General features: G+C 38.2%; 5 protein-coding genes across 5 annotated transcripts; 3 read left to right on the top strand and 2 right to left on the bottom strand.

Moving 5' to 3' along the window:
* Window positions 1–219: 219 nt before the first annotated feature.
* LOC139732428 (ankyrin repeat and SOCS box protein 13-like) lies at window positions 220–6,326 on the bottom strand. Its single transcript, XM_071643289.1, has 6 exons — window positions 6,268–6,326; window positions 4,477–4,670; window positions 3,174–3,324; window positions 1,913–2,047; window positions 1,173–1,364; window positions 220–347 (listed from the first exon to the last, which is right to left on the bottom strand). The coding sequence occupies exons 1-6, from the start codon at window positions 6,320–6,322 to the stop codon at window positions 220–222; spliced, it is 855 nt and encodes a 284-aa protein (XP_071499390.1). The 5' UTR covers window positions 6,323–6,326.
* Window positions 6,327–10,878: 4,552 nt separating this feature from the next.
* LOC139732462 (uncharacterized) lies at window positions 10,879–23,811 on the top strand. The gene is made up of 14 exons (XM_071643325.1): window positions 10,879–10,971; window positions 12,110–12,376; window positions 13,469–13,666; window positions 14,082–14,189; window positions 14,716–14,873; window positions 15,851–15,983; window positions 16,485–16,637; window positions 17,304–17,477; window positions 17,661–17,742; window positions 20,357–20,457; window positions 21,304–21,461; window positions 21,717–21,985; window positions 22,762–22,901; window positions 23,695–23,811. The coding sequence occupies exons 1-14, from the start codon at window positions 10,879–10,881 to the stop codon at window positions 23,788–23,790; spliced, it is 2,130 nt and encodes a 709-aa protein (XP_071499426.1). The 3' UTR covers window positions 23,791–23,811.
* Window positions 23,812–30,659: 6,848 nt separating this feature from the next.
* Window positions 30,660–33,484, top strand: LOC139732461 (uncharacterized). Its single transcript, XM_071643324.1, has 3 exons — window positions 30,660–30,861; window positions 31,980–32,165; window positions 33,296–33,484. The coding sequence occupies exons 1-3, from the start codon at window positions 30,661–30,663 to the stop codon at window positions 33,482–33,484; spliced, it is 576 nt and encodes a 191-aa protein (XP_071499425.1). The 5' UTR covers window position 30,660.
* A 3,920-nt stretch (window positions 33,485–37,404) lies between these two features.
* LOC139732427 (aminomethyltransferase, mitochondrial-like) lies at window positions 37,405–45,173 on the top strand. Its single transcript, XM_071643288.1, has 8 exons — window positions 37,405–37,532; window positions 39,265–39,484; window positions 40,045–40,205; window positions 40,791–40,872; window positions 41,607–41,752; window positions 42,601–42,787; window positions 43,610–43,726; window positions 44,956–45,173. Exons 1-8 carry the CDS (start codon window positions 37,443–37,445, stop codon window positions 45,171–45,173), a joined length of 1,221 nt encoding a protein of 406 aa, XP_071499389.1. The 5' UTR covers window positions 37,405–37,442.
* An 11,475-nt stretch (window positions 45,174–56,648) lies between these two features.
* Window positions 56,649–59,486, bottom strand: LOC139732426 (uncharacterized). The gene is made up of 4 exons (XM_071643287.1): window positions 59,364–59,486; window positions 58,561–58,674; window positions 57,841–57,918; window positions 56,649–57,482 (listed from the first exon to the last, which is right to left on the bottom strand). The coding sequence occupies exons 1-4, from the start codon at window positions 59,406–59,408 to the stop codon at window positions 56,649–56,651; spliced, it is 1,071 nt and encodes a 356-aa protein (XP_071499388.1). The 5' UTR covers window positions 59,409–59,486.
* Window positions 59,487–60,948: the final 1,462 nt, after the last annotated feature.

Genomic DNA, 60,948 nt, shown 5'->3' with positions numbered 1-60,948 from the left:
AATCATGTGTTTTACCATGCACCATCATTTTCTGGTAACCAAACAGGTGTCAATTGTATTTATAAGTATAACTGTCCCATCATCACTTTATGTGTGAAGTCATGTGATAACTCACAATAAACACACAAGCAAAACGACAGCAAGCATTTCAACATAAACTCAAAATGTTAAATAGCAATGGTTATAATATAGTATAAATATACAATAAAACTCTGTGTGCTACCTGAACTGCACATAGTTTGAAATGACCTTTGGTAGGCCCAACTTGTCAAGTTTGTCCAGTCTCTGTGGCCCGAGAAGACGACGGATCCTCCACCGACAGAGTTCTGACAGCGGCCTAGGATGAGCTGAGTGCAGGAAGTATGATGGAACAGAAACATGACAGAGGAAAAAAAAAACATATTAGCAAGTTCAAATAGACCAAAAAGATTTACAGGCAGAGCAAAGCATGGAAACAAAATGGAAAAAACAAACAATAATGGGGCATCTAGAGTCATTTAATTTATTCATTTTATATGCCATCATTTCAGGACCAAATACAATGCCTCAAGGAAAAAAATCACAATTATTGATTTTTTTAAGCAATGAGAAATGATATCCTCCAACTTTCTGGAACATTTTCAGCTCATGCACCAATGTTGTGATACATTGATCATACAATATGGAATCTTCTTGAAATATTCTTTCATGAATATTTCTTTCCCCATTACACTCTTATACCTTTCTGTTCAATCTTCAGCTGATTTTGACACCATTCTGGGGTAAAGTCACACTAAGCATCACTATAGTGCACAATGCAACAAAACATGTTGCTGCAGACTTGGTTGCACAACTCTAAATATTTTAACCCCTCTCCCTTCCATTTCACAAACAGATTACTGACAATAGACACCATGGTTCTTTTTACCAAGGGCATCTTGTCCAAGGATGAATGTACCAGGCAAGATTTGAATCCTAGACCTTCTGTTTAACACAGAGCCATATCCACACACAAATTTAGCCACATTGCTGGAGACTAGCACGGAGGCAACAATTCTCTGTTGCTCTCATGAGATCTTAAAATACAAGGTATCTTATAGATTTATACTTTTAATAGTCAAATACATATTCATGCCAGCCCGTTGATATTTGACATATCTATCTATACAGTCTATATTGGATCTGACACTCACACATGTGATCATCCAGGATTTTCATTGTCTTGCTGTCGATTCCGGCAAGTTGGAATGGTGCCTTCTCACGATTATTGCGGGCGTAGATGTTGGCACCATAGTCCAGGAGCAACTGAACCAGGTCGGATGCGTTCACACTCACCGCCACATGGAGTAGACTGGTATGGTTCATGATGGCATTTGCACTCCCTCCTAGTCAGACAAATGAGGTGTGAACATGAGGTAAGAGAATTGGGTTTTAGAACTGAACGATGCCACAATCCTCATCCAGTAGGTGCAGTTTGTGGGTGTGGAATGCACCTATGCTTCGAGGGATATACCGGCACTACCCTGAAGTAAACTCTAAAACTTTGATCTGTTTCAATCCAAGCTAAAGGAACTTATAATCATTCTTCCATTTGCTGACAGCTCTACTATGTTGGCATTTACTTAGAGTGTTTCATTGACAAGCATTCAAAAAGATTGCCTTTTCAATTCTATATATTACAAGGTCATCTATGTAAAGATGACATGTTTTCTTTTGCTCAAATAATTTGGAGTGTAACAAGTCTCTTTATCTTCCAAGTATGGTTTAGCTTCGTTGGCAAGCTGCAGTCATCCAGCGCTGCAAGAGACAGACTTGGACAAAGCCATTAAATGCTGACTCATCAAATGCTGACCTATCAAATCCTGACTAATCATGAACTGACCCATCAAATATTGACTCCATGTTTCGGATCACAATGTCCGGTGCCCCTTACCAGCATTTAGGATCACTTCTGCGGTCTCTGTCTTTCCTGTGTAGCAGGCTGAATGAAGAGCTGTCCCATAATGCCCGTCAGTGACCTCTAGTTTACTTCCTGCCTTGATTAGTTCCCTGACACAATCTGTGTGACCTGAAGAAAGAGAATTAGATTTTTTTTAAAGCAATCAACCCTGGCTTGTTTTCACCAAAACAAGTAGATCTGGCTCTCACTGATTGTAGATGATCACAGTCTCTGACATAAATAAAGTATCACTTTAAAGAAAACACACTGTAAGAAAGAAAATAACTTCTTCAACCAAATCAATACAAAATAACATAGTTTTTTGGTAAAGCTAGTTAAACCAATGCAATAAAAAAAAAATTCATGATATACTGATCCAAGATATGAAACAAATGCACACAATTCAATGGTTAAAAAAAAAATCTCGCATGTGGGAAATGTATTCTACAACTCACAGACTCTGATTCTGTTTCTGTTACATTGTTAAATAAATAAAATACAAAGAGCTCCATACTAACTTTGTCTCACAACATGAAAACAAGAAGTTTACCCTTACAGAATAAAGTTCATTTGGAATGAAACCAATAAACTGAAAATGACAGATTAGTGAAATATGAGCGAAACAGGACAAATGAGCAATCAATAGGGCAGGAGAGCCAATCAAATGCTTGGATTCATATAGCTTGCAATGTGCATTTCTTTGAGAGTTCTTTGCCATGAAACAGTGGCATTCCTTGTATACACCTGATAGTGGATGCAACAATCTATAAATTAACTTTTCTTTTTAATGGAAATACATGTCTTAGTCCATAATAATGTGCAAGCCATGCCACGTTCCGCAGAGTTGTAGAGAAGATACTTCTTCAGTGAAACCTTTAACATCATCAACAACAACAACAACAACAACAACGGCGAAATTGTATGTAAAAATGATAGGCCAAAGAACAGGGTAAAATCATAATCATGTTTATAGACTAAGATATAGAAATTGGTTCGTATAATGCAGGAAATCCCAATGCTTGTGTTTCTTCATGACCGTAGCCCATGAAAAAGAAGAACAAACAAACTTAAAAATTCAAATTTCAATTATGTACATTATCAAAAACATTATCTACAACATTATATCTGTAGCTAAAATCCAATCTAGCATGAAGAGTGTGACGGTATTGATTCCAAGTGCAATATGTTTTGTAAAGGAACCTCAAAGTGAAATTACACCCAGCGGCTTCCTGGTCTAGAGAGAAATCTGTCCTACCTCTGAGGGCTGCTTCGTGGAGTGGACTGGTTCTGGCCATCGGAGGATTGGGATCAGCCCCTTTACTCAGCAGGAACTTCACAATCTCCACATTGCCTTGGCAACATGCATCACACAGTGGTGTGGAGCCATCAATGTTGTATGCTGCCACCTGTCAAAGATATAAGTTGGATGAATAATTATATCAGGGGATTGTGTCTAACACTATCTTCATCACTGAGATGCAAATACAAAACAACAAAGGAGTGTAAATCAGATTTACAGTTCAGAACTAAACCAAACTAACCATGTCTCTTAAAAACATTGCACACATACTGTGCTGTATAAGTCAGTCCAATCTCCTTGATGAAAATTATTAGAAAACAAAGTAAGATGTGGATTCAGAGAGCATGCAGAATTGAACTGATTACTTTTGACTTTGCGTAGCAACAGACTGAAAATAACCCCCAATTTTTATGAAAAATATAATTTCAACTATTAGGTACAGTGCACTCCCGTTATAACGAAATGCTCGGGACCGGCAGTTTTCTTTCGTTATAACGAATTTCGTTATAACCGAACAAATAAAATACATAACAAAAACAAGGAAACCACGCATATATCATATTCTGTTTGTTGAATACTCATCTTACACTGTGCAGCTATGTGAAACGGAATGGTACACTGTACCTTTTAAATTTTGTTTGGATATTTCATTAAAGAGAGCATAAAATTAACGGAAACTGTGCGTGACACACGGAGCGAACACTCCGTGATGTGAAGCGTTCGCCCATGCTTGTCCAGCTACGTATATTCGAAAGCGATCCGCATTTCGTTATAATGGCGCACATTTCTTTTGTTTTTCTTTGTCCGTGGGGCTCGGAAAAGACTTCGTTATAACGAAAATTTCGCTATAACCGTGTTCGTTATAAGCGAATTTTGTACCGTAGACATTAATGGCGATAATTTTGGGACCAGAAGTTTTACTTCGTTATAACGAAATTTCGTTATAACCGTGTTCGTTGTAACGGGAGTGCACTGTAATTGCTATGATTATGTAATTTCAATTACCATGCAAAATCAACCAATAGGAAGAGGTGACATGAGTGACATCACTGCAAACAATCACCACTGAGGCATGAATTAAAGTGACATACAATAACTGGCATTCAGCATCTATCTATGCCTTAGGGAACATCACATTGGAAGAAAGTAGCATCTTTGAGGTTTTGTTACAGTTTCCTGCAAATATCACTGAAATGTGGTGGCTGACGTTCCACTAGAAACCTACAGATCTAGAACACAGAGACCAGACAGTACTCACATCAGCACCGTGCTTAACGAGCAGCTCACAGCAGTAGAAGAAGCCGCGACTGCATGCCTCATGGAGGGGTGTCACACCATCAGATGTCTTCTTGTTGACGTCGGCACCCTGTTGGATCAGGCCGTAGATGGTCATCAGCTGACCCTGGAAGGCTGCTGCGTGGAGCTCACTGCGATCCTGACCGAGAAATGCATCTCCTCAGCACGCAGCCACACAGCAGAGAAGTGCAGGAATAAAAAATGTTTATCAGTCAAATTGCCTCTACTCAGAAATTCTGTCAGTTCTTAACAAGAGGAGAGATAAAAACCCTTTGTCAGTAAGCTCCTCTGCCACTTGATTTTCATTCAAATCCAGCCAAGTCAACTCATATTGGTCTTGTTGTCCAAAATGTGTGATTGGATACTCTTTACTCTATATCATGCCTACTATGAACACACATCCATGGCAATGACTAGCTGCTTTAAGTTGGAACCCTCAAAAGGACTACCGGTAAGCAATGAAGAGAAAGTGTTTGCCTAGAGGCATATCTAATGCTGCCAGGGGACTTGAACCAGGGATCTACTGATTGAAAGACCATGGTCTTATCCACTGAGTCACAGGTAGAGGCCCAAATTCACAAAGGTAGTTTGAATCAAATGCACGGTTCAAATCTAATTGACAGACTAAAACAAGCGCAACACAGGCATACCTTTCACAAGCGTGTGTCAGTGTGCGTGTTTGTTATTGGATGTCTGTTGGCATACTGGATACACAAAATTTCTGCACATATATGTGGTCATTTAAACTACTTTTGTGAATTTAAAGCCAATGGCTCCTCAGTTGTTCCTATATGGTATGCCAACACTGGCAGACATTTACGTGTAGGGGACTGACTGAAAAAATTGGCACACTGATTCTCTGCTCGCACATTAGTATGTCAATTGCACCCAGGTCACAAAATCTGCATACTGTAAAACGAGGAACGTTTGCCTGCATTTTAATTTTGCGACTTTCACAAGAGCCAAGATTCACGAAATTAAAATGCAATGAAAAACTATTGTCTACACTACATATGCATTGCATGTTGGAGGCAACTCACAAAAAATTAATGCCGCATAAAATGCTGTCGGCTTAAATTCGCGAAAATTTCATGCCGCAAAAATATCATGTTTTACAGGATTTTCATGGAGTTACTACATATCAATCATAATATGGCAGTGAGATGGAAATTTCCATTAGGAGAGGGAGGGGCGGGGCAAAGTAAGAGCCAATGACAGAGCAAGAAAAGGTGATCATGATTTAGTCTGTTCTAAACACACAATTACTAAAAAGACAACAACTGGATCATGGGAGGAGGGGGTAGGGAGGAATGGTAGCATGGTTGAAGAAAAGCATCGAAGAAGAACATTGAGAAAAGCTAGAATTTCAAATTACAGATAAAAGAAGTTTTAATTTCTCATCAAAATTACATGAAGATATAGAGTATCAAAATTACATCGAATGATATTAGCGTGTGTAAAATTGGATGAGATTTATCACAGAAACATACAAAAACTTGGTATCCTACATTATAGCTTTGTCAGTATACCTCTGTCACAGAAATCCTTGTACTAGCTGTGCAGTAAAAATAACACATCTTTTTAACTTGCATTATATCTGGTACGATAAAGACATTTCTAGTTTCATAAAGAATGTGTGATATTCCTTTTACTTACACTTTCCATATATGGCTTGTAATATTTACAGTTCATGACGAAAAGACATGCATTTAAAGATTGTTGCTTAGGAGCTTAGGAGGATTATCTTTCTTACCAGTATATCGCCGCAGGTATGTATTTGCCATGGCAACAACGTGTTGAAATGACATTGAAATTGAGCTGTTCACTGTCCAATGAAGACTTTACACTACTAGATCTCGCATCACTGGCTTAAGCACCTACAGGTATTTGTACTGGCTGGATTCTTGCTGCATATATGGATGGTTGTACCTGAAGAAAGAGAAAGAAATTGATTTTTGGCAATTGACTCCAGGCCACTTGAAACACCATTATTTGGTTCACTTGGAACTAGACAATGCTACTCCTGGACCCTGCATTGCAAATTCCTCCACCCAAATCTAACTGATATTTCAGTATAGTTTGAACTCAATGAGGCCTATTAAATAGACAATAATAACTGATTTTTACATATATACTTGGGCAACAAATTCAAATATCATCAAAATTCAATATCATTGATAACATACTATCTGCATCTGCTTCATTTCATCAGCAACATATTAAATCCTGACACATCTTGCTAACTTGGAGGAGAATGAAACCCAAACTATGTGGATTGAGGGAGTGCATCAATATATTCCAGCAGAACGCATGATTGGGGAAGTTCGATAAAAATCAGACAGTCTTTTGAAAAGTTTGGAATTCTTTAAGATTTGGAGCTATCAGAATCATCAATGGATGAGAATTTAGACTACAACATTTGGTAAAGCCATGTATTTACATATGACAAGAATATAACAAGAATTCAGCACATTTTCACTTTTCCAGCAGGCAAAGGGGAAACAGCATTATCCTTAACATAATAACGCTTATGTCAGTATTCACAGGTAGAAGGAATGTGTAATTTTCACAAAAGAACAATTTTGAGGAATTCTTTTCACAGAGACTCCAACTGTCCCGTTTTCGACGGGAGATCTCATGCCGAAAACCCATTTTTGCAAAATCTCTCGTTCTCCCGCTTGAGAATTAATTTCTCCTACCCTGGCTCTGTGTCTCCCGTTGGAAAGGATTTCTTACTTTAATTGCTATCGTATGTTGAAAAAATAAGCCTTAGATTAGAGCACCAGAGAGCATCTAGAACCCTAGGAAATTCGCGCTTTGCACACATCAACTTGGAGTCTCCTGTTTGCTAGGGGTTTCAGGCGGGAAAATCTCCAGATGATCAGAAGGTGCTTTGGGTTGGAGTCTCTGTTTTCATCTTCTTTTAATTTAGATCTACATCATTAATTGTCATTATATATAGATTAATAACTTCATAATCAATTCCAGGCCAAGGCATTATAGCAAGAATTTAGATCTTTGTCAAAGGCAAAAAACAAACCAAACAATGAAACACTTTTTAAAAGTAAATTTGACTAAGAGATCTTTATTCACCTATTCACCTGTCTTGTCGGGCTTCAGGAAAGACAGAAAGTTTAGTCTCGTAATGCCCTCTTTGCAACATTCACATCATTCGATCCACATCAATGTCACAATGACAGCATGTAAATTTATAGATCCTATCTGGAATACAAAAAATGTATTAGTATTATCATTTTGATCATAACAAACCAGCTAGCTGTACGTGGCAGTGAAATGGACGCTGTCTCTGTCAAGACAAGTATACATACAAAACTGTAAATTTACCTCTTTTACTTTTATACTGTACAGTATAATAGTGCAGGACCAGGGGATGGGAGCGAAGCTGGCCTGGGGGTGTGGGGTGCTACTGTGCAGGTGCTGGAGCTGGAGCCGACATGCAATTACGCAATCCTTGGACTTGGTTGGCTATACGGTCGAACTTTACAATTCTGCCGCATATTGCAACATGTGGTTAAGGATATTGAATAATCTTGATCTTGTTAAGGCCTAAGAAAGCTAGCAGATACTAGTCATGTAGCCAGAGACATTGGCAGACTTGATGTAGTGAAAGAAAGAGCTTTTTCTTTCGTCCAGTGCGATTGCGGTCTCGGTCGTTGACGGGTACCGGTTTGACGATCGGTTTGTTTTGGTGTTTTCATGAGTCAACGATAGAGGGAGACGTTTTTAATAAGTAGCAGGAAAAGGAGCTATGACCGACTGATGATGTTGACCGACCCGACCCTGGAAGCGTTTATCGTTGCCAAAGGAACGTCAAAATTACAGGGGATTTTCCCCAAAATAGTTCTGGAAGGGGTGTCTTTAGAAAGCCTGTCGATTGATAGTAAGTATTATCCCGTATTTTGTCCAATGATCATGTTGCAGTTTTCATCGGTGTGCGAAAACAGTAGTGACAGTAAGCGGTTTTCATCTTCACCTCCCAAATCAATGATGTCCCTCCTCCCACAGCATGCACAGCCACAGCACAGCCACCCACAGGCACTTCTATTGCGTGGTGGGCAATGTCAATGACATGTGTTATGTGTGTGGTTTGCTGCTGACGCGACAGTGTCAGCAGCAAAGAGATAATCTCTTTGGTCAGTAGTCAGTAAATTTACGCTACGTACGCTAGATTGTCTAACAAGTTAGCTGTTAATTACTAGGACTAGGAGCATTATCAGGTGTAGACGGACAAGGTTCTATAAATAAAGCCAACTGACGTGGTGGGCGTGGAGCGGAACCTACACTTTATACCGTACATTCAGTTTAAAAATGTATTGTAAATTTATGTCTGGTCTATTACAAGTAATTTAACGAATACATGTAACGTTTAGTTCTGTAGTCTCGAGATGAAACCGAAGTTGGGGAGTTCCTTGTTTAGCACAAAAGATGATCAGTCCGGGTGGTTTGCATTATTCACTGGGAATTCAAAGATGTCCAAATATTAGAATTAATGAAAAACTCAATAATAAACAAGAACAATAGCAAAACAGACGTGATACCATACTCGTGTAGTATAAAGTAAATGCACACTGGAAAAGCATTACCATTATTAGCCTGACCAGACTGCTGTGGGAAGCACAGCAGTCTGACATGCTTATACTAATTACTAAACGACCGTTGCTTTAGACGGGAAAATCACATAAAATGTCTTTTATTTTGTTTAACAGTAAGATGATTTTTACCACCCACCTACATCATATTTTGCTGATATGGTTGAGTTGAATTTGGTGTTTTGTTGGTATCCAGACCTTATTGTAGAATTTTTCGGAGTAGATTGTGCGATGATTCACAAAATCAATGAACTACCACGAACGCTCAACCGGAAGTACCAAGGTAGCATTTTATGTACGCCTGTGCGTTTTGTGTGTTACGTAAAGCTTGTCGTCTGCTACGTACATGTATTTCCGCGCGTGCTGCTCTCATGATTTTACCTTTGCATGGGTCACTTCCGCTCCAACAAGGTCATCACTTCCGCTCCGACTCGCTATGTTGTAGTATACGAGAATGATTGTCATTCAAATAACACGCAGAAGATGAGGAGTGAAGCAATACGGACGCTTACTAGACCTGGTTTTGATTACAGATTTCGGTGGGTTTTTGATGTAATAAAAAAAAAATCGCCTACCGATTATTGAATGAATATCATAGACTATGGAGATTCCTTATATTTTAGTTTTCTACAATTAATAGATATTCATGAAACGTACGCCCATCGCTGAAAATGACAACGTTTACGAAGGTGGTAGACGTGCAGCCGCTGTTGCGAAGCGACAGCGGCTGCGTGTAGTTATACCATATGTGCATTTCACATGTATCGTCAATTAGAGGGTAGGGGTGTTGGTTTTTAAACCCGGCTCAACTAGCAACTGAGTGCGTCAAAATAACCCACGTGTTCAAAGCAGGTTAATCTTGGCAGTTGGAATGTGTATGTCTACCACAAATTGCATTTTAAATGCGCGCTTGTGATTTCAGAGTATTTTCTTTACAGTAACATGTGAGTAAAATTTCAGACAAATTGTGAGATATTTTAAGTATCTATTGTCCTAGTCAAAGAGTAGCATTGATAGAAAAACGTTAGGATGTGGATATGTTGGACACCCCTCCCTCATGAACACATGGAGTGCTCATGAGGCCCTCAGCCCAGAGGATGAGGCCTCCTCTTCACTTCTCGTCCATCTTATATGGACTGACATTGTTGCCACTCTAATGCAAGTTTGCACGGTGATTGATTAGTTGTCGAGTACGGAAGTAGTAGTAGAAGAAGTAGAAGATAATAAATTTAATGTTTACACACATCTCCACTTTCCATTGTGTAAAGTCAAGAAGAAAAAAATTCTGTTTGTTTGCTTTGACAAAAATCAAGTTTTATTAGTGCAGTGTCCCACCGAAGCATGGGCGCCAGTGTGTTCACTCAATGCAGGTACCATCCATGCATTTTTTCTAAGAACTGGACACTGTTTACAATGGGTGGCATTTTTCAGTTCACCCAGGCTGATAGAAAACCCAGACTCATTAACTCATGAATGTTTTTAAACTCGATCTTTAGCTTTAAAATAGTAAACCAAAAAAAAAAAAGAAAAGAAAAAGGAGCAGTGCTGTCAGTGTGTGTCTTGCAGTAGCATCCAGAGGTTGATATCTATGATGTTCCTACATGATGAATAGAATGTCATTACATCATTTAAATGCCACACATATTTTGTTGTACATTACATGATTTAATGATCACTAGTAGTTCATTTATTTTCATTCTATTCTTAACAGCAAGATTTGAGTATCACGTGAGAGATAACTAGATGTCAGCACCATGTCACTGGAACTCTATGATCATCTGAAAGTAGTTGGCAAAGGGAGCTATGGAGAAGTGTGGCTGGTCAAACATAGGAAAGACAAGAAACAGGTGAGGATGTGTGTCATAGATAGGATGAATGTTATGAATGGCGGTGGTCATGGCTTTACAACTTTAAATGCACATAGGATATTTTGTAGGTTGGAAATGTACAAATCTGTATGTCACACAGAAAGTCTTTGAAGTGGTAACATTTTTCCATTGTTTATCTAGTTTGATATGGTCACTTATTATTGTTCTGTGTTGAAGAAATGAATATGTTTTACTGTTATCAATGCAGCAACAATTACCCTGTAATGTAGATTTTTTTTCTCAAACCCCCCCCCCAAAAAAAAAAAAACAAACAAACAACAAACTGCTGCTTATTTGATGACTGGCTACACTGAGTATCTAACCGTCTTCTCTAAAGTTTTATATGCACAAGAAGTTATTTACTGAAACTTACGTCAAAGGGAAGACACGGCCACACAAGCATTACAATTATAAATTTAATAAAGAAGCCAATGCTCCAATGCCAATGCAAGTCACGGTCAAGAAGTTGTTTACATCCAGCGAGTACAACGTGTTTACATATAATTTGCACAGCACAAGAGTGACAATGCGCGCACTGCAGTGTAGTAATAAAAAACATGCAGTGCGCGCTAAGATAATGGCGCGAATCAAGTATGCATTATGTCATGCATATTGATGAGCGCCCGCTGTGTGGGCGTGTCTTCCCACACTACAGCTCATCCTTTCAAGGATTGTCCTTGAAATACTTCCGCATATAAGTTTATTGTCTAGAGGAATCATCATAGGATGTTAAAAAGCATTAAATGTCAAGTTAGTGAATGTGATTGTACATAGCCAGTTGACCTAGAGAGATTTAAGAAAGCCTGTGACTGCATTGATTGATTCATTCATTCATATGGCACAATGTGCCTGGTTGATACCGTTTGCTGACTATTAATAGTCACCTGGGGCGCACCATGAAGAGTTGGCATCATTTGCCTGTTTTCTTGTGTGGGTGGTTAGGGGGATCACTTCACTAGGTTAGCACCCTGATCTTTGCGATGAATGAATGAAGTGGGGCGAGAGTATGCTTCAGATAGTCGACACAATAGTTCTGATGAATGGTGAGCATAGATGAGAGAAGTCTTGAGCCATGGCTAATCTGAACCGTAACAAGTCTTTTCACAAATCTCTGCAGTATGTGATCAAGAAGATGGAGCTCCTCAATGCCTCCAAGCGAGAAAAGAAGGCTGCGGAGCAGGAGGCTAAGCTGCTGTCCAAGCTGCGCCACCCAAACATCGTCTCCTACAAGGATTCCTTTGAGAGTGACGAGGGCTATCTCTACATCGTCATGGGCTTCTGCGACGGGGGAGACCTCTACACGCGTCTCAAGCAGCAGAAGGACACTCCGCTGGAGGAGAAACAGGTGGTGGAGTGGTTCGTCCAGATCGCCATGGCTCTTCAGGTTAGCGATTCAAGTTTTCCCTCTAGCTCACTGGGCCGAATGCATAAAACAAGCAATTGCTTGTAAGCAATTGCTTCAAGCAAAAGCACAAGCTCGTCTAGCAAAAGGTCTAGCTCAAGCAATTGCTTAAATCCATATGCATAATCTTTTGCATATGCCAATACCTTTTGCTTGTCCCGCACAAGCAATTGCTTGCGTTTTCAACTAAAGGGACGTCACGCCTGTGCGAACACAAGAACAAAGGCGAGTGTGGCAGCATGTATTTGAAAGGGCATGTGTGTGTGGACACATTTTCTGACATAGCAGAAGAGCTATGAAATGCACACACAGACACATACACACACATCTATACACAAACACACGTATTACTGGCTGATTCCCATCACTGCAGCTTACAGCAGCCCGGATCTGCCAGATCGCACGTGGACAGAGGTCTCCTCATTCTCCACCGAAGTCAGACATCCTACCTGTTTTTCATCACATTTTGCGTGCTAACCACTGGACATTCCCGTTGTTGAAATGAAAAAGTTTCTTACACTACTTATGAGTAATTTCTTGTAGATTTATACCACTCCTTCACAAGTGTGGTCTTTCTTTCATCAATATGAAAATGATACTTGAAAGGGAACGTTCCGGTTAAGCAAAAGCTCAAGCTCATTTTACAGAGCTTGGAAAATCGTAAGCAATTGCTAGCAAGAACTAAGCAAATGGTATGTTTTATGCATACGTTTTTAAGCAAATGCTTGGTCTCTAAGCAATTGCTTGCGGGCAGCAAGCAATAGCTTGTGCTTGCTAGCAAAAGCTTCTGCTTGCAAGCAATTGCTTGTTTTTATGCATACGGATTCGAGTAAAAGGCTAGCACAAGCAATTGCTAGCGTTTATGCATTCGGCCAATTATGGCATCCCGTGGTCAGCATATATACAATCTCATCACATATCTTGCTGTCTCTCAAATGTACAGACATAAATGTGTCTTTGAAGATTAGTGTGTGAAGTTGTACAGAAATAGACAAATTGAATTTTGTATGGAATACTTCGTGACTAGCTTGTTTTGGTTGACAATATTTACTCACCTTTTCTTTTGCAATGCAGTACATGCATGAGCGTAATATTCTCCATCGAGACCTGAAAACTCAGAACATATTTCTGACGAAGAGCAAGATCATCAAGGTTGGTGACCTTGGCATAGCTAGAGTGCTAGAAGGCAACAATGACATGGCGACAACTCTCATCGGTACACCATACTATATGAGTCCAGAGCTCTTTAGCAACAGGCCATATAATCACAAGGTCAGTGTTACTTCCTTGCCCATCAGATCTTGTGTATTCTATAATTGTTCTGTGGTTTGTTTTCCTTTTTTTCCTCTATATGTACCATTATATCTCTCTCAGTGTGTGCTTTTTTTTTTTCTTTGCTTCAAAATTTGCTGCATTGATGCATTGATTTCTTGAAATTATGAAAGCCAATTTTCTTTTTGACGTAAATTCTTGTCCAACCCCTCAGACCTTTATAAGATTAGGCAGTGCATGACGGCGATCAATTGCATCGATGACATATCAAATGTTAAATGGAATTGAAATGATCATGGCCAATGCTATGTTGTCTTCAAGTGTTTATATCGTGTGTGTGTGTGTGTGTGTGTGTGTGTGTGTCATAGACGAATCTCCAGTGTTTTTATGGGACGTGTTTTCTCTCTGCTTTCAGTCTGATGTGTGGGCCCTGGGGTGCTGTGTGTATGAGATGACCACTCTCAAACATGCCTTCAATGCCAAGGACATGAATTCTCTTGTCTACAAGATCCTCAGAGGAAAGGTAATTATATACTTCATGCTGTGAATATCAGTTCAGGACTGACCTTTATTTTGCACTCTCGTTAATCATGTAATGTAACTACATGTAGACATTTCTGTTTGCTTATTCACTTTTGACAATTTTGTAAATTTTTGTGAGCAGTAAATTTAAGCAGTTGATTTCTTCAGATAACTCTTGCTAATGAAGCGTAGAAAGCTATGTAATGCATCTTCTAAAATCAGGCAAAGCAAGCAAGCAAGTGAGCACAAAAGAAAAAAAAAATGACAGATGAGGGCCAGAAAACAAATGTGCAATTTGCTTCATGGTTTTCTTTGAATGCAGAGAAGTCCAGAGTTGCAAATTCATTTGATTGCCATATGTGTTCACTCATGATAGATAAATGTTTTTCCAATTGTAAGATTTGTACAGTGAAGTCAGCAATCAGAATACCATTGGGTTTCCGGTCAGTGTTATTGCAAACACATTCCAGATAGTTAGTGCAGATGCATCATGGATGCAGCGTTGATGAATGTGTGATTGAATGCAGATGCCAGCAATGCCCCATCAGTATGGGCAAGACCTCATCGAACTGATCAAGGCCATGCTGAACCAGAGTCCAGAGAAGCGACCCAGCGTGTCCCGCCTCCTGCGCAACCCGTACATCAAGAAGCACATCGCCATCTTCCTGGAGGGCACAAGAGCCAGGTTTGTGGACCAACACACTCTTAACATGTCTTGCTGACCTCCATGGGTCAGCTGATTAACTAAGATGCAGGTGTAACCTGTGATTTGTAACTGATTGACAAATTGCCCTACATCGACGTAAATAAATCAGGAGGTCGCAGGTTCGAATCCTGCTCGAACACGTACGCCCATGATTTCTTTTATCATGGCTACTGCTAAAACACTGATCAATGCAGTGCTTATTTACATCGATGTAGGGCTATTTGTCAATCAGTTGCATAAAAACCTCTTGACGGAAGAAATTCATGAATTTGAATAACCTGTGATTTGTTGAAATGAAGATGTGACTATGATAGACTAAGGCATGTCTATATGGCAAGAGACTGGAGTATGCCAAAATCAGAAGCTTTACCAAACTTTAACATGCATCTGTTTTATAAAGTTTGTTCATATGAAGGGAAAAGATATCAGAGAACCTCCTTTGACAAGATGTGAGGCAAGCTATTGAGCAAAAAAAAAAAAAGAATCAAAGGAAAATTAGCTATTTTTGTTCTTAAATGTCTGTCAAACTTTTGAGCAATGGTTACTGCAAACAGAGAATTGTGAATTTGTTTAACATTATCTATTACAAAAGTTTGTGTTAGTGTGTGTGCTTTTGTTTAGCATGGAAGTGCTTGGGTTTAAAGGTCTATGCTTCTTAATAGAAACATTATAGGGCCTGATCATGTGATATATTGTGACAATAGACCATTGTTTCTCAGATTTGAGCCACCTTTAGAATGTATGTGTTGTTTGATGTGTGAGTATAGGTAAAATGTGTTTTAGATAGATCAGTACTTGATCCATATTCAATCAATGGAGATACGTATTGTACAACTAGAAGAGATCCTGTGATCACTTATCTTGAATTTCTAATAATTCTGATATCTTTGCCCATCACATAGCTTTGCCTTTTTCAGTAGCTGGTTTGACTGTAATCATTTGATTTGATGACACAGGAGACCAAGTACATCAGAAAGCAGAAGAGGCTCCAAGCCAGAAATTCAAGAAATCGAAACTCCTCCGCCATCAACAGAAAATGAAGTGGCAAACAGGGATTTGCCTGCCATTGCTGAGGTTTCTGCGAAGAAGGTAATCATTTGATAATTATGAATCAATATGTAGACGACATTTCATTAATACACAAGTATCTGTCACTCAGACAAGAAGAAATAGAAAAAATATATATACCCTCTCTACAGGTTTGTATTCATAAATCAGTGGTATATCATCAGGTTAATGAATTGTCCTGTCATACATTAGGTTTGCCTCCAATAGTCATAGAACAATTTTGGGATCACAGTTTCCGCATCAGAAGTCAACTTATATCTGGCAAAAGATATACAAATATGAGGAAGTTTAGATAAGATTCACTTGTGCATATGACTTTCACATGCAAATTTGATTATTATTATAAAATGCTAGGCTGCTGTGTCAAGTGTTTGCCAGTAAAGTTCTACAACAATTCTTTTTTTGTGTGTGTGTACACCTGAGTTTTAAGATTTCACATTATAGGCACATTTTTGTAGTGATAAAACTTTATGTAAAAGTGTTTAGGGGGGAAATAGTGATATTTATTTTTTTATTTCCAAGGATAAAAGCGGAGCAGAGAAGTCATCTGTACCCAGACCCAGCTCAGCAGGGAAGGAGAGGAAGGGTAGTGCTGGTGTGAAGAAGACTGCACCAACGTCCAGTAAGGAGTCCAAATCTCGCAGCTCAGCATCCTCTGCAAAAACTCCCTCCGAGGTGGGTCTCTGCACGACACTGTTCCGATGGTGTCATGTCGGTGAATGTTAAGGATTTAAAAGTCATGCCTCTGCCTGCAGCTTTGGATGAGCTCATTACTGTGCAGATGTTATTTCACTAGTAAATAGAAGTAAAGCTACAACCACATCTCATGTGTTCACTGTACTTGCACCTTTCAGCGATTTTTGTCTGAAAAGTTCCACACTTCAGTTTACAAGATATGGCCTGGGGCTTGTGTCGTGTTTGCTGACATTCTTTATGTGCATTGTGTTCTAGAAGCATTTGTCACATCAGAAGTGAATAAAGGTTGTATTTCTTAGATAGATAAAGTAAGGTACAACTGTACCATAGACTTTGTCATAAGTGCTAGCTTATAGTTACCTGAAAATCTGATACGTATGAAATATTTCTGTTCTGTTCTGTAAAATTGTGATAATTCTATGCTCTTTGAGAAACATGAATTTGGTCAGTCACTTTTCATACGCTTGTAATTTTCTACCCATGAAATATCAGTGTTGGATAACATTTAACAATTACTCGTGTAATTATTGAATACCATAAAGGAATTCATTGTGACAATTGACTAATTGATTCAGAGGTCACTAACTCATCCCTGTTTTCTTTGTTGTTGTTTTATTTTGTTCTGTTTTGTTTTCTTACACCCAGCCCAAGCTGCCATCCAAGAAATCACGCCCTCTTCCTGTGCCTCCTGTTGGGGGAACCCCCCAAACCAGCAACAGTGCCAAGAGATCGTCAAACTCAGCAGCCAGGTCGACCAGGACATCGTCCAGCAGTTCGGTCAGCAGCTCCAAGGACGATTCAAGCACACCACGTACAGATGTGGGTCTAACGAATTATTTTTTTCTCTTCCTCTTGATGTGCTAGGGAAATATTAATTGCGCGAAAATATTGACGTTTACAGTATTTCTTTTGTTAGTTATGCTTTGCCCTCAAACATCTTCATAATTATGGGAAATACATCCATGAAAAGAATTAGTTTGTGTGTTTGTCTATTTCATACAGAGATCTTCATCAGCCAGAGCGAGGCGGAGAGCAGAGAAGCTCAGAGAATCTCAGGAGCAGCAGTCACCGTATACACATGGAGGTAGTTTTCTCTCATTAGCTTTAAGTTCTCTACCTTCTGATTCCCTATGTATTCTAGAAATACAGCATTGAACAATAATACAGAATAAAGGAATACATTATATAAAGCTCCAAGAAATGTTTGCACAAGTATGTGTCAAAAATCCACATGTTGCGAATTATGACTTGTCACTTGAGTATTAGTGTACCAAATGATCGTGGGATTTAAGATGTCATTAGCAAAAATGTGTATTGTTGTGACCCTTAGTATGTCAGTATTAGGCAGCAGTGTGCTAATGCAGGTTGTGGTTTGTACGTCAATATCCTGGCCGTAGTATTCAAGATATAGTAATCTTTGCTGTTGGACATCTACATTCTTCCCCATCATAAAATGTATTTACTCAGCCGGATGTCTGTAAATAAGGGCTACAACCAGTCTATTTTGGACTAAATGTTATAGAGGAACTGTATTTGACTCTCAGATGCTTTTCTGGCTTTTGGAATTGTAGTAAAGTTCAGCAAGCATGTTGATTCCCTAGTCGTCACTCGCAAGAGTGCAGAGCATTGTGAGTATGCACTTGTACAACTGTCACTCTCTTTTTTCATTTCCCATCTTGCTCATTCATTCATGGGGTAAAGAGAAAGAAATGATAATTTAAAAAAAAGTCAATTCTAGCATTAATACAGACTTTGCACAAATGCATTTCATGGCCGGAATATGATATCCAATCTACATGTATTTGGAGTAAACCAACTGTCAGTATATCTCTATGCACTCAATCCATCTTTTGTCATTACTGTTCATGTATGTTGCATGATATAGTTTATTGTGGTATATAACACTTACACAGCATGATCCTTGTGAAAAGTAGAATAATTCATTCATTAACCCCAATTTGCAAAATATATTTTAATGCCTCTGACAGGAAAAGGTACCATTGAAGCTAAAAAATGCAGTGTTTGCTGTGACATACAATGTAAGATGCAACTGTCAATTTATGATGACCACTTAACATTCAACCAGTGGAGTTGACTATGCAGGGTGTTTAACCTGGTGAAGTAGTCCCTCCTTACATCCAACTGGACCCCATGGAAGACCAGCTGTTGCAGCTGAATATGGGCTATCCAGCCATCTTCTCAGATGGAAATGAAACAAACAAACAATGTCACATTTCAGTCACAAGAAAACACTCCCTGCCATCAGAATTTTTGCTCACGAACCATTTCGATCGTTGTCACTGCTGTGATGTCTAATATGAAAACGGTAATCTGATATAAGATTCCATCTTCCGACAAATTGTGGTAGACATGAGGATTGTTTTAACCCTTTGAGGGCGGGCTGATATTGCTACAACACGCATTTCCCGTAGACACTTGCCCAAGTATACTCTGGACTCGTCCTCAACGGGTTAAAGAGACCCTACACGTTACAGACTGTTTTGTTGCCGTTCCTATTCAGTGTTCAGAGTCTGCAAGAAGCATCTGATACTGGTGAATGTGTTGCTGTGTTCTGTCATTGTCTTGTTATTGTGACATTTGGCTCATGGCTTATTACTGGGGGCTGGTGTTCATTCTTGCATTATGTTATTACTAGAAGAGACAATTACTATGTGAATAGATTGCAAAAATATTTTAAAAAGCAAAAGAAATGAGACTGACCAATAAGATTACAGATAGCGTATTGATTAAGATTGAATTTGCAATGCAATGCATCAGTTTGAAAGCATTTCCTTCATTTCACATTCATAAATATAGTGATAAAGTGCTAATCATTTTTTGTTTGTTTAATGATAATGTGTCTTAAAACCAGTTTGTGTGCTTCTTTGTCTTCACATGTCATGATGGTATGTTGATGCAGCTGCATCAAGGAAAGATCTTTTTTGAATGAAACTTTACAGGACCTTCTGCGTGCCATAACCATGCAAATTCATGCAAAAGAAAGAAAAATGTCTAAAGTAAGAGCTGTCATAACTGTAGAATTGAAATGAAATTTTACAGGACCTTCTGCGTGCCATAACCATGCAAATTCATGCAAAAGAAAGAAAAATGTCTGAAGTAAGAGCTGTCATAACTGTAGAATTGTTGCATAATCAGCCATCAAATCTGAGGTATGCCTATATTTTGTTGTATGCAAGTAGACTGTCTTTCCACATTACCCAATCATGGCATCATTTAAAGGTGTTGTGGCTACTTTCTACCTGTCAATTACACATTACTAGTATATAAAGTTGGTTAATTTGCTCATTTGTTTGTTTTTGCTAAGATGTCCACCTTCCACCCAGCCTTATATACCACATCTAAACCTTTATGTTCTCTTATTTTGTAAACACTTGTTTTAAAATACTAAAGATATTACTTGTTTGTGTTTGTCTTTTGACATTCCTTTGTGTCAACAGCCATTCAAATCTGGAGTTCTGAAATCAGTTTAGGTCACTTGTAATTTGAAATCTCAGTCTGACACAAAATGTTTCAAGTCTATGCAGCCCCACTGTTTTTATATTCAGTTTTTATTGTGCATTTTGTTTTTGTGTGTGTTTCTTTTTTTAAAATTCCTCTTCCTTGTTGATAATCATTGTTACAACATTTCTGTTGTGGTAACCCTCTGTAATTTCCTACTGTTTCCTTGATCTCCACAGTGAGGAAGAGTGCTGACGCCGTGAGCCATGGCAAGGACGAGGTTGACAGTGGCCATCCCAAGAAGCCTGTAGCACACACCAATTCAGACCCTGGTCCAAAGGTATTTATACCACTCGATATCTGTTATTCTGTGCTATTCCAAGAGAGTGGTTCTTCATGTGATCCATTACCTCTTTCTTTGGTGTTGTGGTTGTTGTTGTTGTTGTTGTCGTCGTCGTCATGGTGGTGTTTGTTATGTATTGAATGTTTGTTTGTTTTTTTGGTTTTTTGCTGTTCTATATGCTGAATACATGTTACAAGAAATGATGCCTGCTCTAGGGTTGATATCATTCAGCTGTGGTGATGTTGCTGCTATGATGATGATAGTTATGATGATGATGATGACAATAACAATGATATTTATAATATTCATCGTTATCTGTAAGAGCAAGAGCATAAACAGTGTTATGATCGTCAGTTATAGAAGAAAGATGGGTGCAGTAGCTATGGCTTTACTACAGGAAGTAACCCGTGTAGTAGTTGCAGCAGTGGCATCAATAGTAATGTTCATATTAGTGTTACCATTCCAGGGCCCTGTTTTATGAAGAGTTAAAATTGATTGTATAGTTGATTTCAACGGTAAGTCTATGGCAGCCTGTGTGGTAAGGAAATTTAAAATCAATTTTATCTTTTGATAAAACGGGGCCCAGTACTGATAATCTATAGATAGGAAGAGATGTGATGACTCCATTCAGCTTTCATAAAGCATGGCACTTACAACTAATTTCCATTCCGAGTTAAACTGAATAATGACTTTGTTAAGTGTAACTGTTTAACATTATACCAAGTAGTCTCAAACTGTGTATTGCACTTAAGATTATAGCCAAGACAAGATGTACTGTAAGTTAATTGGGATTGATCTGTTATGTGCTCTAATTCCCTTCCCGACCTGCATTTGACATGACAGGAATCATCGTCATCATCATCATCTTCATCCCATCAGAAGGAGCAGCCATCACACCGGCGTGGTAGGAGAGACAGCAGGGATACTGACTCTACCATATCAGAGGATGAGGAGAAGGAGAAGGAGAAGGGAGAGAACCACACCTCCAGCAAAGGGAAGGGGTGAGAGAAGGGTTGATATATATTAGCTGTCAGCAAACTTCCAAATGACTGTGTAAATGATATCAAACTATAAGAACTGTCAAAGAATTTTGGAAATTGAATGAGTGAATGTAGAATTTTTCTAGATATTTTAGTTGTAAATAATGCAAATTAATCATATCAAGTCTTTTTTAATGAATTTTACTCTCTCTTTCAGGACCCTTTATATATTCCTGACATGAGTTCATTTCTATGTTATAAATCTTTTCATTTAAGGGATGAAGATGAAATTGAGGAATTCTCCAATCTACTGGCCACCACACTGAGACTGGAGAAGAACAAAGGAAAGAAGGTAGTTGATAGAGGAGTGAAGGATGGAGGGGGTGACACCGAGGAACATGAAGATGGAAGAGACTCACCAGAGTCCCCCGACTTACCCACTCCCCCTTCTACAGCCGACTCTAGGCCCCGGTCAGGGCACAGACTGAATGGCACGCAGGACATTGACATTGAAGCAGCAGCTCCAAGGGCACCTAAGGGTCTAGGTAAGAGACTATCAGATGTTGCAGAATAAAACAGAATAAGGACTTGCACTAGGAGAAGTGAATGATCATGTGGTGGTGCCAGCCTGAGAAGATGGTATTAGATCATTTAAGCCTGCAGTACTGCAATTCTTCTGAATGAGTTGATATAATTGTTTGCACAGGCAATGGTGAAGAGGTGCACAAATAATGTTGAAAATATTTCCTTCTGAAACATGCTAAATGTTATTTGTTCTCCCAGTGCAAAGCTCTGAAAGTAATGAGATGGAATGCAGGAACTCAGGCTCAGCCTTGATGTTCACATGGGCTCATATGTGACACATGCTTACTCCAAAAATTACCTGAATGACATACAGTACATGTAATTCTAGGAAAGAGTATGCCCCAGGTGGCAATTAGCTGTTAATCCTTAGGAGTTAGATTGTCACATGCAGAACCATAAGAGTAAAGGGACATCACACATGTAATGTTATACATACGCAGTTACATGTGTACAAATGACTGATCTCATTTGATAGTGATAGTCAAGTGGTCACTGTGTACAAGGAACAATGCATGTAAAATGAATAACACATAAACTTGCAATACATTACGCATACCTGTTGCAAGATCTTACTGTGAAAAATCCATCCGTTGGTTTAGATTGAGTCATATATGTGTGTATGCTTCACCTGGAAAGAACGACATGGAAAAAACACCAAATCCGTGAAAGTGATGGAAATCAGCTGTAAGGAGAGGAAAAGAGTCAAATATTTTGATGCTTAACTTGTGATTGGTAGGCAACGCAACCATGACAACGTCTGGTCGCCTGATGGACCGCATCGCCCTCTTGAGGAAGGACATCATGCAGGGCATCGGCATTGAGATGCTGACCAAGGCGTATGAGATCTTAGACCAGGAGGAGGATGATGCCACAGAGGTAAGCATCTTAGAGACTACCCTTGCCCATCTGGCTTCTAGTAATGGATACATTCTGTTCTGTCAGGCAAGAAGAAGCTGTATTCGGTGCCTTCTTTTGTGTGGTTCTTACCCTATCAATTGAAAAGTATTATTTTGACTGTTTAAAGAAAGGAGTTAGCTTTCTTTAGTGTCCTTTTTTTTTTTTTTTTTTGTTCTGTGAATATCTGTTAATGATGAAGCATGGGAGCTGGGTGAGAATTCCTTCCTTTTGCAAATTTGATTCACATTTGATCCTATTTTTGGAACTTTGTAAAATAGGTGGGTATGCTTCTCACCCCTATTTCAAAAGAGGGTTGCACCTGTGGTTTGCTTGATATATCAAAGCCTTTGTACCTAATTTGCCGAGGCTCGAGACAGCATTTAGGCAAGAAATAATCTCTTCAAAATGAATAATTTTCCTTTCTCATGCCTGAAATAAATTCAATCTTAGGATATCAAACTTAAGCATGATTTGAAAGGGCTTTTACTATGAAAGTTTACAGTGGAGTGGTAAACAAACCAAAGAAGCACCTTTTTACAATGGAATTATGTATGATAACATCACTCATAATAGTAAAGATGATAAACCAAGATAACAAGTTTCAAAGTGTACTTCCGAGAGAAATCCCCATTACCAAGAGTAATTTGTCATAACATTATTGTCCTTATGTTCCTGAAAATTTGTTCATCATATTGTGCATTGAATTTGATAAAGTTGCATTTACTATTAAAGATATTTGCCTCTATTTGTTTCTTATCATCATCATTTCAAGACCCTGCTGCAACAGCTGATGGGGAAAGAGAAATTTGATGTCTACGCTGGCAAGATTTGGCAGCTCAAATTCTGCGAGGAGACGGTTTACGGTTGAGAGAACAGAGCTACCCAGGTGGGGATTAGCGCATGGGATATCTGAGGTGCTTATGGCAGCGCACTTTGGACGTGTAATGAAGACGGAACCAACAACCTCTGATGGCCTCATTGCAAGACTCTACCAACATATTATTGCCTTCACAGAATTGGCAGATGTGGAATGTGAAATTGGAGAGCATTGCACATGTTGACCATGCCTTGGATGTCCGATATTTCTTCCATTTGTACATGATCCCATCATTTGTTGCTGTAGTGGTTAGTGTTGTCTTTTCTTCTTCTTTTTAGCTCATGTCTTTCACAGCATCGGATGTTAATGGAAACTGCATCAAGAGTTTGTAAAGCTTTAACTATTTTGTAACCCAGTGCTAAAACTGTACCAAGTGCCCTACATGGTACATGCCGTCACAATTCCAGCTAATGGTTGCATTCATTCTACTTTCGTTTTTCTGAATCAGTACAATCAACATTAGTCTATTCTTTCCTTGCAAAGAGGACCACAGCAAATATGAGCATGCTGCATCTTAAAGATTCTCACTTCTTTGTAATGTAATGTATTCATTTCAGATTTACACTTTAAATGTCAGTACTACATTTTGAAAGTACCAATGTCACTTATTTATATGGTCATCAGCATTCTTGCTGTGTAACAGCTGTATTCAGGATGATAGGTATTCATAACATGTGCTACCTGCCATTTTTTATTAAGTTCTTATCGGGGTTTTTCCCTAGTCTACAATGGGCATTGTGTTCTCATTTTCTTTGTGTGTAACTTTTTGTTACACTCAAAATGTTATGTATTTAGTTAAATTGTCAAGAGAAAGAAAAGAAGACTCTGAAAATTAGTGCTAACCTGGTGTTGCCCTGAAACAGGTTCCAATAAAGACATGGGATTTTTTTTTTCTTTCTGCAGTGTAAACATAATTAGACATTAAAGTTGGCGCCAATCTAATGCAACCAAATTTAGTATTGTCATGACAAAATTGGAATACATAATGAGGCATTTAATCAGTGTTAGGAGAATTAGACCACAAGTACTATCCTGACAGGGGTCGTGATGATTCGTACTAATGTTTGTCATGTTGTCGGGCTGAAGTGACTGACCACAATCTTTGTGCTTTAATACTGAATTTCACAATACAGTGGACTCCCGTTATAATGAAGTCCTCTGGACCACCAGTTTTCTTTCGTTATATCTAAATTTCGTTTGAACCGAACAAATAAACAATAAAAAACAAAGAGTGGATGATGTTACGGTCTGAATTTTTACTTCGTTGTAACCGGAATTTCGTTATAACCGTGTTCGTTATAACGGGAGTGCACTGTAGATAAAGCTGTATTGGACAGGGCTGGTCCCTGATTGAGTACCACCAGAGGAGATACGGTCATCGCACACCAAACCAGACACCAAGTGTCATGGTAATCCTCCTGATGTCGGGATAACTTCACCACTGGACAGCCCTAAGCATTACCTTAACTCTGAACCAAATGCCTAAAATCACATTCCTGTGTGTGGAAATGAAATTTGCTGTGAGTTGTTTCATGCATCATGTTCAGACTTTGTGCCAGTCATGCATGCTGTAATTATGATGTTTGCTGTTTAGTTATCAATTGTAAATGGGGAAAAGAGAAATTATTATAAAGATGCCAGCGTGTATACTGTGCTTTTACAAATATAGATATTATATGAATTATGTAAGATAATGTGGGTGTTTTATCAGTGCATGAGGTTTGCCAGTAAGATGATTGATATTGATATTCATAGGTTAGACAGAGTGTGTTTGGTTGAATGGCATGGTATCCGTCCACACAAATCGATATGTGATTTAGTGCCATGGTGTAAAGTCTTTGTGTCTATGTTATTTACAGCAATGGTTAGCACTAGTCTTACTAGTAAAATATACATCAATTATTAGCAACGATATCAATATTCTAAAGAGCATCTGCCCCATGCACTTCATTTTCCTGTGCTAAAGGCCTGGCATTGTAGTGTTAGCAAACAGCTTTGCCCTTTTGCTTTAGTGCTGCTCTTGTGTTTCATGTATTCACACAAAAAGCATTAAGAGGTGAACCTCTAACACAAGGTATCAGGGAACAGAAATGCCAATAAATTTTCTGTATATTGGGGGACTGCTTTTCATGATTGTTACATTGCATTTTAGCAGGATAAATACTGGGATTGACAATGTGCGGAAGGAAAGTATTATGAAACCCTGTAGCTAGAATTCACAAAGATAATTTGAATCAAATCTGTGTTTTGAATGTAGTCCCTGGACCAAGACAAGGACAAAAATGGTCTTACAATGCACATGTGTGTGTGTCAGCATGTGTTGAGAATTGGATGTCTGTTGGGTCGTTTTCACACCTACAGTGTATCAAGAACTGGAATTGTAATGATGAATTGCAAATACGATCACAATTGTGATTCAAGTCATGGTTTGTTCACATTTCATTCACATAGATAAGGAAGGCTTCGCAGATTCTGTGGTTTTGAATTTCACTGTATGGAGGGGATGTGTGGCTTCTTTCTGAGTTCCCATTAATCACTCTTGAATGCAGTGTCTGCATTTTAGGAGAGCGGTCCTTTTGCGGAAGTGGTTGAAAGGTCACCTTAGCTCCTCCCTCCAAAAACGCCATTGGAGGTCAATCTGTTCACACGACTGTTTCGCTCCATAATTCAGGTGAAACGTGATTGGAAAACACCTCCAGACGTCATTTGAAACACAATTTGAATTATGATTCAAATCACCTTCCCCCATTCCAGTTTGCATTCACACGACAAGAATGCTTAACTTGAAACAAGATTCTAGTGATGGGTCATTACAATTGTGTTTCAAATTAAGCACTCTCAGTAATTGTGAAAGCGAGGTTAGTGTATCTGATATGTAACAGGCATTATGAAAGACACAATAACTGTATGCTGACAAGGAGTTCAAATTTTTGAAATTACTGTGAAAAGTAATGTTTGTTTGTTTGTTTTTGGTCACATAATAGATTTGTTGTAGAGAAGGACACTTCACAGCCCATAACTATGAGGAGTTAGATATCTAGAAACAACACAGACACTCTTGAGAAGTTCTATTCTTGTTAACTTCAATCGTAGCATCGAGAGGAAATGGACAATAGCGATGTCATTTCTACCGCCAACTGATATACTGTGTACCGGTATCATATGAATGGTAGTTGGCAGGAGTGGTTTTAAAGAAGGCTGAATACCAGTATGTTTCTGAGAATCATTAGATTGGTGCAAGCAATAATAGGGAAGCTTGTAATTTTCACTGCAATTTGATAGTGCATTGAGGGGAACAAGAACCCCTCAACTCTGAAACATACATCTTTATTTCTTCAATGATTTATAACATGAGATACAGTGTGGTAACGACAGGTTGCTTCAGAAATTTTATTGCAGTTGCGTTAAGCCCTTGACCAAATTTAAACCAGATTGCTCTGTAAGGGTGCTGCTGTTTGGACAAGATTTGAAAAGATTACAAACTTCCAGGAAGACTCTTTGCTACGTCTGGCAGGATTTCCTTTTTAGTTCGTTTCATCATGGTCCATATTGAAGAAAAAAGAGGATGTTAGTTCATATCAGACTGTGATGTGTGTAAAGAAGTGTCTGTGTTAACAGATCACAAGAAGTAGACAGCAGTACAGGATACGACTAGATACATTGTATTCACTTACCCAGAATTACTGCCTTCAGCTGGAGAAATATATACACATATATATGTATACTTTCATATGAATCTCAAATTACTATGCTATTATATATTCTGAAAAAAAAATTTCAGTTAACTATATTATGTCAGGATACAGATGTATAGAATTTGCTCTGTTCTGCCAATATTTCTGCAGGTCATCAACTTTGATATCGTGTAAAATGTCACCAGGTATAGTGCAGCAATCATATTGCAATTCATCATTCACCCATCAAGGATCTTCTTTTCTTCTCCCTCTTCTCTCTTAGGCACACAAGCTTTGAAGGAACTTGGAGGATATTCAGTAGAATTTGCCATCTATTGCAGTGATGGAACACAGCATGTAACTGGGATAAAATGTGACTGCAAACTTTTCTCTAGGCAAGGAAGTTGTTGTTTTTTTAGGGGGGACTTTTGATAAAGTATTAATATTGGGGCATTATCCTACAAATCTGAATTATTATTGCAAGGCTAGAAATCAGTATTAAAGCATTATGTGATTATAGTACAGTATATCAATTGTCTGTTTTAACTCTCTCTCTCTCTCCCTCTTTATCTCTCTCTTGCATCCTTACTTAACTGTGTTAGATAGTTGCATGTTGCCTATCTTTGTGATGGAAATATTCAGTGTAATTTCTCTACAGTGGTTTTACAACACTAGGGTGCATATCTGTCAAATGACATGATCCTACATTGAAGATCTATTATAAGGGACTACCTTATATTCTCGTAAAATAGGGCTCCTTGTTTCACATTCTATTCTTACTCTGACTTTGAAATATGACAGAAACAAGCTGTGGGATTTTTTTTTCAGATATAAGACCTTCTTTTTTCCCCCCTTTTTTAGCATCAAGCTGATTTTGTTTGACTTGATAATCCATACAATCCATCTTTCTTCATGACAGAAGATATAAAGGACATAAAGTGAAGTATACCAGGGAACTATATTCTTGCACAAATCTGCTTCAGTAGATCATATTGCCATACCAGATTAGACCAGCCACCTTCAGTACATTAAAGGAATGTAAGATGACATTAAGTGTGGGAACCATTACCAAGTGTCGAGCGTTTTCAATATGTGAGTTTATGCATAAACATTTATTTCTGAAGAGCATAAAATAATGTAAATCTTGTAATTATGACCTCATGATTAGCTATTCAAACATATTATTGTATTGGTGAATAAAAAAAAAAACAGTGTGTGGCATATTTAAGATTTGTGTCAATGTGTCTCTTGCGTCGACCAAAACTCAGACATAATATATGAAATACTTAACAAGAAATTCGAAGACATAGAGTAAGTAATGTATAAAATAGCATAATTGTATTGATTTATTTCCATGACATCATACTGTAACTCAGATCGAGAGTTTTGCAGATATTTCTGTATTGTGTCATATTGTTTTGTGTTTTGTTTGTGTTTTCCTCAATAAAGATCTACTGATTTAAGTGCTGTCCAGAAGAATTCAATCTTGTTTATGTCTTAGATACCATTATTATCATTCTAGGTGTATACAGTAGGGATGAATTGAAGCATGAGGATTTTAATCCACATACCGGTATCGGTTCCAGTACACAAAAGATGAAAAGATGAAATTGTAATGCATTATTAGCTTCCAACAACTTTGAATGGTTTCACCAAATTTGTAATGTGTTATGCCTCTTCTTCAGGGTTTCGGACATTCTTCTTGCCCTAATAGCCATTGTGGTAAAAAATGGTTATGCAGTGAGGTTAAAAGGTACTTATAAGTTCATTAGGGGTTTGTTGGTTGGGGCCTGTTGGTTGGCTTTTTCTTATACTTTCTTGAAAAAAAATCTAGAAGTGTTGACTGTACGTACCGAGCTGACTGATGCTCTGTGAAAGATTATACGTTCGATGTTCACAGTCCAATGGAAAACCAATTATGTGGTCCACTACAGACAAGTTTTCGACAGTAGGATATCTCTGCGGTTAATGTCCATGTGATTTTGAAGGGCAGCTAGGTGGTCGTTAAGACAAGTGATCGCTAGAGCAGGTTTGATGGCGTAATAATATGTAATGTGTGTGTGTGTGTGTGTGTGTGTGTGTGTGTGTGTGTGTGTGTGTGTGTGATATAGGTACCATAATACACGCACAGGTTTTTTTATTTCTTTTAAGTTTTTTTTTTCTGTATTTATTGAAACATACATTGTATTTACACTGCATCTGCTTACATCTGAAGCTTAGCTTGGTGAGGTGGCATACATATTATCTGCTCATTTAAAAGGATCGTATAGTTTTGGTTGAGACCTAATATCAGATTTGTAACATTTTTTGGTGAGATAATGAGACACCCCTTATAAAATATGAAAGAGAATATTCCATGAGGAATTCAATGCTTTTTTTTTTTTTTTGATGAAAATTGGTTTTGAAATGGCTGAGATATCCAAATCCGAGCGATTCTAATAAAGTGTGGGACCCACCCTTATTACGATTGCTTTGTTTGATTTTGTTTTTGGGTGCTTCAGTCATTCTAAACCTGATTTTCATTAAATAAACTTTGAATTCCCCTTAAAATTGTATGCTCTGTACTATTTCAGAAGTGTTTTCTTGGTTTCTTGCAAAAAGTTAAAAGCCCAATTCTCATCTCCACCAATACTGCACCATTGGCATTCCTTTAATGGCAGCAATAAGTATAAGCATCGTGTTCAACAAAAATGTGTCGAGGGAAGAGCAAAATTTTCCTGCAGTTCCGCAATCGGATAACTTCTTTTTCAGCCTCCACATAGCAAATTGCTATCTTAGTTTCAGCCCTACACTGCAAATTACTATTTTAATGTAGGCCTACAAGAAAATTGTAGTCTAAAAGAATTACTGCAATGCAAAGGTTTGTCATTTCAGCTTGTCATTTGGAGAGTAGATTTCGGAGCTTTGACCCATGTATTAATGACTTGTAACGGAATTTCATTGCAAATTTGTCCTGACCCACGGGGCTTAGTAGACAATTAAAAAGACATGCCTGGAATCTAGACTATTTTTTTTTATGCATTGCATAACTTTTGTTTTCCGTACACGTTTCGTACAGCGTGAAAAGCCCAAGATAGACACGAGCCATCGATCGATCTCAACAGGGACTACGACATGACAGCGGTACTGTACACTTAGTTCAGATTTTGATATTTTGCAGTTTCCTTGAAGGAAAGAGGATTCGACCATGAATTCGATTTCACGGAGATTGGTTTGGTCAACATTGCATTCAAGAACCACGAACGAATCGCGCTCGGTTGGTAGCAGTCTTTGCAGGAGATACCTCGCTTCAACGAGTACCGAACGGACAGCCAGCAGCGGGAGAGACTCGGTCGACGCATCGTCCAGTGCAGCGAGTGATGGTGCAAACAAGACAGGCAAAACCAAGGTATGTATGTAGATTGTGAACATGTTGTGTGAAAAGACCAGCTTTTGCCCCATATACGTATCAAGTGTCATTACCTTAGTAATTGCTTTACTCACCAATGAATGCACAATTAGCAGTATTTGACATAAAAGATTTTATGATGCATGCTGACTGGTTGATGACAGGCCTATTGACTGTATAGATCTATATAGACTATGTATGATAGAACATTGAATTAAATTAATCATATGGATACTGCGATAACTTATAACTCAATGTTTAATATGGAGGCAAGACAATTAAATCTTATACTCATGCAACTTTTAGTCTTCATGGACTGTTAAATTGCACACAAAAATTCCCATCAATCTCTATAACAAATCCCCATTGATATCTACAGTATATTTCTCTCGATCTCTTCTATACTGGGCCGCTTATTGTACATGATACTTTTTTTGGGGGGGGGGGGGGAGGGGGATAGCCTGTTCAGGTCATCAAAATCATCAAATTTGAATTTTTTTTTTGTGTCCAACAATGAAATCTGGTGGCCTTAATATGAAGAACAACATAGAAAATACTATAATTTCTTAAAACATTGAAATAATTACAACTCATGCATTTAATTGTATATGTGCTATAAACTACATTGCCTGCTCTTCTGAGGCTAAAAAAAAAAATCTAAAATTCACTGTCTGTGAATTTTAAAGTAATACAAATTAATGGCCAAGTGAAAGGCATTGTGATTTATATATTTTTTTATTTGAGTTTGTATTATTTTCTTTTACCCAAGTTATGTTATGCACATTTACACTAGCTGTTGTAGTAATAAAATACGCCATAGCATCATTCATGTATTATATTGCCAGTGGAAAGGTGAATTTTTTTGTTCATTTTAACAGACACTAAAGTACCTTCAATGCGTGAATATCATTCTATTAAAGAATACCATGCAGAACATTGAACAGATGCAGTGTTAAGATGAAGTACACCTTATATACACACACCATGTATGCACTACATATTTTCCTTGTGTAAAAAGAAATTCCACAAAATGGGTGATCCATAAATGTGAGGCAGCTATAGATGATATTGTCAATATCGTGCTGAAGTGTTATTGTTGTCTGTTTTTTTATTGTCAGATCTTATATGATGGCGACTGTCCTCTCTGCATCCAAGAGATCAAGTTTGTCCGGTATCTGAACAGAGAGAAAGATGTCCTCCACTTTGTGGACATCTCCAAGCCAGGATACAACCAGCAAGAGCACAACAACATCCCCCTGGATGAGGCAATGGGTATCATGCATGTGATTGGTCCAGATAATGTGGTAAGAAGTTGAAGCCATCACCTCAAGCCTACACTTCAGGGCCCCATTTCATAAAAGATGTTAGGATAGCAACTCTTGCTAGAATGGCATTTTCTCATAGCAACAGCCAATCAGGAAGCTGGATTCTTGTCATTATCATGACAATTGCCATTCCAGCAAGAGTTGCTATCATATCAACTTTTTATGAAATGGGACCCTGGTTCATGTATGACAGATGGTGATGATGATGGTGGTGGTGATGATGATGATAATGATTATAATAGTGATGATAATCATTCTAATAATGCCTTTTGATAATAGTGAATGTGAGGTTAGTCATTTTATGCGTAACAAATAATGAATAATTGTAATAATTGTAATGTAAGTTAATCATCATGATAATTACATATGGATCACATTAACTGCACCTATGTTGCAGGTCACAACAAATGATTTTGCAAAATTGATTGATGAATCACCTATCTAGAAATTTAAAGGTTGAGAAATTGATAAATGTAAGATAGTAATGATAATGAATAGTGTTTGTGAAGATTATAAGAATTTAAGTATTGAAAACATAGATACAGTTTATTAGTTAGTAGACCTGCAGAATAGAGGGGTGGTACTTTGTATGTAATACTGTACATAGTATAACAATTGATAAACATGTAGTCCTATGGTACAGCGTATGTTGAAATATAATATACGTTCTTAATACACCCACCTATGAGACCCAGCATATTAAGTAAAATGTTTAGAGCCACAGCTGAAACAGGAAAGCCCATGGAATTACTAGACAAGTCACTTATGAATAAAAATGTCATTGGACTAAAAGAGTTAGAAAAAAACTCTGTATGGATTGGAAACTTGAGCATATCTAATGAAAGTTGTATATGCTTCGTTTCCACTTTTTATAGCAAGTGGAAATGAGAATTTTGGTTTCATTTTTCCACCAGCAGCAAATCAAAGTTTTGTTTTGCTTTGCTTTGGTTTTTGTCAAGGAAAACAATCTGAAGCAATATCATCAAAATAATGAGAAGGAGAAAAGTTAATTTGCAGTCATCTTTGTTAAGATCAGAAGTTCCATATGACTTCATGAATTTTGTTTTAATATGTCTTTCTTGACTGAATGTCCTAACTTCTCTCTACAGATTCACACCAGAATTGATGCAGTGGACGCCATGTACAGAGCATTGGGCTGGGGCTGGATGACCGGGTTCATGAAGTGGCCACTGCTCTCTGGGATCTTTGACCGCGGCTACATGTGGTTTGCCCGCAACCGCCTCAGACTAACAGGACGGCAGTGTGAAGAGGCAAACTGTAAAGTGCCTGACAGATAGTTCAGATGAAGGAGCCTTGTGGTCTATGATGTCATATTCCACGGAAGGCCTTTGGGAGGGGCAAATTATACTGTGCAAATTGATAGTGGAATGTGTTGTACATTGTGTTCTTACTTATTTTTAATGCATGATAATTTGTTTTCCACTGTTGAATGTAAGACAATTATTTTCAACAATAGTTTTTTTTTTTCACTTTTACCTTTATTGACATTGAGTACTGGTAGCTCTATTTGAAGGAATTTGCTGTCTAATGCATGTTTATAGTCACCATCAAGGCTTTTTGATAATATACGTAACTGATTTATGAAACATGTCTGCCCCTGTGATTCAGTGTAGCAAGAGAATATTAAGCAGAGAGGTGACGGTCGAGGTGTGAATTTTCTTCAATTTGTCTCCCTCTACAAATGAAAGTTGTAAGATCGCAAACTTGTGATATATAATCTCCTAAGATATGATTCTGTATAAATATGTATGCAATAATATACTAATGATGCACAGGATAGAGTGTGTTAGTGAAGGTGCGGCGCGCTCGAGAGTATTGACAATGGTGCGACATGCACGAGGCGCAGCCGAGTGCATGTTTGCAACCGTTGTCAATACTCGAGAGTGAGCCGCACCTTCACTAACGCCACGAAATAATCCTGTGCATCATTAGTTTTATAAAATGGGTCGAAAACTAACAGCATTATTCACGTACCTTTGTGGGTCAATACCAGTCAGCTACATGTAGCACTCGCTCAAAAGTCAAGATGTCCGAAGATGTTCGTCCCAAACATTTACGCACGTCGCATTCGGAAATCCCGCACACTCACCTAGTACTGTACGTACGTATAAGAGTATACGTACGCCACGTACTGTTATGCACAAGAAAGGCCGCCGGCTGTTGTGGCAGCCCGCGGCCCGAACTAGAAGTTGTTTACAGGATTGACAGCGTGTATAGTAGCGCGTGACGCACTTGTAACAACTGATTGAGTGCGCACTGCTAGTGTAAAACATTGTGACGTACGTCAGGCCAGGGAGGTGGAAGAGAGACTCTTCTTAGTGCTTACCTGAAGAAAATAATGCACGCACACGTGACTCATTTCAGCGCTTCCAATTGGCTACATTCTTGAACCCATTTTATAATGAGTCTTGACAGGGTCTTTTAATTTTGCAGTGATCATGCAGATGATTTATGTTCTAAATGAGACCTTGAAATATTGTATGTGAAGTAAAAGAAGGAGATAGAGGAGGCACATTGAAAGCAAAACAACAATGTCAAAATGTCCATTTGATGCCACATATCCAGGAGAGGATGGGAAGGTGAATAATATTTCTGGTGGACATCAGTTGTATGCAAAATAATTTGAAATGACAGGCTCCTGAATGGATCGTTGTTGTTGTACATCGTGAAGAGTATCAATGTTTGATGCAAATGTAGAATAAAGTTTAACTAATGTGAAAATTATCTTTGCTATTGTGTTTTTCTGTCTATATTCTGTCTAAAGTGATACATTTCAAGTTTTCATTTGATATTGTACATCGCTAATACTTGTGTGATATATATATAAATGAAAGTGTATAATGTATCAGCATGGTTAGAAATCCATTTACAATGTAGCATAAAAGCTTTAATTATGCAGCTGTATAATGCATGTTGATGTGTGTTTCTGTGTCAGAGAAAGGGAAAGAGAGATGAAGAAGACATGCAAGGGAGCAAAAATGAAATGAGAGATAAGACAATATGATAAACATGGTTTTGGTAGAACTTGACAAAAAAAAGGGATGGAAGAAAGAAACATTGAATGAAGTACAGAAAGAGAGAGAGATGGGGGGGGGTAGTTGGGGAGAAGGGAGAGACAAGCATATATATATGTATAATCAACAATGTCAAGAAGAATGTGAAATACGTAGATCATGTATTTGATAGAAACCAAGCTGTTAGTTACAATGACACTCCATGCATAATAATTGTAAACGCCCATAGATGAAATGATCAGGTGTGTCTTTCTGCAACCAGCTAAGATACATATAGCGACTTTTGGATGTTTGATACCCATTCTTGAATTCCAAAATTTAATATGTAGTACATGTACTTTGTGGCATCAGAAGTATATGAAATTTGTGGACTACATAGTTTTAAGGTGTACATATCATTCACAGTAGTGTGATATTTTGAAAGGGGAAAGAATTAAAGACAAATTATAATCCATCACTGATATGATTCTGCAAGATGGGAAGAGGTATGCTAGCTACAGTAGGCCTATATACATCATCAAAATATCCAATCATATTAACATGAATATATTCATATATATTAGTTATTTTGTCCATTATGGTGAAATTACTTCTTGTTATTCTGAGCATAAGGCAAACCCACAAAGATTATGCCTATTTGATCACTTTTTTTCAGGAGTTGATAGATGGACATAGGCTATATCTGGATTGACTATACAGTGTATATACATGTATATATATATATATATATATATATATATATATATATACATATATATATATATGTATATATATATATATATACATATATATATATATATATATATATATATATATATATATATATATATATATATATATATATATATATGTGTGTGTGTGTGTGTATATATATATATATATTCTCATGGTCGGACATCCGGGTATTTTGCGTGTCACGGGGTCATGGATAGCGGTGGAGTGAAAACAAACAGTCGCGTGAGCCTGGAGTGGTAACGCTGTGCGTGTTTTCTGCCGGGGCGCCCCGCGAGCACAAGCTGTACTACTGTAGCTGTGCGGGCAGCAGGATTAGGCCCTAGACTAGGCCTACCCTAAATTAGGCCCTACCTTAAGCCTACTACAGTACTAACGTTATATAGGCATATAGACCTACCTGAAGTTTCTATGAGGTACTAAGTAAACGTAGATATCGGGGTAGGGCCTACTCAATGAGGTTCTACAGCACATCTGGCCATTTTCGGGTCGTTGATCCAGAGTCCTGCCGCGATTTCATACGGGCACAGGTCCAGTCCGGCTGCCTTCAACTTGGGCAAAATACCGGGATCCGACCGATCGATCGACAGGATCCAGATTTTTAGAATATTGCTGGCAAGACATGATGTATGTATCTCATGAATAAATGACAAAATGAATACTAGTAATGAAAAACAGTCCCCATGTCTGCGTAGAGTTGCACATAAAACGCGTCGCACATGCAGGCACAGCATGCAGTATGCGCATTATGCATAGCATATGCAGGCTTAGCGCGTGCAAGCTGTTTGTTTTCACTCCAGTCAACCGGAAGTGACGTGTAGCCGACCGCAAGAATATATATTTGGGGGTTTTTTTTTGGTTCGTAGACATGAGCAATATTAAAATGATGTCTCTTTATTTTTCTTATTTCACTGTCTTGATTTCTTGATTGACAATATAGATAATAACAGCATGTCTACCCATGGTGACATATAAGAACTATTTCATCAGGTATCATATGTTCATGTGATTGTATTAAACTGAACAAAAAAAACCCCAAAAAAACACTGAATCAATCCTATAGGATCTAGATCTTTCATCACAGGTGTGATCCATTTTAGACATCAAATTTGCTTATTCTTTCCTTCTATGCCATTGCAGGCCCGAAACCAGGGGTAGGGGTGGGGGGTTCACTCCATCCCCCCTCCCCCACTTTTTTTTTTTTTTTTTTTTTTTTTTTTTTTTTTTTTTTTTTTTACCCGTACACATAGGAATACATCTAGGGGAGTACGCTCTTTGATGTTTACAGACTACCCTGCTCAGAGCGTGAGGATCCTACCACCTGGCCTGGCCGCGCGCACTTTCCTTCGCTTAGCTTTTTGCTCCACATCCCAAATCCACATGCGTAATCCTGAGGTCAACACACTTTTTCCGCGTTACTGGCTGGTAATGGTTGGCCGATCCACAACAGAGCTGAACATAATTTCTCGTTTATCTGTTTAATTTAATCATGATAGTTCTTCGAGGAGTAAGTACCCCCATCCGTATCTTATCAAGAATTCGAAGTGCGAAGTCAGTTATTCGGAATGTGAGCAGCGAGGTAAGCGGACTTAAAATCATACGCAATCTGGCAAAGTCAGTCCCACACCTTGATTTCAATGTCAGTCGTAACTCGCATGTAGACAGTAGAGTGCGAGTGCGATAAAGTCTACACGCAAATTTTAGATTTGTATCTAAATACGATTATCGTTAACGTTACACCGCCGTTCACCCGTATGGGTCGAAACATTACATATTTTGCTTGTTTCATCATTAAATGAAATTAAATCTCACTGAATAAAGCATATAAAACAAAGTCAATTGCCAAAGTGTAAATTATCTATTTTATCTGACTGAAACTTTAATAAAGTGTAAAATTTATCTAAAATTTATCTAAATTTATCTGAAAGTGTATCCAATTGACTCCCATATGTATTCATTCATTCTACCCAAGAGCCATAAGACTATGGAATCCCCTACCGGGACCAGCAGTAGTAACCACTGCCGACCCAACATTATTCCAAAGTCAAAGGGCAATTGTGCACTTTACGGCCCTATATTATCGGTGCGAGATTTTACCCTAATCGAGCAGTGCGTGCAGATTTGAGTTCCTATCAGGCACCGCGGTTCGACAGCGGATCTTCCGGCACTGTTCATGTGTACATGTGTGTGAGATTTCGTGTTGGGATGCATGCAGTGTGTGTGAATGTGTCAACATGCGTGTGCGTGATGAAAGCTCTTACGGGTACGCCACATGGTTGCTCTAATGCCCTTCCCTGCTGCCTGTGCGGCGCGGCATCATCGAGCGCGAGTTGTGCATTGATTGGCACACAACTGGAACGCAACGAGTGGTAAACTTCTGGGCTTCAATCATGATTTTAAATGAATGAATTTTGCGTGATATATTAAGCAGGGTATCACTAATTAAACCTATTGCGGAGGGCATATGTCCGCTGCGGCCTTGGCGGAATTATTCTGTAAAATAATGATAAAAAAACACAAAATCTTATCTCGATTCATCAGTCTGTTAGTGTTTATTTTGTCTACACAGTCTACCAGACGCCATGCGAAGTGTGTATAGCTACCGATTTACGGGCAGCCACTACATGGACACACACACACACACACACAATTTTTTTAGCGCAAGCCTCGCCTGCGTGGTTGGTTTGCGCGATCAGCTAGCTCTGTAGAAGCGCCGTGAGTGAGGCGGGCTTTTAGTGACCTTATCACTTGTCAAACAGCGTTCCATACAGCAAGAGAAGCTCGCCAGCTGCTCAGTACGGAATGGTTTATGGGATATCACCTTAGCACACGGCGAATGAGGTACCGATAATATAGGGCCGTAAAGTGCACAATTGCCAGTCAGAGAGCTGCTATTGCCCATCCTCGGAGCAATGCAGCCTCCTGTTGGATCTGCCACTTATATACCATCAATGACCATGTAGGTTAGGAGGATTGACGCTGTTTTTACTCGCACTGAGCACTCATACTCACATTTTATAGTATGATAGTGAGACACTTGTACATACCCTGAATGGCACCCCCTCGCGACACACAGCTTGAGTTCATCCCAGATAGCTTCATGCAAGAGCTGCTTCAAGGGATTACTGCATCAAGGTATTACTATCAAGGTATCAGTGTCAGTGTTTGTATATTAAGTCACAAAAATATAATGTACAACGAATGCCCATGATACCATAATCTGCATGTTTTTGATACCTTACAGTGTAGGTCCATACTTCATTTCTATAAGGTATAAACTCAGAAATATTGATATTTCTTCCTTTACCCAGGCTGATCTTAAGAAAACAGTCCTGCATGACTTCCATGTTGAACATGGTGCTAAAATGGTGCCATTTGCTGGCTACTCGATGCCAGTCCAGTACAAGGCAGGACTTGTCAGCGAACATCTGCACTGCCGATCTTCAGCTGCGATCTTTGATGTCTCTCACATGCTGCAAAGCAAGATCTATGGAAGGGAAAGGGTCAAATTCATGGAATCACTCACAGTTGGTCAGTACATTAATCACTTCACCATTACTTTCTGTAAAATTTGATAAATCTCATAGCTTGATTACAGGATTACCCTTAGTCTTACAAGTGTGTGTGTGTGTGTGTGTGTGTGTGTGCTTTTTTTCATTATTATGAAGGAAACATATCTAAGACTGTGACTTCATAGGCCTGTTGAATATCAGCAAAGGTTTACATTTATCAATCATATCTGTTCACATTTTATTCTTCAGGATGTTATTAAGGTCAGTCTTCTGTGTATGCAGTACCAGGTACATTTCAAATAGAGCTATGTGAATTTTAAAAACTTCAAAACATATTACCAAAGTCTTTCAAATATGATTTATGAATTATATAAGTAAGTATTCCAATGTCCTTCTCACTAAACCAGCTGCTTAGGTAATCTGTAATAGGCCCTTAGCTTTGTTGTATTTACAATTTGAAATTGCTGTCCAAGAGAAACTATGGTCATTTGTTGTGGCAGCAAACATCCATTTTGTTGGAGCATTTCTATTTTGTTCAATATTCTTTTTCTTGTTTGTTTTTGCTCAACAATCCTGTAGCTGATATAGAGGGACTGCCACCAAACAAAGGTACACTGAGTCTCTTGATCAATGACCGGGGTGGCATTATCGATGACCTCATCATCAATCAGACATCAGAAGACCATCTGTATGTGGTGTCCAATGCAGGCTGTGCAGACAAGGACCAGGCACATATCAGGGTGTGTTCACTTTTTTTTCCTTGTCTCCAACAGCCACTGAGGATTTACTATCAGCTCACATCTTGATATGTGTGATACAAGTTTGAACTCTTACACCTCCAGATCATCTGACCATCAACAGAAAAATGTTCGCTGTTTAAACAAAGCACCCCCCCCCCCCCCCATCAAGCATTGCATGACATTGTGATATGCTAGATCAGACTTGACAATCAGCTAACAAGTGCAGAAGATAAGATAGAAAGTGTGCTATTATAGGTTCACACTTGAGCTTGATTTTCTGCAGAAACTGATTATGCGTGACTAGTTTGTATCATGGTGAATTGACAGAGGAGTGCTTTTGACTGTAAAACTTTACATCATCATCTTCAATACTGAACATGGTAAACTAGATGAGCCCCTCACCATCAAAAGACAATCCAATGGATCATGCTTTTACAAATATACATTGTATATAATATTTTGTTCTTCAAAGCTCATTTGATATATTTTAATGGAAAAGAATTTGGGAAACATGAGGTCTATTCATGGTCAAAGTAAATAACATTGCTCTATCCCTTATCTACTCATTTTCTTTCTCCAAGACAGTCTAGGCTGGAATCCTTCAGAGCAGAAGGCCACGATGCTACCTTTGAACCACTTCCTGATATGGCACTTGTAGCTCTGCAAGGTAGTTTTCTCTTGTGCAAAGCTGGGGCTAGGAGGGACAAGAATTCTATACCCTTTACTTGTATGAAAAGTTCCTTTTTTTCTATTTTCTCTGTGTGTGGAATATTAAGGGTAATGTAAAGCTGTCTGAAGCAGCCCTTTGGGATCTTGGGGAAAAGCAAAAGTTTTGATTGCAGACAGATGGTTATCACAGACAGATCTGTTGGCATTTTTATGAGATTAAGTGCCTTCTCGGTTTGTACATATATGCATATATGTGTTAAACTCTTTGCATCTGTAGCTGTGACTGGGCATGGTCCCAGTGGCTGTTATTTTATGCAGTCATATAGTATCTCTGGATACCAACAATGACTTCTCTGTTCACGTTGTGAGTGGTATTTTGAGATGGTGTGCCTGAGGGGCTAGTTAATCATAGGATTACAATAGTCAATGGCTGATTGCCTTGTGACGCAGGCGGCTGAGCACTCCAGGCTCCATTGCTGTAAACTGTGCATCTATATGTTGACTTTTCTTCCATGTGCTACTTTTATCAAAACCAAACTTGCTTACTGGTAATCACATTCCATGTGAGTTAGTGTACATAAAATGTAGTCCAATTGCTGTGCAGTCTAACTACTGGTATTAAATTAACCCATTGAGGATGAGCTGATTTTGCTATAAAACCCATTTCCCATAGACATTTGACCGAGACTAGTCTTCAACGTGTCTTGTATGTTTACTCCCACACATGCTTAGGTCCAGCCATGGCACGAGTTCTACAAGCAGGTGTGTCAGATGACCTTCACAAGTTGACCTTCATGTCAGGGGTCACCACCTCTGTCTTTGGCATCCCAGGGTGCAGAGTGACAAGGGCTGGCTACACGGGTGAAGATGGTGTAGAGGTGAGCCCAGTCAGGTTGCCATGGCAACCCTCAGGACACGTACAGAATGTTACATGCAGAGTTTGTCAATATTCCTAGGAGAGGTACAGTGTATCATTGCCAGTAAACAAAACAAAACAAGACAAAAAAGCATGTTTACTCAGAGGTATTGCACATGCAGTCAAGTTGTTTCCAGTATACTATGTACATTCGCCAATGCCTGTCATATACATTGTGGGATTAGGTTGCAAACAAAATGAGCAAGAATAATACTTACAAGCAGAACAAAAGCAGATGTTGCTATAATGTTGGACCATCATCAGCTATTGCTGTTCTGCAATTTCATCTCTCCAGACTGGGAAAATGGAGAGCATACAGCAATTGCATTTACCACGTGATTTATAGTCATTCTGATGAGTCTTTTATATCATTATCATTATTATTATTATTATTATATTATTATTATTATTATTATTATTATTATCATTATTAGTATGGGAGGGTTGGAAGGGGGCAGGCGGAGGGAGCTGAAAACAGGTATGGATTGTTTACCCAGCTGTAGGAAGTAGGCAAAGATCCGGTTATTCCTGATGTATGTATCAAGAAGCAGAACAAAAAATAATGTTGACATTGTGGAGAGACTTTAGACATAATGCCATTCTGCTTATCAAGGGAAGGTATATGATTATATTCTCGAAAGATAAACTTTCAATGCATCATTTACAGCTTGAAGAACAATGTGGTTATTCCTCGAAAGATATTCACTTGTTTATTTATGTATTTATTCATACTTCATTTGATTCAAAATCATTAACTGCTGCTATTTGTCACAATACTAACTGAATATTTGGTGATGCCATATTTCTCAGATTGCAGTTCCTGCCAGCCGAGCTGTGGAGCTGACAACAAAGTTATTGGAATCCCAAGATGCAGCAGTAGCCCTGGCTGGTCTGGGTGCCCGCGACAGCCTGAGGTTAGAGGCGGGGCTCTGTCTCTATGGCAACGACATTGACGATGACACCACACCAGTAGAAGCCAGTCTCACATGGACAATAGGTAAATGAGGTTCATCGGTATGATACAGTCTGATCTCATACCAATCCAGTTCTCAAAAAGTGAGAGTATTAGGAAGTGACCATTAGCAATATATGGAGGTGGAAAGGTTTGAACTTGTCCTTATTCTCTTCCTATGTGCTAAACATATTCATTTTCAATTCCTGGTACGAAACATGTGCCATGATATAGATTTTATTCTATCCATCAAAGGACAAAGTTTTTCAAAAAGATTTCAAAATGGACCTTCTGTCATGCAGATGAATACAAGAACATTGTCATCTTGGTAGATGTTTTAATCAATGCTGCACACTGGCACTGGTCTGGCGGTCCAGGACCAGTAAAAATCACTGTCGGACCAGTAATTTTTCTAAGAATGAACTAGTAAAAAATTGAAAAACTGGGTACCTACTGGTCCGACAGACAAATCTGACCAGTAGAAAAATAGGTTAGTGTGCAGCCCTGTTTTCATGTAGGGATCCTGAGTCACAGGTAATGGTAAATGCTACTCAGATTATGCTGTGTTGTATGAATCAGAAAAATTGCCAGCTATACCATCTTACTTCAGAGAGAAGTAAACTTTTTTTATTACAATGCAGATATTGTAACTTTGGGACCAAGAGCACACATTCACACATTTCTTTGTGTTCTGTCCTAAGGTGGAAGCAACTGACTGACTGAATTATGAATGAATGAAAAGTGTAGCTGGTATTTAAAGATCTGTCCTTCCAGTGTTCAAGAAGCAATTATTACTGTACATTATTTTCTTATGCAATGTCTGTTGGAGCTCACAAACATGGCTGTCTCTCTCTTCGCACTTGTCAGGGAAGAGGCGGCGACAGTTAGCAGACTTCCCGGCAGCTGACCTCATCTTGCAACAGATCAAGGATAAGCCCAAGAGAAGGCGTGTCGGAATTGTATCAACTGGTCCACCAATTAGAGGTGAGTCAGATGAATGGAATAGAGTACCAAAGTGTAATGTCATTGCTATTCATCACCATTGAAACTTAATCTATTCAACCTCACCTGGCCTGAACATCTGTGAACACTATTGTTGCTAACCATGCTTGCACTTGGTTGCAACCCAAGCAATAACAAAAGACTAATGATATCATCACTTCCGTACTTGACTGCACAGGAAAGGTGCAAAATGGTACAGTAATGTAAGGTTTTAAGGTCATTACAGATCTATAGCAAGCACAAGGTGCAAGAAAGAAGAATACCGGCACATACATGGTTTTGCTCCAGTCTCGGGCTTTGACTAGGGACTCGAGCAGAAAAGCTGTATTTCTCTTGCTTTCTCTCACTTGACTTGGTTGACATGTTAGATATAAAAGTGCTTTAAGAGACAAAAGGTGGAAAAGATTTGGGGTGTAGGAGGTGTATAAAGGACTTCAGTCAGACGTGGCAGAGAGAAAAAGGTAGGAAAAAATGTTATGAAAACTAAAGGTAGGCATTGTTAGGAAATGAGGAAAGACAGTAGTGTGAGGAGGAACAGAAGTTTAGCTGAATGAAGAGAGCTGGTGGATCAAATGTGTATAAAGTTCGGCTTTTACACAGCAGCCCGCACCACAGACCATGTGTTTATGGTTACTTTAATATCCAAGTTGCCTCCTCAGTTTCCTTTGCCGTGATTAGATGAACCATGTGGCATTTACCATAAATGCCTGTGGGATACATTTTGCAGTCTGTCAGAGAACAACTCTATGACACCTCTTAAGCCAAGTGTCAGAGCTTACTCTGCATTTTTGTCCTTGTATTTCCAAGACGTGCTCAGGTCTAGAGGGTACCTGCTGGCACAGGGAAATACTCAGCACACCTAAAAATAGAGAATGAATGAATGAATGCCATCAACATTAAGAAGTTTATTCTTTTGAGAGCAAGGTGCTTCTAGAGATTTATGCAAACCACACTTGTAATCATCACTAGCAGTGAGAAATTATGGAATGATTTGATTATCCTTGCTTTCTGATATTACTGTTGACAGTGTATTTAATTTTGATAAATGTGACTTCAAATTTGCATTACCTTTCAATCAATATTCAAAATGATTTATTCAACATGCACATGTCCCCCTTCTGTTTTCTGTTCACCTACACAATAGCAGATTTCAGGTATTTACATGCCGTCACAAGAAATGCTGAGAGTTTACTTTTCTTTCCTATGTCCAGCTGGTGTGGAGATCTTTAGTGCGACAGGAGATTCTATTGGTCGAGTGACAAGTGGCTGCCCCTCCCCCTCGTTGAAGAAGAATGTGATCATGGGGTATGTAACCACGCCCCATGCCAAGAATGGAACGAAGGTCAACTTCCAAGTGCGGAAGAAAACTATAGAGGGCGTGGTGACAAAGATGCCCTTTGTTCCATCTGGGTATCACATTGTCAAATGATTGTATGACAAGGTAGAGAGGTAAATAGCTATGTCTGTCTTTCACATGTGCCTTTAAAGATGAATGAATACTGTCTCATGCTCAATAACTTCAGTGCAAGAAGAAACTTGAAATGTTTGTGTCTCTCAAGAAAGAATATTAGCTGATACACAAGCACACACATGCACACACAAATGAATTTTGCAGCCGTGAGCTTGGCGTATATGCATATACTCTTTGCAATCAACTTGAAATTATGTGAGATAATGTTTAAACAAATTATGCTATAGCAATGTTGTGTCCCTGGCAAGTGGAAGTGTAAAAGTATACTATCAAGTATGCTATTAATGTATGTAAAAATCATGGCAATCAAAAAATATATGCTGCCAGACTTCTTGGCTTCTTTATTGTGCACAATTTTACAGACAGGTTACATCTAGTGTATGTGCTAGTATCACTGTTCTGAAATAATCCATGAAGATTGTCAAGGCAAGTGGACATGTATCTCAATACACCTGTACATGTAGTTTATACTGTCTAAATCCTACCAAGTGAGGGCAGTACACTTGGTATAAGCAGAAAGACATGGTGGCAAAACACCTTTGGCTAAGCCAATTCCAATAGACATTATCACACCTCATATTGGAGTATGTGGGTATGTAACATCGAGGTAAAAGTTGGTGGTTGTGGTAAATTTAAGTAGTATATTCAATTTGACGTAAATACCAATTGTGTTATGTCAAATACCAGGGGTAGATATAATGTAGGCCCTATATTGCATGAGATTGAAATGTAAGCACAGGACAACGGTCAATAGAAGAACAAGTTTTTGTTGTGTTTTTTTCCTCAGTATAACTCAGTTGTTAGAATCATGCATAAAAGCATTTGATGCTGTGGAAATTTGCATTGGCTGATTAAACTTAATATGTAGAACTGATATGAGTTCTCACATTGAAGATTTGCTTCATGAGCAATTACACCTTATGATTTAAAACTTTTGTCTTCCACACAGAGCATAAACTGAAGCAAATTTCTTTTGAAGTCATTATACAAGACTTGTAAAGTCAACAATTTTTGTCTCCTTTCTAGACTCAAATCTTTAGTTTTTCTGTAAAACAATCTGACATCAATAGAGAAGACTCAACTCTTAGGGAGCTTTCAAGCTTTTAAAGTTGTTTTGTTTTGTTCGTTTGCTTTTGAAGCAATCTATACATTTGTCAACTGTAAATAATTGTAAGATATATCGCAACCTTTTATTTTGAGTGCCTGGTAGCTCAATTCTTGATGGATTAAAACCATTGCCATGTCCTTCTGTTAAAAGTTTTCGTGTGTTTTACTTCATCATTATTGTGTACTTAGAGCGTGTTGTACTTGTCAAAGTATGCTATTTCATGGCGATAGTCAATAAGAATTGATCTTGCCCTTCTCCATTTGTATATAGGTACATTTATTGGTAATGTATTCCACCAAGTTCATTAATGTGTAGAATGTAGGTTTATTTAAAGACCTGTTATCAAGGGGGCTCACGGGTGGTCCAATTGATCTTCATTTGCTGCTCACCTGGATACATTTGAAAACCAAGAATAGCTCCTGTCAGCCATGTACCAGCAAATATGAGCATCGAAGCATTCTTATCTGTAACTGTCGACTCAAGTCAAGATTCTTCGACTGAGTGTGTACTGACATAGGGGTCAGTGGTAAAGCTGTACACGACTTGTTTCAAGATTCTTTTCAACTATATTCCAAGCTAGGCTGGCCTTCAAACTCCCATGATATCCCCATGCTATCGGATCCTTAAATCATAATTTATGTGTAATTGTGTGAAAGGTTCTGCAGAGAAGATGTTTGTATCATCCACTTGTCCTTGAATAAATGCTTACTTTTGTTGCTTAGTGACCCTGTAGTTTTTATAGGCAGTTTTAAAGGTAGGGAATCCCATTTGCATGCCTTAAATGAAGAGTTGTATAAATACAGTGGTATGTTGAAGAGAATATCATTTTAGAAACTCCCATAAAGTATTGAAAGTGGAAGGTAACATTTAGTACATTTTTTTGACGGTTAGATTTTGAATTGAATTGTTTTCGGGGCTCACCGTAAATTCCAGTACATTACTAGGCTACCTTTGCAGACCCATGTACTGCATGTGTGTCCATCATGTATATTTTGTGAAGAAAGTTCATCAACACTTACAAACATTTCTATATACATTCTTACCACACACTCTATATGTTATTACATCAGCTCTTGTACTTTTAGATTTGTGTTTATCGATCACAAATACAGTACTGTACAGAAGAATGCAACAAAAAGGCTTAAGTGTGGCTGACACACAGAACTACTGAGTAGTTGAGTTTTGTGCATTATTCAAATTTTAGATAACTGTTGACTTCCAAATTTCTAAGCAGTGGCCTAAGCAAGTCCCCTGCGGTTCATATTTAATGTTTTGCTGCATTTTGGGAGGTCTGTAAAAGGTATCCCCTACCTTTAAGAGATTAAATAGCAGATGTGTAGAGGCTATTGACAAGGTGATGAAAGACTCACCAGTCTCTACTCTACCAATGAACCAGACAGGTGATCACTGTGCAGGATTACCTCAGACCCATTAATCATCTACAGAATGTGTTAATGAAGCATGCTTAATTTCAGCTTAATCTGATAATCCCTTCATTGTTGTTGCTCCAATGGTCAACATCCTGTTTTTTGTTCCATTTATCCCACAGCTAGCATGGCTTGGTAAAGATTAAGCGCTTGAATAGACCATGTACTTCAGAGCCTGTTTTCTCAGTTCGCACCTACCAGAGTGTGTCATTTCTTTCCAATATTTAGATAGGTTAGGAGAGTCCATTTGAATTGAGTTATACCTCATTGTAAAGCTTAGAGTCTGTTCTTTCAGAAATCTGCTCTTAACTAAAAATCCCTGTCTGGCAACTTTTTGTTGGTTTTTGTGATGCAGGGTTGCATATACTGACTGGCAATGATTATCTAGGAAACTTTGGGGTCATGAGGTCAACGATCAGGGGTCAAAGGTCAAGGTCAACTCATTGAATTTCACTTTTTCCATCATATTTATGCAATGCCTGCAGGATTTTTCTTAAAACTTAGTGAATACATGCATTATTCAATAGAGATTCTCTGGGAAGTTTTTGGCCAAAAAGGTCAAAGCTCAAAAGCTCAAAAGTCAAGTGAAAGTGCTAAATTTCACTTCATCCTCTATATCTTGGAAGTGGCTCAAGGTATCATCATGAAACTAATATCTATGCATGTTCTGCCTGACAGTGATTCTCTTGGGAATTCTAAGGTCATAGGGTCAAAGGTCAAGGGTCAAAGGCCAGGTCAAAATGCTAACAATTTACTCTTTAATACAGATATTACACTTTTTCTCTATACCTTGAAAATTACTCACTGCATAGACTTATAAAAGGGTCATAAGACCTCAAATCCCCACATGCTCTCTTAGAAAATGTAGCCATTCATCCAAATAAACCTATTTCAAGGAAAGTGAACACTTATAACATGTCATTTTAATATTTTGCCAATTAGATTAAACTGTTGTCACACATTGTCAAGACGTACTATAGACCTATTTAGGAGAATCATACATTATGACGGAGGCATACCAGTCTCCATAGCGACATTTCTAGTTCTGTATGCAATGGAACTAGGACTAGAGCTAGAATAAATGAGATTTACCTCAAGCATCTCAGCCACAACCTTCTAGAATGTTAATTTTTTGTGATATTGTAAGTACAGAAAGATTTGAAAATGAATAAGATTTCAAGTGGAGGCCACAAGGACTACTATGGCATTACAAGAGATGTACACGCTTACCTAGATGGACATTCGGGGCAAGTACTGTAAAACAAGAAATGTTCGTGTGCATTTTAATTTCGCGAATTTCGCGAGCGCCAAGATTCGCGAAATTAAAATGCACGCGAAATTTCTTATCTACACTATATGCATTGAACGCAAGAGGCAATTCGCGAAAATTTCTTGCCATGAAAAAGGCCGTCGGCTCCAATTCGCGAAAATTTTGTGCCGCGAATATATCATGTTTTACAGTACTGCATCCATTATACAGGCAAGTGTCCATTCATTTCACTCGCCCGACTGTGAGTTATAAATTGCCCTCGACAAGCAGGCAATTGAGTTTCTAGCACTTTGAATGTCATTTTAATATTCTGTAGCACAACTACAAGTAATACAGAAAACTTTCATAAGTTGGTGATGATGATACAGGAGGTTATGGTTTCTACCAACCTTTAAGCAATCAAGTCCACAGGAGTGGATGAAAGCTTGCCTACAAAATTGCTAAAGATTGGTAGAAGCCATAATATCCTGTTGTACAACTACAAATGTTTTTCTCTTTCATTTCATTAACAGAGTTTTGATGCAAGAAAATTGTCTATTAGAGTTTGTGAATCTTTTCTGTACAACAAGACAAATCATGAACTGTGTTGAGCATTTTTTTCCCCTAACTATGCACTTTTGACACAAATTCAAGGTGGTACAGTCAACCTTGCCCCATTCAAATCTATTAGGAATGAAGAAATAGCTTCAACTTAGAGAAAATTCAACTTATGAGGGATTAAAATGAATAGAATTTAAAGAGAAAGAGGATGTGAAAAGACCTTCGACTTATGCGATTATTCGACTTATGCAAGGTCGACTTAAGCAAGGTTGACTGTACATTCAAATGAACAGTTTCACTGCCATCTGACGTTAGATGAAAACAAAAAGGCTTGTGATGTTTGGTATCATGTACTTATTTCACAGTTTCTATCATTATTTTTGCTTTCACTATGAAGACTAATCTTCATGTTTTTGTAATTTCATTTGCTATGTAACTCGGCAAAGCTTTGTTTCCTTTCCTGTGTGGCTTGGCTTATTTGCCTAATTTCGGTAGCCCACAGACTGTAATGCCTAGAATTTGTGTTTGTTATGTTGATTGTGTAAAACATGAAAACCTGAGTGTGCAATTAAAGCCCAGTCTGGGATGTATGATGATCTCCATGAAATCATTCCGTCTCCATAAATAGGTAACTTTTTGATCACGGTACGTCCGACATTTACTGAGCGGTTGCCAGCTTTGTGTTTAGCTGTTTTGGTTACATAGAGTGAAAGGATTAGGGATTATAATCCGTATTGATTATTGTTCTCTGACACAGATTGAAAACACAATATGTGACAAAGACAGGGTGATTGAGTAAACAATAGGCGCTGGGCTTTTCAAAGGAAAATGGCCCTGCAACTCATGTATCTATGCCATTCATGAGGATCAATGGTACTTATACCAGTTTGTCATGTATACCAGTCAATACAGCTTTGTTTTGCAATGTGTGTATTCAGTACCTGTTATTGAATTCTACTTTGGCAAATAATGGTACGTATTGTTTAGCTTTGTTCACTCTTCTTTAGGATACTCAAATGAGTACTAATATTGTCTAGCTTACATAGTTGAGTACGTTTAGTTGGATATGTGACATGAAAACATTAAAAAAATCAAATCTAAGCACTAAATATGATAGAGGAAATTATATTTGTCCACAACTCTGATAGAGATTATATAAATTGGTCACATATGTTGATTGAAATCCTTCATTTATTGCTTCATGGATTGTGACATACAGTTTTCCCTTGGCACAATTAAGGTCTTTTTCAATCAATTTCGTTAATATCTCATATGGGGCATATCTCACAAAGAGTTTTATAATTGCTGCATGTTACAATGAGTGAAACTTTTGAAATTGCCAAAAACTGAAATACCCTTAGCTGATTGCTTACTGCCGTGAAAACTGCCAATCACTACTGTCAGCTTTAGGATATAACCTGAAAGATGACCGCTCTAGGTATAGCCAGTCATAATCAAATATTATTAACCATATTAACAAGTAGATTAACAATGACAACATCCCCATCAACATTCTACCAACCACAACAACAGTAACAAAATTCAAATTAGCTTGACATCCACTTGGTGAACTTTTTTCCCACAAAAAGTTTTTGCTTCTTCTCTGAATTGTCCTGTCCATAAGTGGGCCAACATACGTTGCGAGGGTGATAGTCTCGTATCCAGACTTATTTGTGCAGTTCGTATGGATATACTGCAGAACTTTACACCTGTTGGGTAAGGTGACATTTCACACTAGGTATTCTACTCTTGTTGTGTTCTAAGGTAAATTTTCAAGTCCCATCTTGTCGAATGATTACTGAATGGCTATGAATGGAAGGGGGATTGGTATGAAATAAATGTTTATTCTCTGATTTCTGTGACATGGAAAAAGAAGAAGATAGTGTTGCCCAGTCCAAACTTAAGCCAGCAATACAAGTGAATTAGCAGGGTAAGAAGAATTATAATTCTCAAGTCTTGCCTCACAGCATGACTCTTGACACAGAACAATTCGTGTTTACTTGTATTGTATTGTCCTTACCAGATTCCTGCTGATGTATCAGTTCTATAGAATAAAGCTGAACAGAGGGCAAAATCCATCATTGATTATCTAGCTTTTGTCAATACGACTTGCTTTCTTTGTGTCCGTACAAGGTCAGTCATATGATGGAGACACATTGGACTCGTCTTACACAAAATGTCCCTCCCAAAACTTTGCTGACAGACATCTGTCTTGTCTTTGATACACCCCTAAAACAGTGGTAAAGTTTACATAAATCTTAATTACCGAATCATATTTAGTATATGAGTTTCAATCATTAACATTGATTTTCCAGTAATCGTTGTTTTCCACACGAACCTTTGCATTTTGCTGCCAAATGTATGTAATCTCTCACACTGAAAGCCTGAGTTCCATATGCAGAAGGATTACAATGTCAACACTTGCTTTATTATACATGCTGATACATGTACTACTGGCTGATTACCCCATGTAACAAACAGTACATAAGGCTATTATGGCAGAAAAAAAAATGCTTTATTGTTTGATCAGTTCAATAAGAAAGACTTCAAATATTTAGATCACATAATGCTTCAAGCTCATATTTGCATCTCTTCAAAAGTTGGTGCGCCAAGACTTTGTTCACAACAGAAATGCTTACCTGTTGAAAAGTTTTGTGCCTGTTTAGTGCAAATTTAGGGGGAATCATTGATCTTGAAGTTCCTAGAAAACAGTGTAATGATTGTAATTGTTTCTAGGGTTGCGTTCATTTCCTGAAATCCAACATGCATTTCTTGGCACTGCCCTTGGGGACTCGTGTCTCCTATGTCGCAACAGACAACTTAAAAACTCACCTCAAATAGAAAGATAGTTCAACAAATTTCCTGTACAGTTCAAGAAGAATACGTGTTGAGCAACTTTGATAGTGTTGCAGTGACTTTACACACATTTTAATTACCTGGTATATTGTATTACAGAAGCACACAGAATGTGCTATCAATTAAAGAGGAAATCCAGTCCAAATATAAGTTAGTCTGATAAAAGAATAAAATCTTATGAGTTCAGTGGTAAAAATTTGACTGAAATCGGATGAAAAATAAGGAAGTTATGACATTTTGAAGTTTTGCTAATTTCTGCACAACATTTCCTGTACAGTGGATGTGAATATGCAAATGAGTGAGCTAGCCATGTCATACCCTCACAATTTTCCATTGATCATGTACAAAAAAAATGACGAAAATTCAATGTTTCTGTCATTGAAGTCTGAAACATGATGTTATTCCTGGTTGAATAACTTCAGAATAGTGATAGTTAGATATATCAGGATTTGAGCCTCAGGCATAATTGCATTTGAATGAAAGACTGGAAATTTCAAAATTTTATGTATAGACAATATGGTAAGTTGTGAGGGAATGACATGCTCACTTTTCCATTTGCATAGTTATATTGACTGTTCTAGAACTGTTTCCCCCCAAAAAAGCGAAACTTCAAAATGTCATAACTTCTTTATTTTTCATCCGATTTCAATCAAAATTATACTGGTGAACTCGTAATATTTTACTCTTTCTTATCAGACAAACTTATATTTGGACTGGATTTCCCCTTTAAGAGTTGAAGAAAAAAGTATGACAACATGCCCACTGATGGCAATTCACCTATACATCTTATTTTCAGTAAACAGTCCTGGCCGTACAGATCAAAAGTGAAGGGTGAATCATGCTGGTATTCATACATCTGTCTAACTGATGAACAATAGTGATTGTTTGCCCTTTGTAGCAAGATCTTGATTTTCACTGAGCATATGGATTTTGTAGAGATTGTTTTGTAGAGACTGATTTCTCATCTACAAGGTGAAGGGATTGATTTTCACAGCTCTTCCTCTTCTTGGAAGAAGAATAAACAAGGTCTTGGTTTGTTGGATCATCTCCATAGTAAAGAATGCTTGGAATCTTTCAGAGCAGAGCAGTGTTGTGAAGGAATATTGTATAGAGACTATAGGGGTAGTGTTTTGTAGAGTGCATTTAGTCAATATCAAATGTCACAGCTTTTCCAGCGAACAATGAAGCTTGTTTTGCTATGAAGCAAACTTGTCCTTTAATCCATGAACCTAGCTTTACCAGGTTTTGTTGACTTGTGAGCTGAAAGAAGCCCAGAGGAGTTGTTTGTGTGTGGTGGATGGAGTTACCCAGCAAGTGTCATATGACCATTTTTTATGTGCTCTGCTTCTGTTGTCATGGAAACTATCAATTTCTAGATGTGTTGATACATTGTCTTTTTTATTTCTTCTTTGTGGTGAAAAAGTGAAATACATGTTCTGTATTGTTTTTCTATCTTTTGTATGACATAGGTATTGGTGTCAAATTGATTACTACAGTACAATAAACTCAATACTGTATTTGAGAGCTGGTTTGACTCATGTGCTGTTGTTTTCTACTATCAACCCCTTTATTTTTTTTTACAAAGCATTGTGAGATTGTTGTTAAATATAGACCTGTTTCTGGTAGCATAATAAATCTCATGGAAGACATGTGATATGGAAGGCTTGATCATGTGTATCCCAGAGTAATGGGTAAATGTCTTAACTTTTTCCCAATGATGTTGTGTGACATTGTATGTACTTGTACAATGAAGTTCATATGAAGAATGGTACATAGGTATATTCTTGTCGGATTTCTCAACAAGTGACATATACAGTAATGTATCTTGTGTTTCCATTTCTTACACTTTAAACTGACTTCAGAAACATAACTTGATCATATATATAAATGTGTGGCTGTTCATTTATCTATTTCCAGAGCCTGAAAGATCTTTTGCTTCTCAGATATATTCAAGTTCATGGCTATAATCTGTGTCATGCAATAATTAGCCCATGCTGCGACATGTGAATTGTAGCTATAGCCTATTAAAATACAATTCTACCATCATGCATTTATTATGTGCAGTGCATACATTACCTACAGTGTGCACACACATACAAATGTACAACACACAAACACAAATGCACCATCACATGCAATCTTACAATGTAAGAAACTCTGACATTTGTTTGCATGTAAATTCTCAAATTTATTCTGCAATCATGAGAACATGCAAAGTATAAAAAAAATCATGTAGAGGAGAGCAAACTGTATATACAACTTATGATACTTTAATATCTTTTTTTCCCCCAGTGATTCGAGATATTTAATACATTTTAAATTCACATCTCATGTTAGAGTTGTTTCAATATAATTTATCATCTGATTTAGAAAGTCCTCATATCAGGTGCCATGTAATGAACTATCTACACAAGTCAGTAGGGTGAGATTCATTCTGCAATGGAAATACCTCCAAAATATTTAGAAAGTTTCAGTTGCAACATTATTGTTAAGCTGTAAGCACAGTAACTGTTATTTTGAAGTACAATTTGTAATTGCTGACACTTAATCTTCAATGTACAGTACATATCATACTAGTACCTTAACTGTTTCGATTGAGAAACAAGCAAAGAAACAAATCTGTGAATATTATTTGATAATGTGATCATGAACTTTGGTATCTATGTATATATCAAGGCAATGGTTTGCTGCTGATCTTATACATAGAGATCTGCATCAAAATCAATACAACTAAAAAAAAAGTTAAACTGTGAATTCAGTTCATCTGTGTGTGTGTGTGTGTGTGTGTGTTTTAAGTATTTCAGAGGGGACAACATTAAGTGGTACACAAATGTCAAACAAACCAAACAACTGGAAGAACATTTCACCCTAGAAGAATTGACAAATCCATTTATGAGGTATCAAGCATAAAAATAAAAATCTAACAGCATTTTCATACTGGTAATTGTTTCAGAACTTGCTGAATAATACGAAGAAAGTACTATTGAGTTTGGACATTTTGGACGGATTGTAAAATTGTCACAATATCAGAGATCACTGTTTTTGTAACATGGCCATGCATTCAAGCATGGATTAGGTTTTTATTATGCTCACATTATATATCTAAAAGAAAAAAAAATATAGTGTACCCAAAATAAGAACAGGAAGAACAAATTCACACCTGACTGTAGCTGGTAATTAAGTCTTCAACATGTTTTGTGTGTGCTTCCAAATTAAAGCAATGGTAAAAAATTTGATCGTGCACATTGTCATATATTCCCATATTGAAAACAACTGTCTACAAGTTCAGTTTGCATTTTGCCCATAATTGTTGATGACTGTGTACAAAATGTTGCACTTTAGGTAGTTGTTAAAGCATTTGCGTATATGAAAAACAGACCAGTTCATATGATTTTAGCAATCCCATATTTTGACCAGATACTAGCACAATTCTGAATATTATAAGCTAGAATATGAGGATAAACAAGTGAAGCAATGGTGGCATATGAATGTCAGCTATGTACACTGCATACTGCGTACTTGTGTTCTGTGTTCTTATGTCACATGTAGCACCTGAGAAATGATTGTTCACGCAAAGTATTTGTAACACCAAGAGCACACACATGTCAAAAAATAGCAGAATCGCATTGTTGTACACCAGAAAAGGCATAACTATGCTCTCCTTTGAAGGAATGTTGTTTCAATGCCAAAAATCATGGCTCAACTTCTGCCCACAGAAGTTAAGCTGCTGCTTTTTATAGTTTATGCATTTTGGTATTGTAATCTCAGAAATTCAATATTGCTCTTATAAGCAAACATTGAGCATTTGGTACATGAAACATGGCTGTAATACCATTATTAAAAAAGTAAATTGTGTAAAAGTCAGCTTTGGTCACAGAAATATCAGTCACTTTTTTAAAGATCTGCCAGCTTTAGGCTTTATTTGCAAACTCAGCATTAGCTTCTCGCCAGATGCAAATTATTTTGAACAGGTTAGCGCACAGAAAATATTCCTGTCACTTTACACTGAATTGACTTGCACAGTCACATGATTGAGATGAGCACTCCCATGAGCAACCTTATCTCGTCATGAAATCTGGCTTTCAGTCTGCCTGTGCATTTCAGCTGCTTATCTGATGTTTAGGACATCACATAATTTCTGACAAAGAATAGCACCCGACAAGTTAACCATCTATGTCTTCACAAGTCATGGTAAGTTTCTTGAAATACAAGCAAGCACTTGCCAGCTACATTCAAATGCTGTCACTCAGTCCGACTTGGGGACAACTACTCTGTGTTGGTGCATGTGAGTAGTTGACACTCGTGTCTTGCACTGGCTGTGATGATGCAGACATTGATCCTGTTTCCATGGGAACTGTTACCGTTGCAGATGGTGTGATGCCAAAGTGAGAGGAATGGCTTGGCTCTGAGAAGCCCGCAGTACTGACTGCGGTGTTGCCACTGATTTCATCGCCAGTTTCAGTCCTTGAGATATCAGGCAGCAAGCCAATGACAGTCTTAGGGCGAGGCCTGTGTGCAGGCAGAACCTGAACCTCTTCGGTGTCTCCGTGGCTGTGCCAAACCATGCAATCAGCGACGCTGGATCGGAAGAGGGGCGCCGATGCCACCCGTGATCGACGCAGCCTCGTCAAGGATGGGGCTGGCCGCTCGTGTATCGATGCAACACGAGGATTCAGGAAAGCCATGCTTTTCTGTGGAGGGATGGGCTCCGTATCGATGGTGCCAGTGTTCATGTTAGTGTTGATACTCCTGTTTGGTTGAGAGTGCCTATGAGTCAGCTGGTATGTCGTTGCCAGGGGTTCTGTCTCCTCCTCTGCCACAGCCGGGTCAATGAAAGGAGTCGATAGAAGAGGCTGCCGATGTGGGTCTGGTGGCCTTGGGGCTCTGACACTGGGCACCAGAATCTGTGGCACAGGGACCGATGTCCCTCTGGTATTGAAGGTGTCCCGATAGATGGAGACCTTGGGTCCTGCGGATTCCAGCTCTCGTTTGTGTGGAACCCAGGCAATGAAGTCTGGAATGAAGTTACTCTTGTTATTTGACTGGACCTTTCTCTTGCCGAGTTTCTGTCAGAAAAAAACAAACAAACACAGAAATGAAGTCAGCTTAAGAGTAAAGTTTATGACATTGAATGCATAACTAGTCAAGCAGGTAGCCAAATTCTGAAATAGATAAATATGTCTACACCCACCAGAATATAGTAATTTCCAGATTAATAGATTAATTGTGGCACAGAAATACCAGGTAGAAATGACTTCTGACACAGATGAAATTAAAACAAAATTCTGTTAGATATCTATATTTCTTTAAGATGACATTCATTAAGGAATACATATATTCACATAAATGTAGATTCATCAGCAGTAACAAGTTTTAGCTGAATTTCATGACAGGTACTACATGTAGTAATGAAAATGCACTTACCCCCTCAAAGCTGGTGACAGTGTTCAAGAATGAGAAGCGGTTGTCATGGTGAGAGAAGTGATGATGAGTAGGCCGGTCCTGACAAAGAAAGAGAAACAATCTAGGAGTTATGATGAGACTTCAATCCAAATTATGACACATGTTCATATGATTTTCTATCTTCTGATTTCATCATAATTACACTATATCTTTCAATGCTGTTGTCATCAACATTGCTATAAAATGTGTTTTTATTAATTACCATAATCATCATTACCATCATCATATTATTATCACTGTAGTAACATCTGCATCATTATTGTAATCATTGTCCCCCTATCCTGGCTAAGAGTAAGTACAGGAAGCAAAGTTTGCAATGTTACACTGCCTTGGAGTTGAATGCATGGGACCAAATCCATTCCAATCCAGAGAAATCTATTGACATATAAAATCATTTAATCATTTCCAATTTAAAATTTCTTGTGATAACCAGGAATGAAGACATACAATAGTATATACAGTATATACTTGTATGTATACATGTACTGTAATCCTACTGTATACACACATAAGTCACTCTGTATGCAATTTTTTTTTTGAAAAACAACTTCATTAACAGTATATGCACACATACATTTGTATGATATTTGAATTCATAAAAGTATGAAACATATGCATATATATCTTACATATCATAAATATATATATTCATATATTTCATGTTCCCTTTCATATACTTACGGCTATTTTGTCATGGAATTTCTGGGGTGGAGATGGCTTGGCCTGCTGCCGATACTGATTGATGAAGTCATTGCGATGCTTACTCCTGAAGTGGCCATAGTATCCGGTTGGAAACTGGTGTAGAAATTGAGAGACAAACACATCTTGGATGTTAGACTACAAAGTGATGATTATGTTGGGAGACTGGTGTCATCAATATATTAGTTTTGAAATATGTAGTCATGCATCTGCATGGTTTTGGTAAATACTGGAATTCACAACCCAACACAGATGTATACAATTGTATGTTGCATGTATAAATCACAAGAAAGTATATTTGGTAGTAATTAACATAAATAATTATGTGAACTAAAAATAAAGGGGCATATATTTTGCCAGAACAAAATGACACATAAAGCTTTTAACCATATATATGAGAATGTACACATGTATAGGCCCTACTTGTAATTGGAATTCGACCTCAGCCAAGGGCGGCTCAATACAATGCATAGATACATTGCATGTTTGACTGTTCAACAATAAATGTTAGTTATTTTTGTGTGATGTATATCGAAATAATTCGTTAATGTACTTGTTATACAAATGACTGAGAAACATCCATTGTAAGCTCGACATATATGCATCTGTCATTTACAGAGATATCGCACGTTAATTATTTTGCTTGCGGCTTTCAGAATCTCACGCTATCGAAGGGAGGTTCAGCCGCCCAACATACAGCTTCGCCTCGGGAACCGGCCATTTCTTCTCACATAATTATGTCTTGGAAAAGATTCGTGTCACTTCAATAAGTATATCGTACTTACCCAACTTCCTTGGCTATTTCCAGACTGATTCTTGTGTCCTCCCATTTTGATCCTGTTTCTCGATATTTAGTCACCTTAAACGCAGAAAATATCACCGAAGAAATGCCACTGAGCGTTCCAAACACCAGCGGCGATAACACGTTTGCTCAGTGATAACAGTGTTTATGCCTTTATTATTACCCCAACACATACACCGTCTGGTTTCTAGGGTCACGGCTTGGTAAACTTCCTGAATGGCAGGTGGTTGTCTTGCAGATTTAAATATTCATGAGGCGAGCAGCTTGTCGCTCTGTGCTCCCCACTACTATACTAGTATCTACCGTTGCTTTTTCAGTTAAACAGCAGAAGTGGGCACTCAAGAGCTCGCTTATTTTCCCCAAAAATCTTGATTACTTCGTATGAAATAGATTAAGTTGGCAATAACTTGCAAAATTTGTTTCCACTTTTATGATGTATCAACAAAAACAGCAACAACAACACACACGTACACTCCGCTTTCATACACATGTACACCACTGAAAGAACGTGGCACACACACACACACACACAGACGAATGGATCGCCATATCGATCGCGCGATCGATGAATTCGCACTACTGATCGACCGCTTGCAATTTATTCGCCAAACAAAAAGCCGCACGCAGCGCAGCGGGTAAGTTAAATTGTTTTGCCAAACATTGAATATGATTTTTGTGGAGAGAAGGTGACAGTCAGTGAGATAGTGTCCAGTTATAACAGTCGGAATTTATGTGCGATTCCTGACAGGAAACAGATGCTTTTTTACTCTGTCACGTCTAGAAATTGAAACTATAGGTCTAGATCATCTACTTCTAGAGGTCTATCCGAGTCGTCTGTTCTTGTAGTCCCATACGTATATAATTACGTTTGAATTCACCCTATCTAGACTCTAGAGGCTACCGCTCATGACAACACTCAACAGAGAAGAAAATTGCAAACAACAAACAAATAAATTTAGGGTAATTGTAGTGATAGACACTGCACTAAGGACAAGGGGTGCGTTGGAGCGCTCTAAAGTGAACCAAAGCGTACTAGAAATACCGAACTGTGGCAGTTTAGGAGCGTTCGAGCGCTCTGTTGAGAAAGAGTAAGGTGTTCAACACACCGTCCGGGTCCATATCGGCCGACCGCGCACTATAATGGCATTGCGCGTACAGAAAGAAAATGTACGCATGGGTCTACGCGCAACGGTGTTCGATTCTTCACTGCACTGGGCTACGCTACCGAGTAAAATGTAGCGAAAACAACTTAGTATTCCCTCTAAATTACCAAAATTTAGCAAACTCGAATAAGGTTTATCGTGTAACTACATATAACTAGGCCTACCTTTGCTGACTCGTTGTTAGATGTAGAGTATCCTTCCGTAATAAATTTGACGATTTTGACCGCAAAATTGTCACCGCCGCTTGTACGATCGTGCACACACGTTACACATACACATGACATAAACATTTTGTCGCCCGCTACGACCGTACGAGTTGATGCAGGAACGAGACATGAATGTGAAAAAACAAGCCGCCTCATCTAATTTATTTCATTTATGATGAAAAGTTTCCTAATGAAAATC

Source organism: Diadema antillarum, unplaced genomic scaffold (assembly GCF_040938485.1).
Source record: "Diadema antillarum isolate AM-2024a unplaced genomic scaffold, OU_Dant_1.0 seq00000423_RagTag, whole genome shotgun sequence".
NCBI classification, from domain to species: Eukaryota; Metazoa; Echinodermata; class Echinoidea; order Diadematoida; family Diadematidae; genus Diadema; species Diadema antillarum.
This window is presented reverse-complemented; position numbering and strand designations above follow the sequence as displayed.

Coding starts and splice junctions, on each gene's coding strand:
- LOC139732428 (XM_071643289.1), bottom strand. CDS start 6,322: ATGTCATTTCAACACGTTGTTGCCATGGCAAATACATACCTGCGGCGA. Junction 4,671..6,267: donor ATACCTGCGGCGATATACTG/GTAAGAAAGATA, acceptor CGTGCTGAGGAG/ATGCATTTCTCGGTCAGGAT. Junction 2,048..3,173: donor CCACGAAGCAGCCCTCAGAG/GTAGGACAGATT, acceptor CTCTTTCTTCAG/GTCACACAGATTGTGTCAGG.
- LOC139732462 (XM_071643325.1), top strand. CDS start 10,879: ATGTCACTGGAACTCTATGATCATCTGAAAGTAGTTGGCAAAGGGAGC. Junction 21,462..21,716: donor ACCTCCAGCAAAGGGAAGGG/GTGAGAGAAGGG, acceptor TTTTCATTTAAG/GGATGAAGATGAAATTGAGG. Junction 22,902..23,694: donor AGGAGGATGATGCCACAGAG/GTAAGCATCTTA, acceptor CATCATTTCAAG/ACCCTGCTGCAACAGCTGAT.
- LOC139732426 (XM_071643287.1), bottom strand. CDS start 59,408: ATGGGAGGACACAAGAATCAGTCTGGAAATAGCCAAGGAAGTTGG. Junction 58,675..59,363: donor GAAATAGCCAAGGAAGTTGG/GTAAGTACGATA, acceptor TTTCTACACCAG/TTTCCAACCGGATACTATGG. Junction 57,483..57,840: donor CTGTCACCAGCTTTGAGGGG/GTAAGTGCATTT, acceptor TTTTTCTGACAG/AAACTCGGCAAGAGAAAGGT.
- LOC139732427 (XM_071643288.1), top strand. CDS start 37,443: ATGATAGTTCTTCGAGGAGTAAGTACCCCCATCCGTATCTTATCAAGA. Junction 39,485..40,044: donor CATGGAATCACTCACAGTTG/GTCAGTACATTA, acceptor ACAATCCTGTAG/CTGATATAGAGGGACTGCCA. Junction 43,727..44,955: donor AACTGGTCCACCAATTAGAG/GTGAGTCAGATG, acceptor TCCTATGTCCAG/CTGGTGTGGAGATCTTTAGT.
- LOC139732461 (XM_071643324.1), top strand. CDS start 30,661: ATGAATTCGATTTCACGGAGATTGGTTTGGTCAACATTGCATTCAAGA. Junction 30,862..31,979: donor ACAAGACAGGCAAAACCAAG/GTATGTATGTAG, acceptor TTTTATTGTCAG/ATCTTATATGATGGCGACTG. Junction 32,166..33,295: donor TGATTGGTCCAGATAATGTG/GTAAGAAGTTGA, acceptor TTCTCTCTACAG/ATTCACACCAGAATTGATGC.